Raw genomic sequence first — 72,089 nt, 5'->3', positions numbered from 1 at the left:
TCACGGGGTGCTTTACATTGACTATTTATGGTTAAAAATGGGCGTGTACAGGGCGGGATAAGAGGCTGATCCACGTACGCATGCTTGTAGGTAATCTGTGATTTATAAAGGGAACATTGCTTACAGGTGTGCGTACATACGGTTTTATAAATGTAACTTTTTTTCGGCGTACGTCATTTTGGGCTTTTGGTCGCACGTACACTTATAGTAAGGATCCTATGCACAGTTTTATAAATGAGACCCCAGTTGGTTGCAATCCGTAACCTCAACGCTAGATGCAGGACCACTGACACGGGGGACATCTTGTCAGTTACCCCAGTCCCTGGGTGCCCAAAAGGACCCTGTTACCTTTTAAGGCTCTGACACACCAACCTGACGGCCGACCGTTGGTAGAAAAGGCAGTCGGACTGTAACAGTGAGGAGCAAAGATGCTGTTGTGGAGCCAGATACGTTTTGTATTGCTATGTGACTCCTGGTGGTTGTTCTGTGAACTGTCCCTTTAACGAAGAAAACAGGAAGTGCTTTACTGCAGCCACATTACACGTTACTGCTGGCTCCAATCTTATGCCATCCTCGCCTTCACAGTTTATGAATGGCATCATCTGTAGGTTATATTGTTTATTATCATAAAAGAGACATGTAGCCTATGCATCATCATTTGTTTGAAAATGTATCGTGATTAGAAAGTTATGTCTTCTAAGTTAGCTAATGTGGTCGACTTTATTCTCTGTTATTTAGTACAGTCAAATTGGATATGTCCGTTGTACGGGCATAGCAAATGGTTTTGCTTTGTGTTAATACTTACCTTTTATCGTAATTTGTTCATTGTCCACAGTTTTACACTTAAACTTGATTAAACTGCCAAAATCAACACATCAGCCTGTTCCTTGGAGCTAGAAGAGAGTGTTTAGCTGTCTATATAGCTGAGCACACATTCTTGGAGACAACACTTCACGAGGACCTAACTGTATAAAGATAAACCATTATGACAAACCGTGAAGAGAGAATGCATATCCACCTACGAGAATCCACGGGACCTACAAGTTTATCCTTCGCTAAATAAAAACATAAAACTACATCTTCAAGAGCATTTTCTTGTGGACTGGAGACATCCACCTGTCCTATACGACAATGCCAGACCCAAACCCTGACAATATTAATACTCAAGCCCTGGATGTCAAGTCAGAATATGCTGCATATGCTGCACGCACACGAGCAGCCTATGCAAAGCGCCAAATAGATAATGCAAGTTGAGAAAGCAGCATAGAGGCTACATTCAATGCACCAACAGAAGAGTGTAAAGCTAAGGCGGCTGCAGAGGCAGCTGCAGATTTAGAAAGCCATTCCCACTCTATCATCAAAGCTGTTAACACATCATATTTACAGACAGTGGGCCTCATTCACCAATATCTTCCTAAGTTTTCTCTTAAAGGGGTGATAGAATGCAAAACCAATTTTACCCTGTCATAGCTGAATAACGACAGTTCGGTGGGTAAATAGGACATACATATAAGCTCAAAATCCCATTGACACCCCTTTACTATGAAAATCTCATATTTTGAAACTGCCGCTGTAAACGGGCGAATCTCAACAACGCTAGTTGCTTGAATAAGCATCTCAAAATCTGGAACCTTTGTCACAGCCGTGGGTGTATTAAGAGAACGGTCACGCCCCAACATTTACATAGGCTACACAACTGACCTGAGATCAGGTAGTCTTCTGAATCTAGGTCGTGCAGATCTCAGAAAATGTATATATTGTTCATATGCTATTTTACCATTAAATTCACTTCTGAGACTTTTTTATGCGAGAAATCAACTATGTAGAGGTCAAATATGGGCCGTTTTAAGAAAATTGATGTCTAATTGCAAATTTTGTCCGACTGTGTGTCGGACTTCAGAGGCCGGTGCTGCCTGTGTTGCTGCCTCGCCGCCCGGCCTGCCTTCCGTCACAGACCCCGGACTGCTGTGAGCTCCGTCACGACTGGCAGCCCACGGCACTCCATATCCGCGCAAAGTCACCGTTTTGGGCTAATGAACTACGAAACGCAGCTGCTCTGACAGAGCTCCAGGGCCTGCAACTCCCCTCTTCCTGCTAGCTAAATGTGTATGTGCCTGGTGTATGTGAGTGAAAGCGCGGTCAGTTGTTACGCCAGCATTCTCTTACCACAGGTTCCAGTTACTCTTTTAATGTGTGTAATTATAATGTGTTGAGTTATTTAAACAAACGATTGGGGAAATAAACGCCGCTTGTCCGTGAGTATCATTGATAGAGCCTGCGGCTGGATGGAGCTCTATCAATGAGAGCTAGCTAGCCTCCTCTTAGAATTCCTCTGGAATTCACAAAAATTAATTAACTTGAAATCGGACACCGTTGTTAGCTTAATAAAACATTTAGTTAGATGTTGTATATGTGGCGTGACGAAATTCAAACTGTAAATATACTGGAAATTACGACCAAAAATGAAGCTAACTAGCCGCAATCTGTACACATAGGATTGAAGGGACAGTCGCAGCTAACGAAACCCTTATAGCTCACAAATATTCATTAACTTGAAATCGGACACCGTTGTTAGCTTAATAAAACATTTAGTTAGATGTTGTATAAGTGGCGTGACGAAATTCAACCTGTAAATATACTCGAATTACAACCAAAGATGAAGCTAACTAGCCGCAATCTGTACACATAGGATTGAAGGGACAGTCGCAGCTAACGAAACCCTTACAGCTCACAAATATTCATTAACTTGAAATCGGACACCGTTGTTAGCTTTATAAGACATTTAGGTATATGTTGTATAGCTAAGTGGCGTGACATGTGTGTAACATGTGGTAAGAGATTGCTGGTGTAACAAGCTCGCTGACCGCGCTCTCACACACGGGCCATTTAGCTAGCAGGAAGAGACGAGATGCAGGCCCTGGAGCTCTGTCAGGGCAGCGGCGTTTGGTAGTAGTCCATTTGCCCAAACGGTGACTATGAGGTGCTGTGGGCTGCCGGAGCTCAATCGAGCTCACAGCAGGCCGGGGTCTGTGGAGGAAGGCAGGCTGGGCGGCGAGGCAGCAACACAGGCAGCTGAACTCCGACACACAGTTTTACCAAATTTGCAATTAGCCATCCATTTTCGTAAAACGGCCCATATTTGAGCTTTATATAGTTGATTTCTCGCATAAAAAGTCTCAGAAGTGAATTTGATAAGGAAACCTTGCAGTGTCTGGAATATGAGATTCTGTCGTGTTTCTAGTGTGTGTTTTGGGGATTCGCTCAACCAATCAGCACGCGACCTCTAATGCGTGTGTATGGCGATTCGCTCAACCAATCAGCGCACGTCTCTACGTGTGTGTACGGGGATAAGGCTCAACCAAGCAGCGCACAGCTCATCTAAATATTCATGACCATACCATATTTGGAAGAAAAGCTCTTGTTACAAATCGGGCCAAAACACAGGGATGCATAAGGGCCAATAAAATATCAACCAGGCCATTTTCAGCCCAACTAATGTTACATACCCCATTAGGAGACCATAAGGAACAGTGTGAAATACCCTATATAATCATTCTATCACCCCTTTAAATATGTTCTTAAGAAAGTCCCTAAGAAAAGTCTACATTGGATTCATGACGTGTTCTTAAACAGCAGAATTGCTCGCACCTGTGTTCTTAGGATTGATGAATCCCACGTCTTTGTAATTGAAAGTGTGTGCCTGTTGTTCCTAATTAGCATAAGAAAACGCCCCGCAAATTCCCATGTAAGGACATGACACTTCCTGTGCACCTCCTGGGAAGCGGGAGACTGCGTTCACGCAGGATTTAATCACTTTAATTGCTGATGTGCATTGCAGTGTTAGGGCCCTATTTTAACGATCTGAAACGCAAGTATCAAACGTGAAACGCAAATAGCTTTGTGGGCGGATCTCGGCCGATGTTGCTATTATAACGGCGGGATAAATGAGTCTTGCGCCCGACGCAAATCTTAAATGGGTTGGTCTGAAGTAGCTAGGTGTGGTTTGGGCGTAACATGCAATAAACCAATCAGAGCGTCATCTCACATTCCCTTTAAGAGCAGGCGCGCTTGTTCCATGGCGGATTGCTATTATGACGGCGGATTTGCCTGGCGCACGCCAGCAGGAGCTGTCTGAGATGCGGCAAAGTAATAAATGCCCGTCTTGACCGGGTGGCGATGTTGCTGCGGCCTCTCGGGCGCATCTCCTCAAGTCTGGAGAGGATTGCTGCAGCCATGGAGTGTGGGCCTCCAAACGTACCACCTGCACCTGTTGTGCCCCTTCCTCCTCCCCCCACTCCATCTCCGTCCACCCGCTCCACCATGAGCACATCGCACATTGCATCTCCCGGACCAGATTCCGCTGGAGTGTCCAATCCCACCGTAGTTCAATATCATGTCTCCTTAAGTCCTCTAATATTTCCTAATTTATGTCATCAACACATCCATGATTCATGGAAATGTTGTGTGAAACACAACAAGCCACAAAGAATGAGGACTTTTTTGAGGACTGTACTGTAAAGTGCCTCCTGACCTATCCAAACACCCGTAGCGCATTTTCAGTAATATTTTTCCTTGTAATTATGTATGGTTTGCAAAAATGGGAACTGCTGCGTCCGTTTGGATGAGAGAAGTAAAGTGTATGCGCGTTTTGCACACGCTACATTATGGCCAAGCATGCGCCCCTAAAATAGCATCTGAATAACGCGCTACTGACTTTAGACTAGCGCCACTGACTTTAGACCAGGTTTTTCCTGGTCAGTGGCGGAATTGTTTTCTGAAACTGCAAAATAGCACCAGGGAACGTTTGCGCCTGAATACGCCTCCTCTTTTCGCTGAACCGCCCCCGGGAGCGCAAATACATTCCCTAATTTACCGACGTGCGTCTGTGGAGGGAAAAGTCCGCTGTGCGTCGGGTGCAAAATAGAAATGATACATGCGTCGGTCTACAAAGGCAATTGCGCTTTCTTTCTTTGCATACTATGAATTTCTTTCAACAAATGATCAGAAATACATTACAGTGAAATACTATCATTGTAAACGACTGTAGAATTAAATAAAATGCAGTAACCAATTATTTGGAGCAAAGTGTCATCACTCAAATGTGCGTAAGAGTGCTCTTGAGTGTTGGTAGATTTTGTTCTTAGCGAAGAACAAATCCAAGATAAGAAAACATTAGTGAATGTCAGAATCTTCGTAAAAAAGTGCGTAAATGGGGTTTAAGGACACATTTCTTCGTAAGAACGGTGGTGAATGAGGCCCAGTGTTGCTGCCAATAGGTCTCTCTTTGGTCTTTACAAGCTTATTTGTACAAGTGTGAGTTCAGTGCCAGGTGAAGTGGCAACACGCCAAACCAAATCTTGCTCACAGCCCCTGAAAGTCTGGGACTGGCCCTGTGTTTGCACACCTGACTACAGAAATGACAATGCACTTAAAAACATTTTACTTGAAAATAATCAAGACAAGCTGACTGCTCAGACATCATTCTCATTCTTACCACGTCCAGTTCTGGGACCGCCTCCATCACCTCCACCAGCTTCTCTATCTTTGTGTTCTCCGTGAACAAAAAGTCATCGTCCACCCACAGGAAGTACTTGGTGGTTACCTGGGAGACGGCCAGATTCCTGCCAGCAAACCAGCCCTGAGGAAGAAAAAAACAACGTTCATCTTTGGAATCTTTTAAGATCTTTAAAATGTTCATTTCAGGTGACAAGTACAATGCAATGCAGAGCATTAACAGATACATTTTTTAATTAAATAATAATATGATCATCATATATCAAATATGGTAGAAATGTTAATCAATTGGAAATTTCGTTGATATATGGGTTAATGAAATTTGGTTGTTAATGTTACAATGTGTGTTTGTCATAGGCTACCTGCAAACTAGTCGCTTTTCGGTTTTGAATGAGAAAATGTTATCCACGTGAATCGTGTAGATCCGAAGAGTTTTTATTTGGGGGGGGTCCGAGTGTAAATAGTATAATTTATATTTGAAAAATGAATAAATACATTAATAAAACAAACCGATTATTTTTAGGCAAAAAAACACAGGTGATCGTATTCGGTCAAAGGGTGCAGCACACATTGAACATGCGCGTGTGTTTTTATGTGTGTGCTTGGCTATGTGTGGTGTATTTGGCCTGCTGCATTTGCATTACTCTTCTAAGCCAATGTATGAGAGCTGCAGTAATGATTGTTTGACCTCGGCTTGTTGGCTGGTATTTGAAATATGTTTGGCGGGCTAGTCAGAGTTCTATGGTGCTGTTGTATCGGCAACTTTAAATCAATCTCTCTTGTTCACTCATTTAGTAAACCGCGGTGGAGGTGGGTGGGCATCTGCGCGAGTGTGTGTAATGTTAGGCTATTTGTGTCAAGGGAAACTCAAAATTTCAGAGCACCCTCACTGAAACGTCCAGCAACCCCAAAGCACCAGCAAAAGAACCTCCCTGGCGCCGCCACTGAAATGCTGACAGCTAAACAGTGTAAAAGTTGGTCTGTATTTCACTGTAGAGGATTCCAATAACAGTCTGATGCAGCCTCGCCTCGCCAGCCTCGTGGTGCATTCAAAGTTGTTGTAAAATTCCCATCCAGTGGTTGTTTAACAGGAATTTACTGGTGAAATAAGTTATTGTTGGGGATTGGGGTGTCACCTTTTTCAGCCCTTCTGAGTTTGCAGGTATGGTGTATACAGTACAGGCCAAAAGTTTGGACACACCTTCTCATTCAATGTGTTTCTTTATTTTCATGACTATTTACATTGTAGATTCTTACTGAAGACATCAAAACTATGAATGAACACATATGGAATTATGTACTTAACAAAAAAGTGTGAAATAACTGAAAACATGTCTTATATTTTAGATTCTTCAAAGTAGCCACCCTTTGCTTTTTTGGTGTTCTCTCAATGAGCTTCATGAGGTAGTCACCTGAAATGGTTTTCACTTCACAGGTGTGCCTTGTCAGGGTTAATTAGTGGAATTTTTTCCCTTATTAATAAAAAAGTAACTTTTGGCCTGTACTGTATGTGTGTGTGTTCAGTTCTTTATTAAAGGTGCTCTAAATGATGGGACGCTTTTTTTAGGCTACAACATTTTTTGTCACATACAGCAAACATCTCCTCACTATCTGCAAGCTGCCTGTCCCCTGAACACACTGTAAAAAAACACGGTCTCTGTAGACAGCCCAGGCTCCACAAACAACAAAAACAAACTGCGCCAACCTGCACCACCAAACATAACAAACAGTGTTCCAGCCAATAACCAACAAGAAGGAGCTGGTTGAGCCATCACTGCAGTAGCGTTAGCACGTAGGCTACTTCCACAATGCGTATTCATGACTCAACCAGCTCCTTACACATACATACATGCATACATACATACATAGAGTCAGTATGGAAACATATTAAAAAAGGGACAGAGACAATAAATAAAGGCAATTAACAATCAATATAAAAAACAACAAGTCCTATAGTCTCTGCCGTAGCCATCCTTTAAGACAGTGGTTCTCAAACTTTTTTTCAATAATGTATATATATATATATATATATATATATAATATATATAAAATCCCTTACTTTTTACAAATACAAAACATTTTTGGTAGAAAAAAAACAATAATTACGTACCCCCTGCACTACTCCAAAGTACCCCTAGGTATATGTGTAACCCCATTTAAAAAAAAACACTGCTTTAAGATGAGCATTGTTTGTGTTGAGCAGCCCTATAGCAGAAAAGACTTGGAAGAGGGATTAGTTCTCCTCAGAGGCACAAATATAAACCTGTATATATGAACCTATACTTGAAAGCCTGATGCTGGAAATTTGTCCATTCACTCGAAACCGTTGTACTCTGTCAGTAAGAAAATCTAAAAGCAAGATAAAAGTTGATCTGGTCATTTAAAATAAGGCAAGGCAGTGTGCGTGCGTGCGTGCGTGCGTGCGTGCGTGCGTGCGTGCGTGCGTGCGTGCGTGCGTGCGTGCGTGCGTGCGTGCACCTGTGCTGGAGGCATGAAGTACTGCCGGATGTGTTCTCCAGTGATGTGCTCTGGTTCAAAGCTGTCATCTGCAATGACGACTTCTATGTTGCTATAGAAACGCCGGATGCTACTCAACAACACCTTGAGTTGTGGGTAGCGCAGAAATGTCTTTGTGGCGATGGTGACGTGAGAGTTGATATCTGACAGACAGAAGTAGGCAAAGAGTTATTACAAGACACTATAAAGACATTATGATTAGTGTACATGAACATGCTAGCTGCCCTCTTTTTAACAGGAGATTAGCATGTGTTGGTATAGATCCATCAGTGAATAACAGATATAATACAGATCAGTGTTGTTTGATGATTATTTTATTTTTAAATCCTAGATTCACAAATCAAATATTAATGCGCATAATACACTATAAAAAAAGCTGTCTACCACAGGCTGTAAAAATAGTGGAAGTAGCACCGTGGCGTTTGTTTTGAAGCCTCAAGTTTGTCAATTTGGCCGTCACCATCTTGGTTTTTTAAAACCAAACGTGACGATTTTTTTGAAGAGAGGGTGGAGCTGGGCAGGATGATATTTTAGTGATTGCCAGTGTTGTTTATGGTTACAATGATGCTGCACTAAGCTAAACGCTAAAGAGGGTATGTTGCCAGTTTTCAACCCTTCTGAAGCGAATCATCCAGTGGACCTCCGGGTACTGGAGCCATTCATCTGCATGTACGGCTGTACACAGAAAAACAGCAAACTTTCCCTTAGGTCACCAGCTAACGATAGCACTAGCTAGCTAGCTTGGTTGGCAGAATGCTGAACATTCAGTGCATTTTTAGGTGAGCAAGATATTTAAATTCATTTTGATGAAGTGATACACAGTGAGAGGGTCTAAGTTTAGGATAAAAACATGAGCAACACCCATCAACAAGTTGACGGCTGTTTTAATGTACACAGTGCCATGGTTAGCTAAGCCTCTGTCCTGATTGACAGGTCTGTGTGTAGCCACGCCCTAAAGCATCCCCAGCTTTATCGTCAATTTTAAATGACATATGGGACCGTCATTTACAAAAATGAACGTGCTGTGTTGAAGAAGACTTGAAACTACTGACTGACACCAAATTACGTAAAAAAGTAGTATTAGGTTAATTTTGCCATATCCTTTTTTACAAGCTGACTTCTTTTTGCAACAAGTGGAATCGCCCACTGCTGGAAATTAGATAGAATGCAGGTTTAAGGCACTTCCGCTTGGATGCACTTTTCAGACCATGCTGCCATTATTTTTTCAGTCCATGCTGTTAACCCCAAAGCACGTCAGTTTCATCATTCTGCTTGCCGTATCTTTTATACAGAAGGTTGATTTTAAATTTTACTAGTCGTTTATCTTATGAAAATAAATCACCTGCTGTGACATCAAACCCACAGAGCGTAGAAGCAGCACTTTGCTGCCTTTGATAATAATTAAATGTAATTTTTATCCACCAGACTCCATGTTGAGTGCACTCTTACCTGTCCCCATGTCGTGCAGCACTGGCAGCTGAGGCTGTTTGATGGTAATGGGAAACACAGCTTCATGGTTTTCAAACTGGAAGGATGCTAAGTACAGAAAAGGACAGCTGAGCAGTGTCTTACTCCTAACACATTAGTTGTTGACATTTAGGAAACAAAGTGGGCTTAAATTAAGCTGCAATTCACTAATTCTAGTAAACACACACAGAAACACACATTTATGCACATGCATACCTGTACAACACATTGACAACTGCACTAATTGTTTTTAACCATATCAGGATCATTGTGTGCATTTAATTTCTGCAATGACTGAAAATCTGTTTTCTAGCTCAGTTCAAATTTCTTAGATTTATACCGAGGTCTCCAGTGTGTATATGGTAGACAGTGCTGGTGTAGATCACTTTAGCCAGTGCATCGTTGAGGATCACCAGGCTGCTAGATTCCATAATCAGTCTGGTCCCACCACCACCTGTCATTTATTAATTTTTTTTGCCAAAACATAAATAGATTTTAACAAGAATTACTGTTATACTTTGATTAGCTGATAATATATACATAACATATACAACTTCTTCTTCATCTAATTGACCTACAAGGTAAAAAAGTGTGTCAACTATTCGACCCATGGTACCTCAGGGACTTAAAGCTTGGGCTTAGCCTCCAAAGGTTCCCTCATCTGTCAAAAGTTTCGAAAGCACGGTCACAGCAGGAATCACATCTGATGCCAATGTCTTTCAGGCAGGAGTAGGCTGAAGCTCATTTGCTTAAACAAATCAGGCTTAGTCAAATCTATTCAGAACTCCAACTACAGCCTATATGAAGTTAGTTCTGATATTGAAATCTCACCTTGGACCTTCACACCTTCAGCTACATTCTCCGTAGTCAGGACCCCTTTGGACACATTCAAGGACACCTAGAGTAGACACACCAGAGCAAATCTTCTATTGTCTACTTTCCCTTTCAAATAATGATTTAAATCCTGTCCAGAAAAAATTGTGACTTTGTACAAGGATCCTATCCTTCTTTCCTATCTTCCTCGGTTTTTGAGTGTAGTGTTCTTTAGGCTGGCTTGCTCACCAGCTACGGAAACTTCCTCTGGTTGCTAGAAGTCGTGTGCAGTGGTCAGTCCACAGATCTGCCAAGGTTCTTACTATGTTAATTTAAGGACCTTTAGCTTGGAGCTTGGTTGGTCTTTAGCTAACTGCTGGCAAATTGTTGGAGGCTCCAATTGCTTGGATTTCCTGGCTTTGCTTGCTAAAAACAGCTGGAATCAGCCTAAAATCGTGAAATGGTGTATCAAAAAGAAAATCTTTTCCGCATTGGCTTCACTTTTTAGGCACGGAAGTTACTGCTTTTTTGGGCACCAGACTATTAGTATAATTGTTTTGTAATAAATCATTACATTTTTGTTCAATTTATTTATTTCCCAAGATGGAAGAAGGCCAGTCCCACACCAGTCCCACACCACCACCACACAATCAGAGAATCAGAGAAAGCCAGGACAGCGCTGTGCTGTCTGCGCACAGCTAGCACAGGCTGCAAGAACAAGGTGAGCAGCTACACCACAGACCTCAACGTCAGGCCGCATTTTTCAAGACATTTTGAAAGCCAATGGTAATTGCGTAGTGTCATTCACAGTCAAACTCTACCATAATATTCATCACCGTTTCCTTCTGGCTTTTCAGGGAAAGTGTTTTCCAGACATTATGACAAGAATACAAATATGGAGATAATAATACTTAGACTTTTTGGGATAAAATGAAAAATTGAAAACAAATCAAATTCAAAATAAAACTGAATAAATATCAGCTTTCAAAATCAAATACAAAAGCAACTATTGCAGCGGTTTCAGGACCTGTACCACATAGTTGCAGTGAAATTTCTGCCCCCATTTCCAAGGTTAATAGCAAGATGGCTGCTGTACAATGATGTTACATGATGTCATGCTATGGTAATGTCAGCACCAAGCCAAGAAATGATTTCTATAAAAACAGATTGTATTTAAAGTTATTTAAATGTGACTTTAAAATGACACAATGTTGCCTTCTTTATTATACAGTATTACTTTCTGTATGTTTAATCTTCAAATGTGTTAAAGTATATTAGGTGTATCTAATACATAATGAATCTTGAATTTTTAAACATTCGGCAGCCATCTTGTATCAACCACCAGATTGATCTGCGTGAGATTGACCAGCCGATTTGTTGCATCCCATGTGGGATGGGAGCACACTAACCTTGTAGCTGCTTCTTTGTCCTGCATGCAGTGCTAAACCTGAAATCAAAATAACCTCATGCTTTCATACTTTAACAGGACACATCTCTGGCTTTGGAACTTCCTCCTGTTAAACTGCAAAAAAATCCCCAAGCAGCATTTTTTTTTTGGGGGGGGGGGGTAGATTTATCAAGCTGTTTGCGCCTGTTTCCAGGCGCTAATTGGTCGCAAAGACAGACGTAACCGATGCGGACTATTTACAAACAGGGCGCACTTGGGTAAAATCGCAGATTGTCTGCCACATGAGCGAGAAGAGACAAGTTGCGCTTTCAATATGCGTTCATGGGGAAAGTGGGAGTTCCACCCAAAAAGGTGGGAGGATAAGCACAAAGTGCACCTAATTATATATTCCGTGGTATTTACAAAGACTGTCAGTAAGAGCGCGCCGCTATTCTTCGGGGGAAATTCTCCGCCTCTTAAAAGCAGGTCTAAGCCAGCCGCAGTCGAGTTTCCTCATAGACCTTTATGCCGCTGGTGAAATGGCAACAGTAATTTGAGCAAGACGAAGACATAGGCGAGGCTGAAAATATTTTTAACACAAGAATCACACTTTGTCAGTGAACACATCATTTAGCATTACAGATCAAGCAGCCATGCAATATTAGAGTTACTGGAAGAAATCAAAGATGAAATTGAATCTCCCACTCAGCGTTCACATCCCATTCCAGCAGTTGTTAAACTCCTCGCTACATTACAAAGATCATTTCAAACAGTCATAGCATCAGCAGTGGGAATATCGCAGTCTGCACTCAGCCATATCATAGCACAAGTACCGCTTTGCTACAGCGCAATTTACGGTATAGTGGGAGGAGAAAGACGCTGATTGCCTGATGGGTGTCAGGGTTGATAAATACTACGCAAAATGTGGAAGCATAGCGTGCGCTATTACCGAACTCGCATAAACAGAAGCAGCACAAACTGCGCTAGTGTTAGTAAATTAGGCCCACTGTGTGTCAGGATTAGGAATACACCTTACATATTGCTAAGTCAACTCATCTGCTGTGGTATTGTTTGTTGGTTATTACTATTCTCAGTTAACCATATTTTTGTATTGGCTTACACCCATGCACCCATGCTTTTTGGAGTTTGATTGGGTTTTACTTTGCGTTTTAAGATACACTATGACCATTAATTTCACCAGATATTCCAGCCATATATTCCAGTTTCATTTATGGTTTGACTAAATCCCCTAAAGTCTGGTTGGTTAGATACATTTTGGTCCCAACAGATTTAGCTCCCTGATTGCGTTATTTTTCACCGTATTTTTCCATAACCCACCAAAACCAACCCAACATTTTACATCTTGCTATTGCTATGATTAAAAAGTAATTAATTGAAACTTAAAGTGTAGCAAACCTGGTATGGGAGTGGTGGTCAAAGGTCGTACTGTAAAACCCTGGATAGGATACTGCAGAGGAGAGTTTGGCAAAGCAATCAGCAGTCTCGATAATACAGATGTAGTCCTGTGGGGGTGGGATGAAGAGGAGGTAAAGTTATAAAACATAAGTTAAAATGGGTGCTGTGCAAGGCGACGATCCAAAACTAATCAAATATGTATAAGTACGGAGCCCCAGATATGACATCCAGAAAAAAAAAAAAAAAAATATATATATATATATATATATATATATCCATCCATCTTCGTCCGCTTATCCGTATCGGTCGGCGGGGTGCAGCTCCAGCAGGGGACCCCAAACGTCCCTTTTTCCGAGCCACATTAACCAGCTCCGACTGGGGGATCCCGAGGCGTTCCCAGGCCAGGTTGGAGATATAATCCCTCCACCTAGTCCTGGGTCTTCCCCGAGGCCTCCTCCCAGCTGGACGTGCCTGAAACACCTCCCTAGGGAGGCTCCCAAGGGGGCATCCTTACCAGATGCCCGAACCACCTCAACTGGCTCCTTTTGACGCGAAGGAGCAGCGGCTCTACTCCGAGCTCCTCACGGATGACTGAGCTTCTCACCCTATCTCTAAGGGAGACGCCAGCCACCCTCCTGAGGAAACCCATTTCGGCTGCTTGTACCCTGGATCTTGTTCTTTCGGTCATGACCCAGCCTTCATGACCATAGGTGAGGGTAGTAACGAAAACTGACCGGTAGATTGAGAGCTTTGCCTTCTGGCTCAGCTCTCTTTTCGTCACAATGGTGCGATAAATTGAATGTAATACCGCACCCGCTGCACCGATTCTCCGACCAATCTCCCGCTCCATTGTCCCCTCACTCGCGAACAAGACACCAAGGTACTTGAACTCCTTCACTTGGGGTAAGGACTCATTCCCTACCTGGAGAAGGCACTCCATCGGTTTCCTGCTGAGAACCATGGCCTCCGATTTAGAGGTGCTGATCCTCATCCCAACCGCTTCACACTCGGCTGCGAACCGATCCAGTGAGTGCTGAAGGTCACAGGCCGATGATGCCATCAGGACCACATCATCTGCAAAAAGCAGCGATGAGATCCCCAGCCCACCGAACTGCAACCCCTCTCCACCCCGACTACGCCTCGATATCCTGTCCATAAATAATACAAACAGGATTGGTGACAAAGCGCAGCCCTGGCGGAGGCCAACCCTCACCTGAAACGAGTCCGACTTACTGCCGAGAACCCGGACACAGCTCTCGCTTTGGTCGTACAGAGATTGGATGGCCCTGAGAAGGGACCCCCTCACCCCATACTCCCACATACTCCCGCAGCACCTCCCACAGTATCTCCCGGGGGACCCGGTCATACGCCTTCTCCAGATCCACAAAACACATGTAGACTGGTTGGGCATACTCCCAGGCTCCCTCCAGGATCCTTGCGAGAGTAAAGATCTGGTCCGTTGTTCCACGACCAGGACGGAATCCGCATTGTTCCTCCTCAACCTGAGGTTCGACTATCGACCAAACCCTCCTTTCCAGCACCTTGGAGTAGACTTTACTTAGGCTGAGAAGTGTGATACCCCTGTAATTGGCACACACCCTCTGGTCCCCCTTTTTGAAAAGGGGAACCACCACCCCGGTCTGCCACTCCTTAGGCACCGTCCCCGACTTCCACGCAATGTTGAAGAGGCGTGTCAACCAAGACAACCCCTCCACACCCAGAGCCTTAAGCATTTCTGGACGGATCTCATCAATCCCTGGGGCTTTGCCACTGTGGAGTTGTTTAACTACCTCAGCAACTTCCACCAGGGAAATTGACGACAATCCCCCATCATCCTCCAGCTCTGCCTCTACCATAGAGGGCGTATTAGTCGGATTTAGGAGTTCCTCAAAGTGCTTCTTCCACCGCCCTATTACCTCCTCAGTTGAGGTCAACAGCGTCCCATCCTTACTGTACACAGCTTGGATGGTTCCCCGCTTCCCCCTCCTCAGGTGGCGAACGGTTTTCCAGAAGCACCTTGGTGCCGAACGAAAGTCCTTCTCCATGTCTTCTCCGAACTTCTCCCACACCCGCTGCTTTGCCTCTTTCACGGCAGAGGCTGCAGCCCTTTGGGCCCCTCGGTACCTTGCAACTGCCTCCGGAGTCCTCTGGGATAACATATCCCGAAAAGACTTCCCTGACCACCGGTGTCCACCATGGTGTTCGTGGGTTACCGCCCCTTGAGGCACCTAAGACCCTAAGACCACAGCTCCTAGCCGCGGCTTCAGCAATGGAAACTTTGAACATTGTCCACTCGGGTTCAATGCCCCCAGCTTCCACAGGGATGCACGAAAAGCTCCGCCGGAGGTGTGAGTTGAAAGTCTGTCGGACAGGGGCCTCCTCCAGATGTTCCCAATTTACCCGCACTACCCGTTTGGGCTTACCAGGTCTATCCAGAGTCTTCCCCCACCCCCTGACCCAACTCACCACCAGATGGTGATCAGTTGACAGCTCCGCCCCTCTCTTCACCCGAGTGTCCAAAACACACGGCCTCAGATCAGATGAAACGATTATAAAATCGATCATTGATCTTTGGCCTAGGGTGCTCTGGTACCAAGTACACTTATGAGCATCCCTATGTTCGAACATGGTGTTCGTTATAGACAATCCATGACTAGCACAGAAGTCCAACAACAAACAACCACTCTGGTTTAGATCAGGGAGGCCATTCCTCCCAATCACGCCTCTCCATGTGTCTCCATCATTGCCCACGTGTGCGTTGAAGTCCCCCAGCAGAACAATGGAGTCCCCCACTGGAGCCCCATACAGGACTCCACTCAAGGTCTCCAAGAAGGCCGAATACTCCGAACTCTTGTTTGGTGCATATGCACAAACAACAGTCAGAGTTTTCCCCCTCACAACCCGCAGGCGTAGGGAGGCGACCCTCTCGTCCACCGGGGTGAACTCCAACATAGCGGCGCTCAGCCGGGGGCTTGTGAGTATCCCCACACCCGCCCGGCGCCTCACACCCTGGGCAACTCCAGAGAAGAAAAGAGTCCAACCCCTATCCAGGAGTATGGTTCCAGAACCGAGACTGTGTGTAGAGGTAAGCCCCACCAGATCTAACCGGTAGCGCTCCACCTCCCGCACAAGCTCCGGCTCCTTCCCCCACAGAGAGGTGACATTCCACGTCCCCAGAGCCAGCGTCTGCTGCCCGGTTCTGGTCCGTCGAGGCCCCTGACCTTCACTGCCACCCGACCCCAGCGGTTCCTCCCAAAGGTGGTGGGCCCATGGGATGGAGAGGGAGTTGCCACGTTGCTTCTTCGGGCTGTGCCCGACCGGGCTCCATGGCAAACCCGGCCACCAGGCGCTCGCTGACTAGCCCGCCATCTGGGCCTGGCTCCAGACGGGGGCCCCGGGCTTCCTCCGGGCAGGGTAACTTCACCTCTTCCTCGTTGGCTCATAGGGTTTTTGAACCATTCTTTGTCTGGCCCCTCACCTGAGACCACTTTGCCTTGGGAGACCCTACCAGGAGCACACAGCTCCAGACAACACAGCCCTCAGGTTCATAGGGACACACAAACCTCTCCACCACGATAAGGTGATGGTTCCCGGAGAGGTGTATATATATATATATATATATATATATATATATATATATATATATATATAGTGGCCACGAAATACTAATTTGTGGCCACAAAATGCTAATTTGTGGCCACGAAATACTAATTTGTTGCCACAAAATAGTATTTTGGGGATAACGATATAGCCTAACTATAATGCGGGCAGTGCTGCTATTGACTCGTTCTTCCGACCTGACGCTAGTGTGCTAGTGCCAGAGTCTACAGTGTCAGATGATGATTCAGAGTCAGAGGTTTGTGTGGCGAAAAAGGCCCGAACCCACCACTTTCGGGAAGACTGGCTGCGAGAATTCAGCTGGTTGAGGTACTGTAAGGAGATGAACTCCATGAACTGCGAATGTTGCAGTTGCTACCCCAGAACTGCGGGGAACACAAAAGTTTGCCGACAGTGGGGGCACTTTGCAATTCAACACAATACATTAGTTAAACACAATCGTAGCCTCAAGCATAGAGTATGCCGTGACATGTTAATACATGAAAAAGCAACGCCACTGCCGGTTGCTTTTAGAAGACAGGACAGTAAATCAGAGCGCAGATGAGGCAGAGATGATGTTGAAATTTAACACGGCCTACTTCATTGCTAAGGGGGATGTTGCAGTCCATAATCCATTTATGAGTGGTGATCCGCAGCCTAAAGACCGGCGAGAAAAATGCTGCGTAGTGGTAGCCGATAAGGAGTTATCGTACAGATCCACCTGGCCGTGCGACGTTTCTGTCACGGTCCACTTTATTCCTATGGGTGACATCAAGCGACTTTAACGCGCCCGCAAAGCATCCCGGGAAGGCGGCACTGCATTTGAAAAAATGCTGCGCGTCAAAAAGCCGGCCGATGCCCATCTTTATGCAAATTAATCCGTTGAACACGACGCGACTATCCAGTAGAAGTAGACGAAAATCTTTCAAACTGACCTTTGTCGATCTGAAATGAAGACAGATTCAGCAGCTGTATGGCCTATTTCTCGCTTAAAATGTTTTCAAAAACACGTTTCGGTGAACTATTTTCGTAAAATACGAGATCGTATTCTCAACGAGCCGCCATGATGGTCGTTTCGAAATTTGGGAGTAGCCAGACCCACGCGACGCATTCGTCCAATCAGCTGCCGGTCAAGGGCGTGGAGCATCAACCATGGATGTATGACGTTGTGACACCACGCTTCAGTCGTGTCGCAAAAATGGATCTGTACCGTTATCCTCAGCCTAACTAGTTAGCCCTGCCTGGCCATAAGCAAATGGCATGTTACTTTAATTTAGAGTTTGAATACACAGTTACTGATCAAATATATTCATCTCGTCAAAACAAAGCGTGTGTGTGTGTGTGTGTGTGTGTGTGTTTTAAGTGTCATGAGCTCCTCACTCAATTTTCAGTTTAATCACCTTAGATATTGTTGTTATTTCAGTGTTAACAAAAAAAAAAAAGACAGAGAGGAGGGAGGGAGGGAGAGCTTGAACGAGTCAGAGGCAGTAATACATTACACTGACAGTAATAATAGTTCTGAATGTGCATTTGCTCCGCACCATTCAATTAAAAAATGTGACTGTGAACTAAAATAAAACAGCACATTGTAGTTCCTGTATATATTACCAAAGCATTTATCAGTAATACATGGGGGAAATGTGAAATTGTTTATTTCAGGTCGATTAAAGGTGTGCGCCCCTACATTTTCTGCTTGTGCCCCTAAACTTTTCAGTTAGGGGCTACAGTGCTCCCAGTAAAAAAAAAGTTAGTCTAGAGCCCTGAACCACCTCAGGCATAGTAACATAGGTTTATCTGAAAGTAAATAAAATACATTAAGGTACATTTTCTCTGAAATGTAGCTAAACATGTATTTCTTTGTGACTGCATGCACTAGTTACTAGGGGTGTAAGAAAAAAAATCCGATATTTTATTTTGCAATACTGTATCTATTTTCAAAAACACAATATCGATTTTTTTTCACGTTTATGTTGTGTGTAAACCCCCTACCACTAGATGGCTGTGCTAAGATGCACCACTAGTGTCCTTGCCTAACAGTGCCTAGCAGTGCCTGACTTTTTGCTAGAAGCTAACAACGTAGCTATGGATGAACTCTGGCCTACTTTAGCATATAAACATTAGCTCACAAGAACCTGTGAACCACAATCTCAAACTGGCAGTTTGATTTTCTGTGTACTGAATTGTTTACCTAAAGTAAACTTCTTTGACTTTTATGCACGTCATGTCTTTTTTTAAATAATTGTTTTTCTAAAATTATACTTTAAAAAAATCCCAATATATATCGCCTTACGCACAGTATCGAAATATATTGCGATATATGGAATCGTGACCCATGTATCGTGATACGTATCGTATCGCTAGATTCACAGCCCTATGAGTTACATTTGTAATAACCTACCTAAAACCTTACACTAGACCTACATTTAAAACTATTTAAAATAATCAAATTCTACTGTAAGGAAAATATAGAACCAAGTATTTACTGGACCAGCACATTGGGTAAATTGTCAGAATATGTGACCCCACTGTAACTGCTTAATAAAGGAGTTAGACTTCAAAATATTGTTTGGGGTAGTTATGTCATCCCTTCACACTAATCTGGACACATTTTCTTATTTGGAGTCATCACAGAGCCAGTACAACAGAGGTCACCATATCTGACAAGTAGCAGCCGTCAGAATATGTGACCCCACTGTAACTGCTACTGTACTTATAATATATGCTGACCTCTGAGGTACTGGCTCTGTGATGACTATAAATAAGAAATCATGTGTCCAGATTAGTGTGAAGGGATGACATAACTACCCCAAACAATATTTTGAAGTTTGACTCCTTTATTAAACAATTAAAGTGAGGTCACATATTCTGACAATTTACCCAAATGTGCTGGTCCATTAAATATTTAGTTCTTTCTTTTCTTTTCTTTACAGTACAATATGACTATTTTAAGTTTTAAATGTAGATCTAGTGTGAGGTCTTAGGTAGGTTATTACAAATGTAACGCGTGCATGCAGTCACAAAGAAATACATGTTCAGAAACATTTCAGAGAAAATGTACATTAATATATTTTATTTACTTTCAGATAAACATATGTTACTATGCCTGAGGTGGTTAATATGGTCTCCATCGGTTTACTCTCTTCTCCTTAGGAAGCAATAACAAACCGCGAATAATCATACAGCTTGCACCTGTGGATGTAATGTCTTAATGTTTACACCGTTTGGGTAGACACTCTTCTTCGCCCTCCATTGTCTACCAGCTAAAATTAGTATTTCCGTATCGCCACAAATTACTATTTCGTGGCCACAATATATTTTTGGGATGTCATGTCTGGGGCTCCATATATTTGTGCCAACCCGTAATTGTCATGCTTTCAACTATCCTGCCAAATGTCACTTCTGTAGGAGCAAACTAAAAAGCATGAAGCAACGGTAGCACTTTACAATAACCTTGTAAAGTTTTTGTATAAAAAACTAAAACAATGAGTAACACTGGGTATTCATTTCTGTTCTAGGGTATTCATGGGGAAAAACATCTCAAGGTGACAGAAAATCCAAGTAAATAAAATGACAATGATCATGTTTTTAATCAGGATATGGTCTCTCAGTAATGATTGGGGGTACCGTACAATCCTTAATAAATAATGAAATATTTAAATAATGGCATCAATACATGCATTCATGTATCTATCCATCCATCCACTACCTGGCTTTGTGTTGTTGGAGCTCCTTAGCTCGGCGTTTGGCCACCTTCTCATACTGATCCTTGGGGATGTGATCTTTGAGCAGCACTGAGCCGTCTGGACAGGTGCATGGACTAGGTGGGGGAAGATGACTCTGGAGTGAAAACCTGGAAGTGTGGGGGGTGGGGTAATATGGAAGTTCGGAAGGATCACAATTCTGTTCTCTTCTTTGTCATGTTATCACTTAAGAACAAGCACAATGTTCAACATTGCTTTAGGGCAATGCACTGAATCACTGTATCTTAGGCTTAGTCGTACACGTACACAGGTGTTTTTTTTTGTTTAAGCGTAGCTTTTTCTGTGCGTTTTGGTCTTTTGTCGTCACACAAGCTTTTTAGGACACTGTGAACGGAGCTTTTGGAAGAATCCGGCTAGGATAAAGATTTTTAGAAATGCTGTTTTTGTGTTGTCGTGTAAACAAGGTAAAACTGAGTTTTGGGCTCAACGTCAAGATTGTGCACCGTTATCTCCTTTTGTGAGGCGTTTCAAATGGGGCTGTAATGGGAAAAATTACATTTAAGCATAATTCCTTATATTTTTATGTTTTATTTCTACTTTAATTCTCTCACATTATTGAAAGACAGTTTATCTCAGTTTCTGCTTAACTGCTGAGACGTCCAGTCTGGAACATAATGTGAGCACTGTTTGTCTGAACAGATAGGGGCTACAAGGTCACCCTAAAACTATCTCTAGTTTTCCCATGCCAGTTAAGACGTACCGTATTTTCCGCACTATAAGGCGCACCGGATTATAAGGCGCACCTTCAATGAATGGCCTATTTTAGAACTGTTTTCATATATAGGGCGCACCGGATTATAAGGCGCACCTTCAATGAATGGCCTATTTTAGAACTGTTTTCATATATAGGGCGCACCGGATTATAAGGCGCATAGAATAGAAGATACTGTAGTCAAACGTTTGACTGGGGTTGCGTTATGCATCCACTAGATGGAGCTGTGCTAAAGGGAATGTCAACAAAACAGTCAGATAAAGTCAAACTTTATTAAGCGTTCTGACAACTCCGTTCACTCCCTCCTTATAGCATTTAAATCTAAGTTGTCCGAGAAAATGGCGATCGTCTCAACGTGGTCCCTGACATGTTGTCATCGGCTTGTCCGCTTCCATTGGCCATATCAGAGGCAAACCTGAACGGATTGGCTAATATGAGCTACCAATCCAAAGCTTACAAACTAAACTTTATCGAGGTTACAGCGACGCAGTGTCCCGTCAACGGGGCAGTGATCCTTGAGAGGTTGATCCATATATAAGGCGCTCCGGATTATAAGGCGTTTTTTGAGAAAATTAAAGGCTTTTAAGTGCGCCTTATAGTGCGGAAAATACGGTAACTGGGGAGGTAAAAGTCGTACAGGGAGGAGGAGGCGAAATGGCTCCGAGATGTCTGTTGTGTTTTTTCTGATTGTCTTCATGTGTATCAGATTGCCTGTAAGAATTGTAGCATCATAATAATCCAAGTGCGTGTGTGCTGTCACTCTGAAGATGCATATAAGCTTAGTGTTCTTGTTCACTCATTTGAGAAACTGACTCCACACTGGGCTGCGGCCTTTTGTGAAATCATGTTGCTCCTATTTGCAAATATATCTTTAATAAAATACAAAAACCCAACTTGGTTTTAGTCTGTGTTATTTGTTTCAATTTACTAAACCCTGAAAACCTCTTCCCCTGCTGCAAAGGAAACTTCCACTACAGGGCAACATGTCTTGCAATGGCAGACCTAGCCAAAATAGTACTGGTAACTAGGGGGAGCGCTAAGTGGAACAGCTTGATTTGAGAGAGAGAGAGAGAGAGAGAGAGAGAGAGAGAGAGAGAGAGAAGAGAAAACGTTCAATCTCAGAACGGTGCCACTGCTTTGAGATCATAGACTGTAAATATTAAGTCTATGTTTGAGATATGTTTTGTCTCGTTTGGTGGGTGTGTCTCTAGTAGGGATGTAACGGTATGAAAATTTAACCTCACGGTTATAGTGACCAAAATGATCACGTTTTTCGGTATTATCGCGGCCTTTTTAAAAGTGTGGTCAATATGTTCACAAAGTACTGATAGGCCTAAACAAGCTGAAATAGTTTCAAAAACTGTAACAGTGTTTATTATATTACAAAAATATAGGCAAAACCTTATCAAAAGTGCAACTTTTAACATCACCAAGATGGCGCCGCAGAATGGTGACACGGTGTGTTGGTGCGCTCTGTTTTGTTTTGTGTTTTAACTTTGTTTCTTGCGATGGTACCCGTATCTCATTCACCAGTGAAGAGCTTGTGAACTTCAGGGGAACAACACCATCGGACTTATTTCCCACTTTTCTTCTCCCTTCACTGGAAATTTTGGACATTCTGGTCAAAGGTGCGCTCACCTTTGCTCATGCAGCAAAACGCCGGAGGAGAGGGAAACGGGCCGGTGTGCTTGTGCGTCTCCGCCAGCGAGGATTACGCACACCATTACCGGGAATAATCCTCTCTAACGTGCGCTCACTGCCCAACAAACTGGAGGAACTACAACTGCTGTTGTGCTGTTTTGTGCTTCACGGAGACGTGGCTCTGTGGATTAATACCGGACTCTGCGCTGCAGCTGGCAGGCTTCCAACTCTACAGAGCGGACAGAGACTCGGTCCTCTCCGGCAAAACTAAAGGTGGAGGAATCGGTTTCTACATCAATAGCGGTTGGTGCAACGACATGACAGTGATCCAGCAGCATTGTTCTCCTAACCTGGAATATTTCATTATAAACTGTAAGCCTTTTTATTCACCCCGTGAGTTCGCGTCATTCATTCTGATCGGTGTCTACATCTCACCGCAGGACGCGCAGCGCATGCTTGCCGACCAGATTCTGTGCGTGGAGCGGACCAACCCGGAGTCCCTAGTTATTGTCCTTGGTGACTTTAATAAAGGGAACCTCACTCACGAACTCCCTAAATATAGACAGCATATTAAATGCCCGACCAGAGAGGAGAACATTCTGGATCACTGTTACACCACAGTCAGGGATGCTTATCACGCCATCCCCCGTGCTGCACTTGGACACTCTGACCACGTCATGGTCCATCCAGTCCATGCTGGACTGGATGCTGTCTCCCCATCAAGCTTGAAGCACTGCGCTGATCAGCTGTCTCCAGTGTTCACAGACATTTTTAACACCTCACTGGAGACATGTCACGTGCCAGCCTGTTTCAAGACCTCAACCATCATCCCTGTCCCCAAGATGACTTCAGACCCGTCGCCCTGACCTCTGTGGTTATGAAGTCCTTTGAGCGCCTTGTGCTTTCACACCTCAAAGCCATCACCGACCCCCTCCTGGACCCCCTGCAGTTTGCCTACAGAGCCAACAGGTCTGTAGACGATGCAGTAAACCTGGCCCTACACTACATCCTCCGGCACCTGGACTCTGCAGGAACCTACGCCAGGATCCTGTTTTTGGACTTCAGCTCTGCCTTCAACACCATCATCCCGGCTCTGCTCCAGGAGAAGCTCTCCCAGCTTGGTGTGCCTGACTCCACCTGCAGGTGGATCACTGACTTCCTGTCTGACAGGAAGCAGCATGTCAAGCTGGGGAAACACGTCTCCGACTCACAGACCATCAGCACCGGATCCCCTCAGGGCTGTGTTCTTTCGCCTCTGCTCTTCTCCCTGTACACCAACAACTACACCTCCAGTCACAAGTCCGTCAAGCTTCTGAAGTTCGCGGACGACACCTCCCTCATCGGACTCATCTCTGATGGAGACGAGTCCGCCTACAGGTTGGAGGCTGACCACCTGGTGAAGTGGTGCAACCAAAACAATCTAGATCTCAACGCTCTAAAGACAGTGGAGATGGTTGTGGACTTCAGGAAGAACCCAGCCCCACCTGCCCCCATCACCCTCTGTGGCTCCACAATTGACACTGTGGAGTCTTTCCGCTTCCTGGGAACTACCATCTCCCAAGACCTCAAGTGGGAGCTGAACATCAGCTCCCTCGTCAAGAAAGCACAACTTGTGCTTGTGAAGGATGTACTTCCTGCGGCAGCTGAAGAAATTCAACCTGCCAAAGACAATGATGGTGCACTTCTACACAGCCATCATTGAGTCCATCCTCACATCCTCCATCACCATCTGGTACGCTGCTGCCACTGCCAAGGACAAGGGCAGACTGCAGCGTGTCATTCGGTCTGCAGAGAAGGTGATTGGCTGCAATCTGCTGCCGCTCCAGGACCTTTACGCCACCAGGACTCTGAAGCGTGCTGGAAAGATTGTGGCTGACCCCTCCCACCCCAGACACAAACTCTTTGAGCCACTCCCCTCTGGCAGGAGACTGAGGTCCATCAGGACCAAAACCTCACGTCACATGAACAGCTTTTTCCCCTCCGCCACTAGCCTTATTAACAAGGCCTGGAAACCACCCTGACTCTCCACCTGGCTCTTCATGCCACTGTTCTCTCTCTGCTGTAATGCTCTTTGCTCTTTATTTATTTATTTATTTTATTTCTATCTTTATTTTTAATTTAATACATACTGTGTACATATACTTATACTTATATTGTTTATACCTATACTTATATTGTTTAATATTACATTTAGAGAATGTGTGATGTGCACCAACAACACCAAAACAAATTCCTTGTATGTGTTAAAAAACTTGGCAATAGAAACCCTTTCTGATTCTGATTCTGATCAAAAGAACAATGGTTCAGCATGTAAACAGCTTATTTGTCAGGAACAGGTTTAAATTATAGAAATCTAAACATTCAGCCTAAGACATAAAGAAAAATATGTAAACAAATCAAACAAACACCACTAATTATATGCTCGTTTTCTTCATAAATCAAAATTAAAATATTAAACTGTACACATGAACACTTTAAAGTAAAATTAAATGATCACGGTTTTCGGTATTAAAACGGTAATTGTTATCATCAACATTTTTATTACGGTTTACCGTTACACTGGTAATTGTTACATCCCCTTTATTTTAGTTTATTGGCTCCGGTCACAGGTGATACTCAAACAGCAGAGACGTGTCTGTAAACTCGTGGTAATAAAAGGCAGAGTGCTCCATGGGGTCAAAAATCAAGCTGCTCCACTTAGCGCTCCCCCTAGAGGCCTGGAGAAGTTCTGTTGTGTAATCTGGATGCAGCAGGGATCAGGGATTGGTTTAAAATTAGTGCTGCACGATATCGCGATTATTTTGACTGATATTGCGATTGCGATATGATTCTCGACATTGGAGGGAATGATCATTTTTGTATCATTATTCTCATTGAAAAAAAAAAATATATATATATATATATATATAAATACATATATACACACACATATATATATATATATATATATATATATATATATATATATATATATATATATATATATATATATATATATATATATTAGGGCTGTCAAACGATACATTTTTTTTAATCGCAATTAATCGCTGAATCTCTACAGTTAATCGCGATTAATCGCATGTTTTATCACGTGATTAAAATTCTATTAGGTTGCATTTCAGAACTGTTTTTAAGTACATATTAACAATGGAAAGCAATTCTTACCAGTGTATTGATAGTGTATTTTTTTTGATAACTCTGCAAACCCTTGGTGTTCTCTCAATGAGCTTCATGAGGTAGTCACCTGAAATGGTTTTCACTTCACAGGTGTGCTTTGTCAGGGTTAATTAGTGGATTTTTTTTCCCTTATTAATAAAAAAGCAAAGGGTGGCTACTTTGAAGAATCTAAAATTTAAGACATGTTTTCAGTTATTTCACACTTTTTTGTTAAGTACATAATTCCATATGTGTTCATTCATAGTTTTGATGCCTTCAGTGAGAATCTACAATGTAAATAGTCATGAAAATAAAAAGGAAACACACTGGATGAGAAGGTGTGTCCAAACTTTTGGCCTGTACTGTATATAAAATGACTGAAGTGTGATTTTTCGGAGGATCTGTACCAAACAAAGATTTTTTCTTTAGTCTGTGGGATACAATTTGTAGGCCGGGACGTCTCTGCAGCACCACAATACTTTATTTTAGAATGGTTTGACACATATTTTTGCCTTTAACAAATACTGCGCCGCCCCTGTGATTTGGATATTGCACTATAGTTCATAATGCGATTTCGATAAAATTGCGATTAATTGTGCAGCCCTACTTAAAATGAGTCACGTAAAACTAGTAAAATAAGAACATGTGACGTCACAGACTCGCAGACAGTCATTGCCTCACGGACCAAGGTCTGTAAAACTTTGATTACTTTAACAATGACGGTTTGACGTTTAGTTTCACAAGGGACACCTATGAAAGTGCTTAGTGGAAGTTATGGATTTGTTTGTCTTCTTACGCACATTTTTGCTTTGTATACTTGGGCTGTGTCTCAAACCGCCTACTTGCACACTTCAAACACTTAGTTTTAAGTATATAGTGTAGATAACGCAAAAAGTCATTTCCGTGTTTTAACATAAGTGTTCCTTTTGGGACAATACTAACCATCCAAAGTGGGCACTACGGCAGTTAAGTGGTCAGTGCACATTAGCAGTGTACTGACGCAGCCCACTCTCACTCAAAAGCGTACAAATAACACGGGTTTACACCTGTGAAAATACGTGCAACGTGTACGCTAAAGTAAAATTGTGCGTACAGTAGATACGTGGAGCGCTCCAATTACAGTAATGGAAACCGCTGCGTTTATAGTATAAAAGGGACGTGGGACCTCGTAAGGAGGTTGGTTGGGGTGGTGGATGGGTGAAACACAGGACTTTCACCCAGGAGACCGGGATTCGCATCCCGTGTTTGGCGATTTTCAGCATGTGTTTTTTAGTTTTTTGTTAGGCCGTTTATTAGCGTGTTTATGTGGCGCGTTTTTGCGACTTTGTTGTGTTACTAAAGCCTTTCCCTGCATTATTTTTCTAAACCCAACCATATTTATGTTTTTGTGTGTGACGCTGTTCTCGCGATAACACACAACGTGGCGACGCGAGCTGCGTGCATATAAAAACGCACCGGTCTCCCTTACTTCAATTGGAGCGCTCCACGTATGTAATGCACGAAGAATTTTACTTTGGCGTACACATTGCACGGTTGTAAAACCGTGTTATTTGTACGCTTTCGAGTGAGACCGGGTTGACTGACGGAAGTATGCCGAATGAGAAGCAGCCTTGCTGTCAACACAGTTGCTGTTTTCTACAAATTAGGGAAACTAAAGGACAAACTACAAAGCAGCGCACATGCACTCACACACACACACACACTCCTCATTATTCACACACACTGGGCTTTACCTCTTTTGTGTGGTAGGAACCTCTTGTCTTAGCTCTCCGGGACGGTAATAGACTATCACCAAATATAATATCGGCAGGATGATCACACACACAACAGCAGCCCTCTGTAGTGTTCTGGTAATCTCAGCACTCTGAAGAGAAAGACACACACCTTAAGTTTTTGGCTCATAAATCCTGAAATGTACACGGCAAAATCAGAAGTGTTGGATTTTCAGTGTTAGGGTTGAGTGTAAAAATACAGAGCTATTTCAACTCAGGTTTATTGTTATTCAACTACAAAAGAGTTATTCTTCAGAAGGAGTTGGTGTTAATACAGGGAGTCAAATGTCATGTTCTGCAAACAACTCTAGTGTTGATTTTACAATATAGCTAGTGTTCAGCCTGGATGGCAGCCAACCTTAGCCCTGCCCACAACATTTGAGGTCGGGAAGTCCGGTCTGGACTTGATCCGTTGTGGAGCAACTATGCTCGAAACCAGAGCTGTTCGGACCGATCAAATTGTCAGGGCGGGGCTTTATAAAATGACGGACAGATGATGAACCACGTCACCAAAGAGCGCTTGAGTTGAATTCGTTTACAACAAAGATGGCCTCCATCGCGTCTGTTACAGAAGATATCGACAGCGCGTTCGATTTAAAAAGAGGAACGGAGAACCGCGATCCAGGCATTTGTCGATCGGAAAGATGTTTTTTGCCGTCCTTCCTGCGGGATTCGGCAAAAGTTGAATTCATCAGCTGGCCCCGATGGTCGCTAAGAAGAACATCACATACGCCGTTGCTCTGATTGGTTGGAGGTCTATCCAATTGAGTGCAGAGGCATTTTCTTTCCTGGTTCGGTTGAAACATGCCCCATAACCACATCCCAGCGGAGCAGCATCAGACTCCTATTCTGCTGCTCCATTGGGAGCAGTATCGCTCTTAGCATCGTCACTATTTTCCTACCTCAGTGATCCTACTCAAAATATGGATTATGCAAGTTTGTAAATTAATTGCTTATATTACATTTACGAAGGGAGGTTATTCTGAATGTCTCTTCTCTTGCTGTGACCCATCAGTTATTTGTTTTTTGTTTTTTCTACTTGAATTTTACAGAGGCACTACTATGCTGACAGTGGATCTGGCTCTGCAGAGGATAAAGCCAGTCCAGCGCAACACTGTAGTTCAGTCCCAGAGATGCTCAACCACCACTACCTATCAAGATGGTCCAAAGAGAAAGGGGGGGGATCTTCTCTTACCTGATCAGGCGCGCTTTATCTTCAGTGTTAACTACCAAGTATGGAAGGAAAAGGACAATGTTGGCGTTATTTTGTCACTTATTGGGAGCAGTAGGCTAGTTGGAGCCGGTTACCTCCAGGATCTGTGCTAAGCTAGGCTAGCAGTGGGGGCGTCTGACAGAGTTACAACACGCACCGAGATGAGAAGGGTATGTATGGACTTATCTAACTCTGGGGGATACGGTGAATAAGACAAAGTCCCAGTAAGTCGGCGTGTTCCTTTAAATCCTCTACAGTGTTACTGGTATTACATTTTTATACCGCACACTAGTGTTGTGTACACTCAACACTGAGCTGTGTTGACTGGTGTTAAATTTCAACTATTGAGAGAACAATTACTGCAGCAACTCTATCCCAGTGTTAAGCATTTGACACTTTTAAAAGTGTCGTTTCAACTCAAAATAGTGTGGACCAATATAGACACTTTCAAAGTGTTGAATTTAACTGATCTTGCTGTGTTAAGCAACCAAGCTAAATTAATCAAGTCTTTGTGTGACTTTGTCATTGTGTCCAATAATATGTGGGTGTGACACTGAAGCAAACCATAACTGAACCAAACTGTCAATTGATTATTGACATGCTATGCGTGTGGCCATTTCCCATAGACTGGTTAAACAAACTGGTTTCCGTGAATCAGTTATTCATTATTAAATATCAGATTCTATAACACTTCCGTATCCCCACTCTACAAAACACTGACAGTTGAAGCGTATCAAGGACAAAAGCAAAAATGGAACCTGTGTCTGACACTAGGAAATAAAGGCCGCCAAACAATTTACTCCTAACATGTAATTGTGTCTGAATGTTAACATTTTCTTCACATTTAAAATGGATTACATGTAAACAGAAAATAGAGAAAAGAAGAAGAATAAGAAGCAAAAAAACAGTAGGCTAGCATTACAGGATCAAATCAATGAAGAGTTTATGATGCCAGTACTGTGATCACATTTTAAATCACTATGAATGAATGTTAGAAAAACCAGGAGCGGCAGTTACTATTAAAACCACGCAGAAATACAGAGAAAACGTCACCATGAGAACCAGAAACATTGTAGTTTATGTTAAAGAAAGATGGAGTTCTTACCATGTTCTCTTTCTTCAGGCTCTACTTTTAGCTGCTGTACCCGTGGCAATGGTGATTATGACAGATGGCACATAAGAGGTTGACAAACCTGTTTGACCCGCTCTTAAAAAGACACAAGAAACTGCTACCTAACCACACGCAAACAACGCCCACTCCCGGCCCAACAGGTCATGGTCATAGGCAGAGGTAGGTAGGTAGGTAGGTAGGTAGGTGTGTGTTTGTGTGTGTGTGTGTGCGTAGTGTTACGAACCCTCCCTTTTCTGCCTGCTGTTGGCTTCTTTGGCTTTATTGGCTGAGCTGGCAGTTTGGGAGGGCTTGCCAGTTGATTGGTGGACACCTGGGTAGGCCTTAACCAAGACTATTTATACAAGTCATGTCTGATTGTTCTCTGTCTGCATTCTCCTGCTCCTAGGCTCCATATCTCCTGGTTTGGGTTTGGTTTATTTCTTTTGTTGCAGTTGTCATTTGCCCACATATCTTTCACGCACACATACACCGCACACACTACTGATAACATTGATTCCATATCCACATTTTGGTTCTTTTGTTAATAGTAGTTTGTTTATGTTGCAATAAACTTTATTGGCATTTTGACCCGTTTGGTCTTCCCTCTTTTGTCACATGCATTGAGTCAGTTTGTGACAGTAGTGTAACCTATAACATTTACATTAGTACAAATGTTGAGGTACTTGTAGTCTACTTTTGGTCTTTTCTTTTCGTGCCACTTTCTACTTCTACTCCGCTACATTTCAGAGAGAATTATTGTACTTTTTACTCTGCTATATTCATCTGACAGCTTTAGTTACTTTACACATTAAGAGTTTTGCACACAAAACACATGTAGTTTATAAAATCTGATGTTTTATTATAAATGAAACTAGCCAACAATATAACGGGTTACAAGTCCAGCTGAAATTATCAGACCACTAAACACACTGCTTGGATCCTTTCATTTTTTTTTTTTTTCTGCATGAAGTACTTTTACTTTTATACCTTAGGTACATTTTCCGGATGATACTGACATACTTAAGAAACATTTTCAATGCAGGACTTGTACTGGTAAGTACAAGTACTGGTACTGTAAAAAGTATTTTTACAGTGTGGGATTAGTCCTTTTACTTAGGTAAAGGATCGGTGTACTTCTTCATCCACTGTGTGTGTGTGTGTGTGTGTGTGTGTGAAATGATAACAAAACAAAAAATACATACCTTGTGGTTAAAGTAACGCGTCCATGTTTATTATTTGCAAGTTTTCTCCAAAACTATACTGGGGAATGCAAAATTAACTTCCCTCTTTGCTATACCGCCCATCCCACTAAAGGAGTACAAGGCCTCTGCACACACTGGAGCTCAGTCTGCCCAGATACAACGTTCCGGCATTTCATATTTCTTCAGTCTGTCAGCTCAGCCTGTGTAAACGATGATCTGAAGGCTCCACCAACAGGCCAAAACTTAAACTGAACTGATACCTTCGCCACGTGACCAGCAGATTATTAAAAACTGCTGAATGGAAAACTGGTCGGTAAGAAAATGTCTCAAACATATATACGGTGGAGGACAAGGGCCACATGTGAAAAAGTTTATAGTCAGAATTCTGAGGGGGAAAAAAAAGAAAGAAAAAGTCAAAAGCTCTGATTTTAAACTCAGAATTCGTAGTGTTTTTTTCTTAAAGTCCGAATTCTAATTAAAAGAATTCTGACTTAAAAAAAAAAAAAAAAACTCTAAATTTGGAGTTTGAAGAAAAAAAAAACTCAGAATTCGGACTTTAAAAAAAGAACACTCAGAATTCAGACTTTAAACTCAGAACTCAAACACATTTTTCACACGTGGCCCTGAATCCTCTTCTGTACAAATATTACGGAGAATAGCCTGAACTGATGAACACGTCCAGTATTATTGGACTTCAATTTTAAAATAAAAAGATAAAAATCAGCTCTGAAAACTTAGTACTGCTAATAACTTTTTACCTAAAAACACACAGGCGCCTCGACGCAGCGACTCTGATCTCTCTCTCTCTCTCTCTAAGACCAAAAAGTATTGACTAATTGGAGCCCAGACGCAATTTTGTAATTTTCTAAATTTCTGATCCTGTGACTAAAAACAGAAAATTGGAAAAACAGTTTAAAGATCAAATTATTTTTATTTGTCAAGGCGGAAAAAAAATAAAAAATTGTATATTGGAACCCATTTTTCAGTTTTTCCAAATTACCGTTTGTGCTTAGAAAATTGAACTGATAAGCGTTAACAATGACCCCAGAGGCCCATTCGGTTTACTAATCTAATATAATTTTTAAAAGGCTAAATGAGAAAACATTGGAGAACCCTTTTGCAATTATGTAAGCACATAATGTAATCTGAAAACTGCTGCCCTGGTTAAAAAAAACAATGCAACTGATCTCAGCTGGTATTCTGTCTATAATGGAGTGGAATGGAAATTTCTAAGTGACCCCAAACTTTTGACCGGTTGTGTAATTTCCTATATAAATAAAACAAATAATGTCTCCATTTCATGCATTTTGAATTTCACCATTAATAATCCAAAACCGCAACTGTCAGGAAAACTGATATCAATGGTGAGGTATTTCAGTTTTCCTGACAGATGTCACTGTTTCACACACAGAGCGACAAAGTAGAAATTATGATATTCATTTTTATTATGATAATTTCTACTCTGTGGCTCTGAGTGTAAAACAGCGATCATCGTACATCACGCTCTCTCTTCATCTCCCTGCATTTGGGCTCCGATTGGGACTCCATGGTGCCTTCAGGTGCATGTCGGTAAACTAATGGTGCATTCAATTGTGCCACAAACTACCCTTCTGCTATTTAGTGGCTCTTATTGTGGCATATTCCTGCTGGAAGTCAGTGTGGGAAGCTTCCGAAAACTCTCCAGGAAACTGGACATGAGCTGTGTAGGGTTTGGTCTGAAGTGCTTTATTGATAGTATGATTTTAATTAATTCATTAATTCGAATTCTCCAGTTGGCATTTCAAGGAATGCATGGAAACAGGGGCAAGGAGAGCTTCGTATTCCGACCAGCTGCCAAAAAAAAAAAAAAGCTAGTGGCTTCTAACTTTAACTGGCCGCAATTCTGCCAGCCAAAAACAACAAGAACCTGGCTAAAACTATGCTTCTGTCTGTCATTTGTCATTTATGAATTTGTCTGAAAACATGAATACAAATGAAAGGTGTTCCTCAGCTATTTAAGAAGGATCTGCAAGTGATAATAAAAAACAAATTAAAAAGCAAAGGACAAAATGAGCAGAAGCTAAGATTTACCTTCCTTCGGGCTCCTAAAACGCTGCATCCCACAATTCCCATAATGCAACTCGATAGGGTCTTACGTCAGTCCCCGCCTAAATCGCTAAAATCCAAAAACTGCAAAAATAATAATAATTAAAAAGACTCGAGTCTCGAGTCTGACTCGAGTCTGTTCGGTGTGTTCCGTGCCGTTGTCCGTCTGAGGGGTCGTCGGCCTTCATTTTGGCCGATTTGACTTGTATAATCAGCGGGGCGGGCACTGCCGGCAGTTGGACTCAAATGACCAATCTGATTGGTAGAGTGCTAACCCGGAAATGGCGAGCGGAATGAGCGTGACTAGAGTCTCTCAAAATCTGCCGAAATTCTTTTAAACTGACCTTTGTCGATCTGAAATGAAGACAGACTCAGCAACAGCACGGCCTCTTAAAATGTTTTCAGAAACATGTTTCGGTGAACTATTTTAGTACAATATGAGATCGTATTCTGAACGAGTCGCCATGACAGTCTCTTTTTGAATTTCCGGAGAAACCAGACCCATGTGACGCGTTCGTCCAATCAGCTGCCGGTTTTCATTTTTAGGCGACAATACAGATTAGCGCTGCCTGCTGTTATGGAGACGTATTGACTGAATGAGCAGGTGGTGTTGCCCGTTTAAAAAGCTCTCTGCCGGGGGGGTGGGGGCCTGGGTAGCTCACCAGGTTGAGCAGGATGGCTGTACAAAAGGTTCAGTCCTTACCGCACTGGCTGCGGGTTCGATTCCGACCTGCGGCCATTTGCTGCATGTCATTCCCCCCCTTTCCTGCCTTCAGCCGTTATATCAAATAAAGGCCTAAAATGCCCCAAAACTAATCTTTAAAAAATTAAATAATAACTCTACAGAGTAACAGAAAATACCAAACAACAGTTTTTTTTTTTTTTGAGTGCCCCTTTAATAACACCTGTATTAAACACTTAATTGGCATTCAAAATAACTGATCTCAAAAACCGGACCGACTGTGTTTGTGAGGGCATACAGTACTTCTTATGTAATTATATTTAAGCTCGGTTTCCCCGGTCCATAAGATTTGTCCATTTCGGGTTAAAAACATTAGTTTTGTCTGGATAAAAAACATTTGCAAAAATAGAGCGCAAAAGTTGCCTTTTAAAATAGAGAAACCGTAGCGTGTACATGGCGTGTGTTTCTTAGCAACGTGAGCTTGCCTCTGAAACCCTCCGCTCTAATCGCACTTTGAGCTAACTATAACTTTAAAGATAGAGGGGTGATTTATAGCTTGTCTAAAACCCTGACCCTAACCCTGCATGTATGACATTCTCACTGGAGCTTTGGTTTTCAAGTTTCAAGGTATAAGGAAAGTCCAGTCATTGCAAAGAAAAAAAGTGTAAACAATATCCGTAAGCGGAGTTGAAGGGCTACACGAGGCAGCAGCAGCCGCCGCCACCGCCGCCGGGAGGAGGGAGGTTCAGGATCCGGCGGGGGAGGTGGGAGGCGCGCAGGCGTGGAAAGAGTCCGGGAGGTCCTTGGCATACTCTACCAGCTCGTAGGAATCTCTAATGTCTGTCAGACCGAACCAGAAGACAGTCCACGCCCCATTCACAAAGCTGCCATCGCAATGTTTAAAGTACCTGGACAGACCGAGAGAGAAAGAGAGAGAGAGAAAGATCACACGTCAAATGTCACTTTGTTTTGAATTCTGTAGCTAGACCAAGGGCCCTATTGTAATAGCAAAACCACAAATGCAAAGTAGGTAGGTCTTGGGCCTCGGGCCATGTGTCTCACAACACACCTGCTACCTTGTATGTGCAGCAACGCAAGGTAAGGTGGGATTAACAGTTAACCGACAATAGGATTTTTGACCGATTAGCCAAATATGATCAGTTAAACCAATATTAAAAATACAGTTTTAAAAAAATGTCTTTTGCATAATGAAAATGTAAACAGGCTATACAATCTATTTCTTAACTGCTAATTAACTTGCTAGTAGGGCTACACAGTTAATCGAATTTTAATCACGATCACGATTTTGCGTGATCGAGCGATATTTAAAGTGCGTCATTCCGTTCATAGAACGCTCCTTATCAAAGTTTTTGCAAAGCCAATCTAGCGCTCCATAAACCACTGTCTGATCGCGTGCCTCCATGAGCCAATCAGAGTTGTTCCCCGTACCGCGCAGCTTAGTTTCTAGATGTAGACAGTCACAGAGGACAGAGTAACGTGAGGAAAATTCCACAACAGGTAGCAGTCGGTCATTATAAGTCGGTCACGATGTTTACCAGTTTACCAGTAAACGCAACATTTTGTCCCGTCTGTGTTGTTTTTCAGACAACAGCAGTGACCATAGTGCTAGTTTGAGTCTTTTAGCTCATAGCTTTAGCAGCAGACTGTTGGACGTCCCGCTGTTGGAATCCTGTCACACTACACCGTTTAGCTGTCAGCATTTTAGCCGTGTTTAATCCAGTTACTACTGTGGCTAAAGGTAGGCTAACGTTACCTGCTGTGTAACGTGTTATTAGTGTTTACTAGCGTGACATGCAGCGATGTTTATGTTGCTTGTAACGCGGGTTTCGGAGCATCAGAGCGCAACGCAGACATGTAAGTAGCAGTGTAATGAGACACCGAAATCGAAAATTCGTCCGGTAGATACCTTACGGGTAACGTGTATGTGTGGAAAGCGGTCGCACAACAGCTGAAATGGCTCCTTCACAGTATCCTTCAATAAAGGAGGAATGTAGCACAATATAGATGTAAAAGCAGTTGTAATTAGCCTATGTGACAAAATTTGTTTTGGTTAAAAATCAACAAATAATCGTGGTAATTAATCGTGATCTCAATATTGATCAAAATAATCGTGATTGTCATATTGGCCATAATCGTGCAGCCCTACTTGCTAGTCCTAACTTTGAACCAGCAAGTTGCGTTTTAAGCTCCTCTTTTTTTCTGCGTGTGGAGAGCTACGTGACACATGAAACTATATCGATGAGGACCGGCGAGATAAATCGGCCGTCCGAGAGTACAGCAGGCAGGCACACAGCTGAAAAACTGCAGCTGGAGGCGCTGGAGACAGGCTGGGACATACACGCCGCGGGCCGCTGTGGACTTTCCCACAGTCGTTCCCGAAAGCGGTTTCAGGAAAGTGGCTGCGTGTGTCCACGACAATCCACAGAACATCAACACCGGTACAAGCCTACAGCTGTCGGCCGACATGGAGCGCGGAAAGTGTGTCAGAGCCTCCCGGACACGGTGAGCTGAGACTCCGTTTCCTGCTTTTCGGTCAACGGTTAATGATCGCTTAACATTTTATTTCATCGTGCTTTCTTTTGGAAGGCTGGCTGCCAAAAATCGCCACTTACTAGCTTGTAATTAGCCTGAGGTAAACGCTAGCTATCAGTAAACAGAAGTGACGTTTGGCGTCTGGTGTGTGCGCCAGTGTTTATGTGTGGCGCGTTTGCAAGTAGCTGCAAGTTTACACTCGTCTCGTATCTTTGGTCTAAACTGGGACTTTACGCCTTTGCGAAGATTCGACTTTGCCAGTCGAATCACGCTCCTTCGATCGAAGCATTGAATATTCCACTATTTGGGGTCACCCTTAGTATCTACTAGAATAAGAATGTAAAAGGTTTCCATATGAGACCAAGTGTGTTTTGGTGTATGCTTATTGCACAGAGTTGTGTGCTTAGTGCGTAGTTAAAGGTCATGAGTCAAGTGAAACAGGAACAGGATGTACCGCTTCGCGTGAGAGCAAATGAGGACGAGACATAACACAGTGGGCCCCACCCTGGCGGCTGTTGCGTGAAGAGAACAGTCCCTGTGCTGGAGAAGAAGAAGGGGCCCCGAGAAAGAAAGTATAAGAGATGAGGGGAAGGGTAGATCGGGGCTCACAAGATACGTGGGCCGGCTCCGTCTTTTTGTCTGTTGCTAGGGAAACTTAGTCTATGCGTGATTTGTGATCCCACAGATCTGTGTATTGTAACTCCGATGCTTGACTGATTAAACGAATGTATTTGACTTCATCTTATTGTCTTATTTGGCTCGTGCTTAGGATCAAAGTAATACCAATTGCGAACGCGCGGGGATATATAGGTCTTTTATTGGAGTCAGACACATTGTCTCAAATGGGGGCACAAAGGAGGAAATCCCCAACACTACTGATTTACAGTCATGTATTTTGCCAAGCAAGTCTATGGGGAAAAAAGAAAAAAAAAATCTTATTTTTGAGCCCCATGGCATCACCTGACGGTCCAGGAGTTGTAGTTCCCCTGTCTGGCCGCTTTGTTAAATTGGCTTCAAAGCCCGGCGCACTTCCCGCGGGCCCGGTTTCAATCAGATTCTATTTCAGTCTTAATTATACTGTCTCACATTGCAAACGTTCACATCATTTTGTAAAATGTGACACAGCAACATTTGAAGCGTAAAACTTTTGGCACTTTTGCTTTAAGAAAGTTGGAAAAGGACACACAGGACTGATGAGCCACTGTAATCAGACGAGCCGAGTAAAAACCGACCCGTCTGAGGTGTGTAAAAGTGCATGTGCTTATTCTGTGGTGTCATTTGCACGCAATGTAATGAAGGTAAACACTGTGGATGACTCGGACTCGGCACTCAGAAGCTGCAGATACTTCGACGCGCGCACGCGCGTGCGTGCATGCTGCCGGTGTATTAGAGTGCGGATCGGGCCGCATTTTTCTGTCCGAGCCTGGCCCGCGTCCGACAGGCATTAAGATATTTATGTCCAAGCCCGACAGTTAAAATCTCTTTTTTTTTTCTCATACTAATGACACGTGTACGTTTGTTTGTGAGGAAAGCCCGCTTTAATTAAGCAACTGTAGGAAGGCCTTCGGAAATGTCAACAGATGAGCGCATCAGCGCACACACGGGGCAACAAGCACACGTTAACACAGGCGCGCACCTACGTAATAAGCTTTTTTGAAATTTAAAATGTTCAACGCCTTATCGCGCTGATGTGACCGAGCCCGACCCGAACCCGAACATCATTTCTAAGTATCTGTCCGAACCCGGCCTGGACAGACGGGCTCGGTTCGGGTATCCATCCTCTAGTGTGTATGCGTGTGCGCGTAGTCAGTGCTGGAGCAGCTACCCCAGGATGACCCAGACTACGCCTACAATATGGGCTGTCTGCTTTACCAGGATGGCAAGTATGAGGAGGCCTGCGGGAAGTTCACCGTCTCTTACCAGGGGTTGATCCTATTGGTGGCTCTGGACCTCCAGAACAGTTTGCCCAGGTCCTGTCTGACACACTCCCACAGGATGTGGCTGGTGCCCTGGCCCTGCTTGCTGCTGCTCACCACAAACTTGTCGAGGTAGGGGGTGCCGCTGTTCACCGGCTCCATGGTGACGATGGCTGCCGCGCTGTAGCTGGAGGCGACAGACGGATACAGCATGTTCAGGAGAAATTATATTTCACAAACATACACACACAGGCCTTTGTTTACTAAAGGACGATGGGATGCAGATTATATTACTAACTACTGTTTGAACATAAAACATTTTTTTCAAATACCATATACATACATTTAAGGCCTGTTGAAAATCCCTACACATCATTGACCATTATACATTTTAAATAAAGACCAAATATAACTATTTACTTGAGTCTTTGTTGTTTGATAACCGCTAAATAGAAAAACAATTTGTATTTAACGTTGAACCCTGCTAACAGTGATCTGGTGGCCATTTTTATTTGCACACACCCTTCAGAGAGGTAGATGGAGTGCAGTCGTCCTTTCAGGGAGTCGACGTAGTCTTTCCTCAGAGTTTTATCAAACGACTTATTGATGAGAGCCAGCAGACGGTCTACATCAATCCCATCCAGAGAGCTGTACCTACACACACACACACACACACACACACACACACACACACACACACACACACACACACACACACACACACACACACACACACACACACACACACACACACACACACACACACACACACACACACACACACACACACACACACACACACACACACATTTCTCTAAATCCAGTAGATCAGTCAAATGCAGTGTGTGTTCTCGTACTTTTTACGACTTTAGGGTTACAGGTCAGATTACTCGTGTGTGCTTGTGTGTACGTGTGACGTGAAGTATTTACCGATGTATCGGGTCTCCATTTTTAAAGAGTGTCCCCGACCCTGAGCCAGAAATACGGACAGAAAGAACAAGCAGGTACAGAAATGGTAGTTAGATATAAAGTCATGTTAATCATTTTTGGGTGGTCATAACTACACTCCCTCCCTCCCTCCCTCCGTCCCTCCCTCCCTCCGTCCCTCCGTCCCTCTTGGGTTACAGCTCAAAATAGACAGCTCTCCATGCATGTGTCTACATTTGGGGGAAAGTCAGTGAGTAAGTTTACATGCACACACAATATTCTTAATTTGATACAGGTCAAGTAAACAGCATATTCCGAATAAGAACTTTTTTTTTTTTTGCATTTTCCAATTAAGACTAGTGGGATATGCCAGTATTTGGGGGTTTTATAGGCATTCTTTAGACTATGTATATAGCGCATTTGGAATATGCTTCTCAATCTGGATTTTTACGGCAGTTTACAGCACCTAGCCCGTTTACGGCATACGGTCAGCTCTGTGCATCGCTATGGCTGTTGTACACAAACCAGCCAGGCAACAGTTGGCACGGCCGCGGTAGGGATGCACGCACAAAAGAAAAGAAGGAGAAACACAGCTACTTCTAAACATGAAAGACTTGGATATCAATAGGCTCGTGGATATCGCAAACATCGCAACGCCGACCTTGTCAAGACAGACGGGAATGAAAGAGGGAGGCTGTGTTCGCACGGTTAGAACACGTCGGCAACCGGTGGAACATTTTGAAACTAAATCCTATTTCGAAACTAAATCCTATTTTGCACGGCTGCATCTTCATTAGCCGTGTAAAACAGCTTAGTCAGAATATCGTCTTGAAAAAAGGCCCTTGTTGTGAAACACCCGGAATATTCTGTGCATGTAAACGTAGTCAGCGAGTGAGTCGGCGTTCTCGCCTCTGTGGCTGAACAGCTCGGTCAGCAGCGTGTCCGCCGAGGTGATCACGGCGGACGACTCCGTCAGCAGCTGGTTGAGGAGTCGGGCTATGGCCGTCACTCTGCGCCGCTCTGCGCCGCTCAGCCACGCCGCCGTGGACAGACTGGGCAGGTCGCTAGGCAACGACACCGTGTCCAGCACCTGTGGCACAAATGCAAAGTGTTCAGGAGAAGTTGTACGACACCTTTTATATACACACGGTATCACACAATGTCTGACGAACCTGGTACACACACACACACACTATCTATATATATCAGCAGACCCAAACAGAATCTGCAGAATTTAGCGGACAGTTTTTTGGCTTGGGATGAACATGCGTTAACATTCTGAGGTTTTTTTTATTTTATTGGTTTAAAATCTGCAGATTCCGTGTGGCCCTGTATATCGGGGATTCAAACACATGTATGGTGAAAAAGAGAGAGCTGGGGGGAAAAAACTAAATGTGACAATGTAATACATTATATTACACATATATTGACAAAGGCCTTATGTGCTTAGATAAACAGAAGATTCTATCTATTAAATATATGGAACAGTACAACAAAAATGCTATTGGTAAAGAGCAATTTGGTTATATTTTTATGGAGTTTTTGTTAAATGTACCTATATAGTAATATATGCATATGGGGTATAACTTTAGCACCCAATTATTACAAGTTGGTGCAGTAAAAAAAAAAACAAGAATTAAGAATAATGTAGTTGTAATGCAATGTAAGTTTGCTGGTAAATAAGTTTTTTTTTTATTGCCTATGTTGAAATGTATGTATGTATGTATATATATATATATATATATATATATATATATATATATATATATATATATATATATGAGTTTAGCATATCATTTGAAAAACAAAACCTAAAAATATACTACTCTTTGGATCTGGACGATTCACACAAGTCGCCCAAATTGGCGTGGAAAAAGCAACATTCGCCCAGAAAAAAGCGAGTTGCTTGCATCCCTGTATCTTCTATGTCTATGGAAACCGAGTCAGAGCCAACGCCAACTGCCGTGCCTTGTTTTCTTGGCTGCGGAGGCCTCCCGAGTTGTTCAGGAACATGACTTTGTGGGGTTGCAGAGCTCGGGCGATAGCTGCCGTCACATCCGTCGGGTCCAGCATTACCGAGCAACCTCGCCCGTCCCGCCCCACCGGACAGACCAGTGGGATGGTCCCGCAGTTCAGACTCCACTGGAGGAGGCTGGTGTCCACGGCAATGGAGGGTGGAGCACTGTGGGGGAGATGAAAAAGGGGAAGAGGATGAAAACAGAAGAGGTTCAAAAAAGGATGGGAAAGAAGGTCAGGATGAAGAGAAACCATGAAAGGATGGGAAGGAAGCGGTGAAAGAATAAAAAAAAAAAAAAGAAGAATTGCGGTGCAATTTTTAAACAGTGGTTCTCAACCTTTTTTGTGCCAGCGCCCCCCTATCCATTATCCAGGTCCCTAACGCCCCCCCATCAAATATTATGTAGGCTAATTGCCCCGAATATTAATGATTACGCCCTAATATAGGCCTATTATTGTTGTTACTATTGTTATAAAAAATAATCAATAAATCAAATCATTGAATAACAAACAACACATGTATTAGTTTCCCAGGTATCAAAAAAGCCATGTGAATAGCAATATTTACGGTTTTTTTTTTTTAAATGCAACCATTTGACATTCAAATTAAATAACAGCAGCCAATCAGAACTACTAGATATGTAACATTCAAACTATAATTAGGTATTATCAAAAGGCCTGCTGCATGGTGTGAACCTCAGCACCTTTTGAAGGTGACTATAATTTAATAATAATAATAAAGAATACAACAGGTACGGCGCACCACCCTGCGGCGATTGCTATTTTTTTCTGAACGCAGCTTCACACTGAAATACGGGATCTCATTTAAGACGATGCTCGGCGTCGTCACGTTTCCATGAAGGCAACGGAGCGCGCCAAACAATGATACACCGTCTCGTCCATTTGCAGTGCCGTGAACTGGCAGGTTTTAATGTTGCAGAAAACAGTTTTTTGCAAGTAGTTTAAGTGTAAACATGTATTGTTATTGTGAATCTTTGGTTTAAACTAGCTTTCAAACAAACGCCCCCCAAAGGGGCACCTCAAGCGCCCCCTTTCCAAAATATTGCTTCCAACGCCCCCATCATCTTCTGAACGTCCTGAACGCGTGATCGTTAAGAAACACTGCTTTAAAAAACCAATCACAATCGTCACGGCTGGCTACGACGGCACGCGAAACGAATGCCTCGCAAAATAGCCTCGGGAGGAACTTGTTTTGGTGGAACGTTAATGCCGTTCAAAAGTTGTTTTAAGCCCTATTCGCACGGGATAAGTATTACCTGGGGACCTCTTGTAGTTTATAAATTACCCCCACACATCTGTATTTCGTCTGCGGCATTCACACGGGATAACTGAAGTCTGTATTTTACTCAAATTTACAGACATTATCCCCGGATATGATGTCAAAACTTTTCATTTATAATTGACAACGCCCGCGCAGTTAGACCCCAAATCACAGAGATGCCGATTCGCACGGGACTAATATTATCACAGGACCTCCGTTTTCGGCGAAATATGGTAGGTCATTTGCGGGGGAATTATTACTTTACAAATTACAGACATGACCGATTCGCACGGGATTAAGATCACAGACAACCTCCGCGATTATTACAAATGACTGGAGGTCACCAGGTAATACTTATCCCGTGCGAATAGGGCTTTAGACAGATAGTCTAGCTAGCTGTCTGGATTTACCCTGCAGAGATCTGAGGAGCAGTTAAACCATAGTCCTCAGAAATCCACCGGAGTTTAGAACGCCGACACAAAGAAATAGGAAGGGGACGGACATACGGGCGGAAAGAGCACCGGAGCAATCCCGGAAGTGGAACGTCGTGGATATAGACTACCTAGTAGCTGGCTTAAACATAGTTAAAATGTCGACAGCTAAACGGTCTTAACATGTGGCTGTATTTCACTGGAAAGGATTCCAACACGACACAACAACAACGGAGACGGGACTTCATGGTACGTTCAAGTCCTGCTCTGTAAGCTTGTGTTGCATTCGTGAATCGTACCATGAGTTGAGTGGATCGTCGGCTCCTTAGAAGGAAAACAAGTGTCACGTTAGGGAAAGAACAGATGTGGCCGTCAAAACGCCAGTCTGTCCGCTGTGATTTACTTTTGCAGACCTTTTAGGTTTTCCAATAACTTTCTAATAATAACAAAATAATAATGATGGGTTGTTAAACAGCTTTAAACGGTGTTTTTAGGCACACACACCACAACTAAAATTAGCTAGGTCTTTATACAGCCAAACCAGTAGGGCTTATTCACTCCCATTCAATTTCACAGAGCCAGGTACTAAACGACATATCTAACAGACAAGTTTTGTTCTCTCATCAAAGTGTCATAGGGTTAACCCTAACGCTCATAATGTGACAGCTGATGATAAGTCGTCCATATAAATTGGTGGGGGGGTGATGGTGATGATGTTTTAACCATCGATGATTGGCTGGATACATTCCAGGTTTTATGCTTATATACGCTGTATTCTATGTGGGCTTATGTGATCATTTTAGCATATGTTTTGCAAAGTTTCAACATATGTATCTTATTATTAAGCATGAAAGTCCATAAAGCCAAATCACTTACTTACTTAGTCCGTGTTCCCCTAATACTGTATCTGAAGTCTCTTTTATATAGACCTTAGTGGTCCCCTAATACTGTATCTGAAGTCTCTTTTATATAGACCTTAGTGGTCCCCTAATACTGTATCTGAAGTCTCTTTTATATAGACCTTAGTGGTCCCTAATACTGTATCTGAAGTCTCTTTTATATAGACCTTATTGGTCCCTAATACTGTATCTGAAGTCTCTTTTATATAGACCTTAGTGGTCCCTAATACTGTATCTGAAGTCTCTTTAATATAGACCTTAGTGGTCCCTAATACTGTATCTGAAGTCTCTTTTATATAGACCTTATTGGTCCCTAATACTGTATCTGAAGTCTCTTTTATATAGACCTTATTGGTCCCTAATACTGTATCTGAAGTCTCTTTTATATAGACCTTAGTGGTCCATAATACTGTATCTGAAGTCTCTTTCCTGAAATTCAGCCTTGGTGCAGAATTACAGCCACTAGAGCCAGTTAGAGCTTTTATATTTGCCATTTCTGTGTCTGTAGCTTTTGAGGAGGAGAGAGGGGGGGGCAAGGTGGAGGGTGGGGGTGTGGCCTTGACCAACCACCTTTAAACCTTTAAGACACTTTGCTGGTTTGAAAGCCATGATGTCTCTCTCTCTCTCATGGGTGGGCCAAATTCTCTGGGTGGGCAGAGCAGAGAAAGGGGAGGTAACCTTTCCCCTTATGACCTCATAAAGAGAAGATTCCAGATCGGCCCATCTGCGCTTTCATTTTCTCAAAGGCAGAGCAGGATACCCAGGGCTCGGTTTACATCTATCTCCATTTCTAGCCACTGGGGGACCATAGGCAGGCTGGGGGAACGTATATTAATGTTAAAAAAACTCATAAAGTGACATTTTCATGCCGTGGGACCTTTAAATCAGTCGTACACACATTACTGTCCAACTTCTATCTGTGGACACGTTGCTAAAGTGTTTGTATGTGCAAAAATACCGCATGATATGTTCATCAACTGGTATTGCTAACAGTGGCTAACCTGGCTGAAGCAAACCCCAATGTGAAATAACGTTTTTTTGTTGTTGTTCTGGAATACGGTCAAGTCTGGTGCGATGTCTTTCCCAGCTCCAGCCTCCGTGGTAAATGGAACGCAGTAGAGCTGGGCGACATGGAGAAAATCAAATATCACAATACTTTTGACCAAATACATCGATGTCGATACTTGCAGCGATATTTATACGGTTGACTATTGGTGCTTTCGCAAAAAATAGTAACAATGAGTTGTGATGAATAATCACCAATAATGTTGATGCAAGGAATAAGTGGGTAAAGGCAAATAATAGAACAGCTAAGGTAAGTTCCGAAAATGACATCACTTTACTGTAATGCAGCCTTTAAAACCAGGAAAAGACAAGCAGTGTCATAACACGATATTACGATACGATGTTTCCTCTATGTTGATTTTGTAGTGGCGGCCCATCATGGCAAAATTTCTGCCACCACAGTATCAGAAATAGGGCTGTACGAAAAATGTAGTCGCGGTTGCCTTTTAAATTATCCTGCCGACATAATGCATAATGTGGCTGCCGCTCACATTGCAGTTTAACAAGTACAACTTTTCATGGGTTATTTGGCCCATCCAGTATAACTCCACATACTGTTGTGTTGATGTAGTTTATTGTCAAAATGTTCGCTTTCTTCCGAGTCGACTATTAAACGAACAGCTCCACCAAAAACGTCAGCGTGGTGAGTCCGTTCTAAGTGTAGACCTGTTGTAAGTGTAAGTAAGTGCCCAATAGTTCCTCAAAAAAATACAGTGCAATCACAACTGGGTTGTTGTTCGGACAGACCTGGCCCCACTGCTAAAAAAAACAAAAAACTTAAAGGAAACACTGCAATATCCAAAATGTAAGATGATATCTAGCCTCATATATATTGAGGTCGATAGAATATCGATATATTGCCCAGCCCTAGAACGCAGCATACAAACATGCTGCTGATTGGGTAACACTTCTGACACACCAAGCAAACAGGAGAAAACACACCTCCAATCCCATTGCGAACCATCATGAGGAAACATATCATAACCGGGAAACCATAGAAAAATTGCACACACCGTTTTCAGATTGAACGTGCCCCTGGTGCCCCCGGTATGTCTCAACACTCACCTGCTCCCACGCGGGGCTTCATGCAGTAGGAGGAAGGACTCAGCGGAGAAGAGTGGCAGGACGGTGGCCGAGTGCTGCTGCAGAGCCTCGGTCAGCTGCTGGCTTCGCTCCACCAGCCCTCGGGTGCAGCGAGACCAGGCCACCGGCTCGGTGGGCCCCGCCTGCTCGTACTCAGACCGACCCATCACCACCACAGGCTTCATATCCATCCGCTGCAGGAAGGAGAGCCCGAAGGCCAGACTCTGAACCATCTCCCTGCTGGCGAAAACTGAGCTGTCCACCTGGGAGAGACGGAGACAGACAGGCGCACACAGACGGACAGTGTTAGCACGGTCTCAAACTAAGTAGTTCTCTAAAAGTTTGTTAGTGTCAAATTTCGGTTCCAAAAGCAAAGTACTGATTATTTACATGGAGTCTGCTGGAGTTTGGTGATGGTGATTTCGGGGCTGTTTCATGTTAAACTAAAAGGATCTTACTCTTTAACTAAAATGTCTATCTCTGTAGGGATCCTTTCCATAATGTTGTCAGACACTTAGAATAATAATCTGAGTCTGTCAGCGGCAAAAACTGAACTTTTAGTGGACACTAACTGATTAATATACTGGACCAGTTTCAGAGATTGTTGTTCCTATCAGTTTGTCCCTGTAAGGGCCTTTTTCTTTTGCTGCCTTCTTCTTAATTTTTGCTCATAATTTCTCTGTTTAAACCATGGATGTATTAAGAGAACAAAACGCCTTAATGATAATTCCTTGAGCCGTCTTTCCAGCTCCGTGTCTGTGTCGCTCTGACACGGTTGCCCCTGGCAACCGATTCCATTCCCAAAATGGTGGACGGGCTCAGACCATTGACATATATAAAATGGACCAATAGACCCCGTTGCTCTGGACGGAGACCAGTGAAGGCTATTAGAAGCACTTTTCCGGTGATGGCCAGCTTTACTGCGCAGCCTCCAACTGACAGAGACAACGTAAATGTGACGTGAGCAACGTGTCTGAAAATTGGAAGTCTTCGGGTAGCTGTGCCAAGAGAAATCTCAATCATTCCCAATCTTACAGAGACGGAGAGTGTAGGTATATGTAAGGAGATAACATAAGCACAGGCTAATTATTGCTAACTAACATGCTAGTTAACATTAGTAATTAAACCTAACATAAGTCGAAACTGCCTGCGAGGAGCTTCTCCTGTACTATACAGTAAGTCACTTGGTTATGACACAATCGTTAGCCTATTTTTACAAAAACGCCTGCTACGGAGCCATAACGTGAGGTACAAGGTAATGGAGCCTTTTATACAATGTTGTGTTTCTTTAGAAATAAACAATGGACAAATAGAGTTTTTAAACGCTTCAGATGTAAAGTTTTTCACAGTCAGGTGATGTAAAAAAAATGGCGGTCAGCGGAATGCTAACAGGAGGTGATGGCCAGGTAGCAACAAAATGTCGCCAAAGATGGCTCGAGTTCTGAAGCAAAGCTTACCCCCTTGATCAGACACCTCCCAAATCGTGACATATGTCCTCATTCTCAATCGAAATTAGCACCGGATCGAAAGATTTTGAACGATGCCCAGCCCTACTGATTTGTGTGTGAAACCTGATTCAGCTTTGGAAGTGTCAGCTATCTTGTGTTTAATAAAGTTAACGTTACAGTTAGAGGTCCAATGTGGCGTTATTTTCTTTGTTTCACTGTTTACGAAAGATTACGAAAAGGGGATTTTAGGATACTCTAATGCGATTCAGATAAAAATATTTTACCTCTGATACTTTCCATCACTGAGAAAGTCAATTTTTATCACTTTCAAAAACATTGAAACAGAAGCACATCATTTATTTTTCCTCAAAATGAACATGAATTCGTAATATTTAGACTAGAAGGGCCCAATTTATCACTTTTAAGTGGCGACAATGGGCTTCCATATAATATAACTTAGTTAACTACCAAACGTCAATGAGTAGCTAGCATATTCATCCCAATAAACCAAAGTTCCTGGGATTTTATTTAAGACAGAAGTTTTGATAAGATCTTAATTAAGTGTACTTAGGCTAATACAAGCGTACCATGCCATAACGTTAACTTACCTCCAGTACAGCGAAGGCAGTAGACTGAGCCGAAGTCGCCCTCTGGAACTGAGTCAGCCAGTACCGAGCCTCCCGAGGGTTTCCACCAACTTCATTGAGAAAAGCCTTCACGTCCCGGTAAATCAGATTCCGGTTGGCCTGCAAACGTCTGTCTGCAGTGGAGAAATAGCCCAGCTGCTCCTGCTGGGCCAAAGCCGCGGTTTTTCCTCCCGTGCCGGCCGCGTTAGCGCTCATCATTCGGAGCTGTGGACTGAACATCTCCCGCTGACGCTGGCCGGAATTCCGGCTCGTCGAAGACGGGCTCGACAGGTACTTCCCTGCCTTCACCATGGCACGACAACCGGAGGCACCGCTGTTCACTTTGGCCATGTTTCTTCCTGAAGGAGTTCGGAGTCCCTCGGGCTGACCGCGGGAGTTAAGGAGAGCCGCATGAAGTCCCCGGCGGATGCTAGCAGCTCGTGGGCGAAGAGTGTTTCATTCAAAGCGGTGCTGCGTCGGCACATCTCACATTTCAGCAGACCAGCGCGTGGGGTGGGGTGGGATTGGGTGGAGGAAGGTCCAGGTACCCGCTTTGGGGTATGGAACTTGTTCATACCTCATTTACTTATTTAAATAAAATAAAAAATGCTAACATGTAACGTTATATGTTATGCTTTATGTTGTTTAACGTACATATCTAAAACAAAAAAAAAACATAAAAGGGCGACTGACAGACCCTTATTTAGTGGTTGTATAGGCCGTGTTTTTTTTCTGCTCCCCTTTTATTTACTGTACTTCTGACAAAAAGAATACATTTTATAATAATATATGTTTTTCTCCCGCAGTTTACACGCACTATTAAGAAATCATACTACCATAACAAATCACATGATTAAGTCAAACTCGCTATAGCCTAATAAATAGGCCTAATACACAGATATTTTACCAACTAAAATGATAATCCGAGGCAATTGTAGCAAGGGGCAGGGTATGGAATTAGATTAGTGCCAGTATAACAAAGAACAAAACATCAGTATCAAAATACGAAAATAGGAATTTATTATTTATTTATTATAATTTGAGAGAAAAAAAAACTCACTGAAGCAAAAAATGTCATCTCAAAAGTAAAACTTATAACTTAAAACAAAGTATTTGTGTAATTGTTTAAAATGAATGGTCTTTTACTCTTTTGATAATGTTCTGTTCGGTTCCCTATCCTTCTTTCTCTGATCCGACTTTTGCCCTTACGGTCGTCTTTGCAGTTATACGGCCAGCTCGCTCGTTTGAGCTGCCTGACTTCTTGTTTTGTTGTGTTGGAGGAAGCATTACCTTTTTACCTGTTCGAGTAAGAAGGAGCTTTACCGTCTCCAGGCTGTTCAGAACTCTGCTACAAGGCTTTTAACTCACATTAACAAAAGAGCACACATCACACCTGTTTTAGCATCACTTAACTGATTACCAGTCAAGTATAGAATTCAATTTAAATCCTGGTCCTTACTTTCTTGTCTTTTTGTCTTTTTAAGACTATTTTGTCTTTTAATGTTTTTAATTTGTTTATTAATGTTTTTAAATTGTTTTTAATTGTTTTCTTACTGCTCTTTAATGTTTTATGTAAAGCACTTTGAATTGCCCTGTTGCTGAAATGTGCTATACAAATAAAGCTGCCTTGCCTTGCCTTACTTTTAGAGCCCTGCACGGTCAAGTTCCTCCCTACATCTCTGACTTGATACAGCTTCATACTCCCACCCGTAGTCTGAGGTCATTAGGTCAGAGGCTATTAGTGGTTCCCCACACTCAGTTTAAAACTAGAGGGCATCTGTCATTCCAAGCAGTGGCTCCTAGGCTGTGGAATGTCTTGCCTCCCTTTCTACGTTGTGTAAATTCTGTTGAATCGCTTAAAAGCAATTGAAGACTCTGCAGGCTTTTAGTTAGTTTTTTTTTATGGTTGTTTGTTATGTTTTCTATATGTATTAACATTTTCTTGTATTTTAATTTGTTGTATTGTATTACATTTTGTTGTGAAGCACTTTGTGATTTTTTTTATCTGTGAAAGGTGCTATACAAATAAACTTTACTTACTTACTTAGTACCTTTGGGCTACATCCGGCAGTTCTTAAATATCATCATCGGTTCCTGCACCTGCTTCTCTTCCTCATGTCTTAGTCCTTCCCACCAAGGAAGAGTGGGAGAGACGTGAGGAAATCCTGTGAGGAAAGAGTAGAAGGAGGAAATGCTTTTTCTAGAGGGATGAGACTAGGGCTGCACAATATATATATAATTTTTTATTGTAATCGCGATATCAACTGGCGCACTGCCAGTTAATATTTTTGTGCACTGCCACTTCCGGTGGATCACTCATCACTCTGGCGAACCTATGATGGACAATTATAAGTTTACTTATACTGCATCCCTGATAAATTTACCCAAAATAACTTTTTCTGATGTACATCGACTAACTTAACAACACTCCATCACAGCCCGCTCCAAAGTGGATAAGGGATACAGTTTCTTTTTCGAGAACTTCATCTACAACTACAAAGGTGAGTGGCTACTAGCTAGCTAGCTAACATAACATTAGCTAGGTAGGTTAGCTTATGCTAACGTCAGTTTGGCGTCAGCTCAGATGTTCGTATGGTTATAAGGTGTTTAACCTACGTTAAACCCAACTAAAGTAAGATTATTCACCTTTAAATGAGGCTGAGTCAATTCACCCATTTCATTTGTATTCTGATAGGAAGAACGTTAGCCTGTCAGTGTCAGCTAGCTAACGTCAGCATAGGAGTGTCCCTTTTGCTAGAATGAACAATCCACAGTATATGCATTAATTATTATTTTGTCCACCAGTGTCCAACATCATTGACAGGGCGGTGGCTGTCAGGTCTAGGTGTTACAGGTCGATGAAGAAGTGAGAACAGCCCCATTATTTGAAGGTTATTTTAGGAAGCTAAGGCATAATGGCAAGAAATTGAACCCCTTCCACTGTTGCCTGTTTACATCAAGTCAGTCAACAGCCATGTGATTTGTGACATACGTACGGTATGCAAATATCAATATATATCATGATAATGTAACTTTGCATTTAAATTCTTTAACATCCTTTTTGTTGAATCCAGCAAGTTAATGGTGTAAGGGGTTAACTACTCTACTGTGGTTGCAGATTTCCTAGACTGCGGTTGCAGATTTCCTAGGATTTTTGGTTAATTGTAATGCTCTTTCTTACATTTCTGTATCATTTGCAACAAGATTTTCATTTTAGTTTAACTTTATCAACTAAAATTATTAGTGTTGTCTTTAATGTAGATTGTTTTCCAAGCTGATGCAGCCGAACTTCAAGAAACCTCATGCAGCTGTACAGCAGGCAAGGTTCTGTGCAACCATCTAGTGGCCTTGTTGTTCCAGAGTGCCCATTACAGCATGTTGCAGGTGAGGGCTGTGGTCTGGGATGATGTTAACATGGGCAGGTTGATTGGAGTGACACTGGTTCTAGAGGTCTACCTTTGATTGTTAACAAGCACATCCTCAATCATATCCCGGTTTGCTTTTCTATCTCTTGTTCTGCAGGTGAGAGCTGTACCACCACCTGTGGCCTGCACAAGCTCTCTGCAAACATGGCATCGACCAAGGACAAAGGTAACATTGTAGCCGCACGGAGCTGCACCGCATTGAATAGACTTCCAGTCTATTTATCAGCCGCTGTAACTAATATCATACTGTTGGCTGCCGTATAATACATCATTGTATCTTGCCACTTTTATACACATAATTATGTAGCAAATATAACACACAGTAGTGTAACAGCAGTGAGCAATTCTCCAGAAAGACAAAACAAGCCTGCAAGAGATGTGTGGATAATTTAACACTTACTGTTTTTAATTTTACGTTTCAGGATCCCTCCCAGACCCGCAAGTCTTGTCTCTTGGGGAAGGACTGAAAAACCTCAGGCCGCAACCACTAATATCCTCAGTGCTGCATGGCTTGTCTCAACTCTCCATGGTCGACTCCAGGTTCAGACCTGTTCCGCGAGGTTCACCCCTGTCCTACCAGTGTCCTCCTGTGGTCAAACGCGGAAATTATGTCCAACACCCAGGTGCACCAACATTCCTTAAACTGCCTTTAGAGGGGTCAACATTTCCCACTACTTTTCCAAACGTTGACCCAAACTCCCAACAGTTTCTCCATTTGGACAGCTTAACTGTGACACACGAGATGGCAGCTGAGAGAGAGGAGCAGACACGTGAGCAGTCTGAGTGCCCATTATGGCAAGCTTTACGCAAGCCTAGAGTGACAGCTAGTAGGTTCTCTGAGGTTAGCCATGTGAAAGGGCCGTCTTCTGGTAAGACCCTGGCAGGGCGGATACTTAAGGGAGTACACCAGACTCCCGCCATGAAAAGGGGCCTTGAACGCGAGCCACAGGTGCTGGAACAATATTCAAAACATTTCAATGTAAATGTCTCACGCTGTGGATTTGTTATCCATCCCGATTCTCCTCACATAGGGGCTAGCCCCGATGCAAGGGTATATGACCCTAGTGCCATTCCGTGTTTTGGGCTTGCTGAAGTTAAATGCCCAGACATCTCCAGCATTTCTGAGGCAGGACATGTAAAAATTGTGAATGGTCAGGCAAAACTGAAGCAGAATCATAAATACCACTGGCAGGTTCAAGGTCAACTGGCAGTAACGGGATTGAGTTGTTGCGATTTTATAACAGATACTGAGGGAAACTTAACAGTCGAAAGAGTCTGGAGGGATGATGAAATGATAAAAGAGATGAAAAAGGTGGACCTGTACTTCTTTGGTACATATATGAATGTGTATCTTCAGCAGAAAGTGAAATGAACTGAATGAATAAAGGAACTGAATGAATAAAGGATTTTATTAATTCCCTTTTTCTGAGTACATTATTTACATATTTATTTTGAATACTTTCAGGACGGACTGACCTTTAGAATTGATTATAGATGAATGACTTCTCATTCATTATATACATCTCATTCAATATATACAATGTTTTCAGTATACAGTTAAATGCATGTGATCGGGGGAAACACTATTCAACAGGGATGTAGCCTTTTAAATCAAGTGGTCCCTGGAAGTTGGTCATCACACAGCAGACGGTCCACAGCTGGTTGACTGTCCCAGACAAGGTTAGAGGGAGAGTGTGTTCCCAGATGCGGTATTCCTTGACTCTGCGTATTGCTCTTTCCACGAGGATTCGAAGTCGGGCGATTGCTTGTGTTTTTAGAGCATCCGCTTTGGTGAACTGCGCTGTGGTTAGAGATGAAATAAGTTAATTTCTATTATTTCAGTGAGTGCCTCAGTACTTTTTAAACATTTGTCTGCACATCTTAATGATTATCATTTTGGTCACAGTTTTAATTTGAAATGTTCATTCCTTTCATGCCTACCTGTCATCTTGAAGGGTGGTATAATCAGCATTGCCCCACGGTCAGCTAGCAGCTTCTCGATGGTGAAACCCTTGTCTGCCATGCAGCCATCTCCTGGCTCCAGTAAGTCGAGCAGTCCACTTCGTTCAGTCAGCTCTCGGTCAGAGATGGAGCCGGTGAAGAGACTTGACACAAAAGTCACAGCACTACATGGGGCAATCCCAATTAATCCCTTCAAGGTTGTCGTGTTTTTGTACGATGAGAAAACCTCTGACTGGAGAGTGAGGGATGATGGATTCTGGCATCGCACCTCGGTGTAGTCGATGATTACCCGAACATCTGGACTGTACTACACAAATTTGCTTGGGATGGTGTTCTTGACTTGCTGTTTACTCATCCAGATGGGAAGGGAGCCAAGGAGCAGGTAAAGGTAGTTGGCCCACGTTATAACAACACGGGAGACAGTGAACACACTGACCTGAAACATGTCAGCCAGCACCTTCTCTTGCAGGCCTGCAGCAACTCGGCAGCAGAAGAGAAAAAACTCATCAACCAGTTGCAGCCTACGCGTTGGACTGGGAGAAATGGGTTCAAATGTTTGTCCCTTTTTCTGAGCTTTCGACCAATAAACCACCATGGAGGCAGATGGTTGAATAGCCTCCCAGAAGTGACCAAAAACATATCTTGACGTGAATCTTGTGTAAAAAAGGATGTCCTTGTCTGAGACACAAAATCGGTGAAAATGCACTTCACCCACTTTCAGCTATGACAGCTCTGTTGTCAGCTCCTTGATTTTGTCTTCCAATTGCTGTATGTGTGCAGCGGCAGGATCCAGTGCACCTGTATGAGATGAGAGAAAAAATTAAAACATCTGACCCAGATTTTGTCTGTGACTTGCATATTGGAAGTAGTTTGGACCTCTAAAGCTACATGAAATAGCTTTTTATAGCTCAATATTCACCTTTACGTTTAATCAAGTAAGATATAAAATGCAACATTTGTACTTGTGATGAAGCTGGTAGGTCATCATGAGGAGGTAGTCCAACATTTCAGAACACCGGCAAACACTGACATACCTGGTTTAGGAGCAGAACCGTAATCATGTTCTGTCATCACCACCGAAGCTGCGACCTCCTCCATCGCCTCTTCCTCACATGGCAGGGGCTGCTCCAGAGGAAGGGCTGGACAAACGTCATGGCCTAAGCGAGTTGATGCTCTTTTATAAGCAGACTCCCTTCTTGGCAGTCCCCAGTTGTTCCACTGGAAACGGGAGGGCACAGAACCGATTTTCAGACGCTTGATGCGACCTCGGTTGGTAAAGTTAGCCACGTCAGCTAACGCTAGCCTGCTAGCACTACCTGTAACGTTAGCGTAGTCTGATTCACTAAAGTGCCGGCTACAAACAAACGTGCTACCTTGTTTTATTTTAAAGTTTGGCCCCTCATCCCGGCGAACCGCTTTAATCCACTTCTTCTGATTGGGCAATTCCTTTATTTAAGAGCTTAAGGGGCTGAATCTTTGGTCTGCCAATATGTCCCTCCAGCAGCAGCAACCGGCAACACTGGTCACGCAAAGACAATTTGAACGACTTAAGGCAAACTTATCTAAAGACAAACTAAAATGTGACCGTACAGAAGTTCCCTAAATGTGCAAATAGAGCTCAACAGTGTGAAAATCCCATTCATTTTCTCCATAAGCATTTTGATTATCAGCCATGATGTGTAAACCATCTAAGGTAGACTGACCACGAGCTCTGAGGTTGTAAAACTAAAGTTTCTGCTCCTGTAGCAGCCACAAGTCTGTATGAAATCAGATTTTTTTAAAGATTATTATTATTTGCGATCTAATGGAGAAATAATACACTGCCCACAATCCTTACCGTAACAGCAACGTCTCTGATTGGTGGAACTCAAACGAGTTGCTACCATTGAAGTCTACGATAGTTTTTGTACACAGTCATTTTTTAAATGTTATTTTCCACCAAATGAAATGTTTTACGATTCATCTCGTAGTTGGTTGGCTTGGTTCCAGACTTAAAACTCTATATATAAGCATTTAATGAAACATCAATGGAGATATTGAATGGGGAAAAACACTTCCGGAACCAGAGTGGGTGTTCACTGTTGAGCTCTATAGAAACTAATGTACCAGGCCAACAATACTAAATAAATTGAGCATGATACATGACACAAAAGCTTGTATCAGTTTGCTGATGTATGTACAATGTTCATGAGGTCAAAAGTTCTGCAAACTCAATGAGTAAGTGTGAACTATGAAGACATGGTGTGTGCAGTAGGGTTTCCGACATTGAAAGAAGCTGTGGCAGCAGGTTCAGCCATCACATTGATGAACCTTACCGTAGTCATTTTAACCCAAAATTGCGAAGGTCTCATCTCGGAATCGACCGCGTTTTTACTCTGCCTTGTCTCTGTCTCGGATAAAGAGGATTTTATTTCAAGACCGGTCAAGACCACAACTGCAGGGATTTCACTATATTGCCTGTGCATTCTCTGATTTATGCCTGTGTTAAAACTTAAAAATGCAACCAATAACTTGACTTATATCTAATTTGAGTGTTAACGTAAACCCCCATCTCCCTGCCCCCTTTACACGCACTCCCAAGAAAGGGAATGGGGGGAGACTATGGCGTTATATATGTGTCACATTCCTGAGCGAGTAATTGTATGTTTTGAGCGCAGAGAACTATATTTTGCAAGCACATTACATTACATTTTGAACAGAAATTAACACTCGCAAAAAATTATTTAGTTTGAGTAAACAAAAACCTATTTCGGGCACAATAAATGTATTTGCATGTCTTTCTCTGCTCGCAGGTAAAAGCTGCTGCGCTCCGGTCCTGTCTCCCTTGCTCTCAACCTCTTCTCTCTCGCTCAACTCTGAACACGCTCGCTCAGATTTTCACAGCGGTTACAGTGTGCCACAAAACCAACCCCGCAGAATCAAAAGGTCAATTCTGATTGGCTGTTCACCTCCAATTAGATCGCAAGTAGCAGGAAAGACATATCTACAGGGAAACAGTTTTTGACACAACACCTGCAGTGATTCCCCAGCAGGGGTATCTATGCTGGTAGCTAGTGGGTACTTGGAAAGATTGTGGAGCAGCTTAACTAATCAAAATAATTTAATTATGATTGATTTAAAACAATATATCAGCTGAAACAGCTCAACACATATGTTTAAACATATAGCGAAGTAATCAATGGTAGAAATAAAAAGCTAAAAGTGGCCTACTGACTTAGCTAACAGTTTAAATGATTAGTTAAAAGTAATGTATGACTTTTAAAACATTAACCACACTTAAAGTAAAAGGCCAAGCTAGTAGAATTTCTGACCAAACCAACCTAAATGTCTATAGTTCGATTGCATGAAAATGTAAGAATATTCACTTTAATAGGATAGTGTGAACACATTGGGAATTGACGGGGTGGGTATGTGAGTTAATATGACAGGGATGTGGGGGAACCTCAGACCAGAAGGGTTGGAAAGCACTGATCCACAGTATTTTATATTATTGACCGACCGGTATATTACAGACATGCCTTAATAGTTGTGTTAATCACAACACCGTTTTTTGAATTACATATCTCCGTGTGTGACTAACATCATCCTTCACAAGAGATCTAACATTAGCTAGCCCAGCATGGATACAGTCTATGCATCCAACATATTCATCTGAACAAACCTAAAATGTCACAATACAGCCACTTAAAAGAAGTTTGTAATACTGGTTACATCGATGTGGTGTTTTATTAACCGTAATTCTTTAAGGTTGGTTCAATTGACTTGCAAAGTAGCTATCCGTTGCTAACGTTAGCTAGCTAGCTTATTTATGTCAAAAAGCAGTAGCTAATGAACGTTACTGCCAAGATATGATTTCATTTTAAGACAGATAACAACACTTGACGAGTCTTATAACACCTCTCTGGTCTCGTGAAATCATATCTTGGCAGTAGTTAGCGTAAGCTTCTTCTGTTTTGAGATAAATTAGCATTAGCAACGGATAGCTCATTCGCAAGCTAATATAGCAACATAATTCAGGTTAATAAAATACGGATGTAACCAAAGTATTAAAAACTACTTACATGTGGCTATAGTGTGACAGGCCTACTGCTGTTCAGTCTCGCATTGCGAGACCTAACTTAGCTAGTTACAGTGCTGCGAGGCCTGTTCAGATGACATGTCGGCTGCTAGCTAGATTGCTTGTGAAGGATGAGTCAAACATAAGGAGATATGAGTCAAACAAAACAACGGCATTATAGTACACACAAATACAAATAAGACATTTCTGTGATATAGCTATGTCAATAATACAAAATACTGACCGAAATGTGTTTTAATCCAGTAACATTAGTCGAACAGCTCCACTGGTAGCGGTATTTGCCCGGTATTCAACAAGTCACAAGTTGACTGAAAAAGCCGGTTCCTCCTAGATTTTTGTTTCCTGATATTGCAATCTAATTGGAGACGAACAGCCAATCAGAATTGACCTTTTGATTCTGCGATTGGTTGGTTTTGTGGCACACTTGTAACGCTGTGAAAATCCGGCGGCTGTCTAGAGTTGAGCGCCAGAGAGAAAGAGGTTGAGAGCGAGGGAGACAGGACCGAGCCAGCAACTTTACCTGCGAGCAGAGAAAGACATGCAAATACATTTATTGTGCCCGAAATAGGTTTTTGTTTACTCAAACTAAATAATTTTTTGCGAGTGTTAATTTCTGTTCAAAATGTAATGTAATGTGCTTGCAAAATATAGTTCTCTGCGCTCAAAACATACAATTACTCGCTCAGGAATGTGACACATATATAACGCCATAGGAGACAGAAGAAGAAGCTCTGGCTATCTAACACAAACCTGGTCTTGACTCTGTCTCGGCCTGCTTTGGTCTTGGTCTTGACTTGGTCTCAAAGTCTTGGTCTTGGTGATGACGTGGTCTCGAATAAAGCACTGCTGTCTACCCTACATGCAAATTATGTAATAATCGTACACAAACACAGCCCAGGCTCTTGGGCTCTCCAGCACGTTGTTATGTTGCCGCCGGTTGTGCACATTTCTCCGGCCATTCTGCAGGCTGTAGCAGCTTCCCCAGCAGGCTGAACCGGGATCCCTCCTTCCCCCAACCCGGGTCACATCGCTACCTGGATGTGTGACTGCTAGATGAAATAAGGGGAGGAGCCGAGCCTGATTGAAGAGTTAGATAAAGTTAATAAAGTGGAATAAAAAATACTCGGAACCAAGCAATCGGCCCATTCCAAACAGGCATGCGCTCCAAATGGGCACTGAACAAGTCTTTAATTAAATATATACATAAATACTTTATTAAAGCTGCATTAGTCTATAGCCACGACGTTCCACTTCCGGGATTGCTCCATTGCCACCAGAAATTCCGCCGGATTTCGCTCTTTTCGCCCGGGTGTCCGTCCCCTTCCTCTTGCTTTGTGTTGGTGTTCTAAACTCCGGTGGATTTCTGAGGACTATGGTTAACTGCTCCTCGGATCTCTGCAGGGTAAATCCAGACAGCTAGCTAGACTATCTGTCCAATCTGAGTTTTCTGTTGCACGACTAAAACAACTTTTGAACATACACATGTTGCACCAAGGCTATTTTGCAGAGGCACCATGGCTCCGTCCGGAGCTTTGCGCCATTTGTAGAGAAATTACGTGTTTCAGAATCTCTGAAGAAGGAGAGGCTGGGGTCCAAATGAAGGGTTAACACAAAGATTTATTAATAAAAATGATAAGTCAAAATACAGAGAATTACGCTGCAGCGGGCCTTGAAAATAGTTGCTTAACCCTAAAGTTCCCACATCTATTTCGCCCCGAATCACGTTTGCCCCCCTGCTTATATAGGGGCGGTTACTTTTCTCCTTCGTGAGTAAGAGCCTCCCTCATAAGCTCTTTGTTGGCATGGTGACAGGTTGGACGCATTTTGTTGGTTTCTTCGCTGTCCAATTAGGAAGGACATGCTCTAAACTCTGCCCCCTAGGGGTCATTTGCACCCACAGATCAATAGGATCTATCATGCAGATGTCGAGTCTTTACAAGTTTTACAGGAATTAACATTCTATTGTCCTATCCCAGACTAAAGTACCAGGGGTTTGGAGACTGATAGAGGCAGAAGATTATTTCCTGCTGTATGGGTTTCTCTTTATATGATAATGGTTGGTTTTAACCTCATCAATTTAATCAAAGACAGGAAGAGAGGGGGAGAGAAAGGGTCTGTCTTTACCTATTGTTTACAGAGACAAAAGGTGGTGATTGTGATAACCAGATCAGTCTGGACCTATTCTTTACAGTCATATACATTCATTCCTATTTTCATAACCCGGTTACAGCATACAATTTATTACTTAAAACATAAAACATACATGGTTATTAACATCAGCACTGTTACAACTTTATTTTACTCAACACGTCCAAGACGATTTTGATTGGTTTGAAGAAATGCCAATAAACATTGGCAATACACATTTTTTCTCCCATCCCTGAATGCTGTGTGGACTAGCCAGACCCTCCTCCGCAGCACTGTGGAGGAAGGTCTGGCAAAGTGAGACTAGAGCTGCACAATTTGTTACAATCAGTGATGGAATGTACATTTACTTGAGTAGCTACTGCATCAAAGCAGTGTTCATCCGCCAAACCAAATGCTGCTGCTTGCATCTCCAGTTGCTGTTCCTGATGTGCATTTACTGCCTCCAAAATAAATCCCCAATAACACCAAAACCAGAGCCCAATGACTTTACCAGCACTTCCATCTGTTTATTTCCCTAGTGTAAAAATGTGCTGACCCTTTTTTGTCAGTTTATAGGCTTTATGCACTTCAGCATGACTGCCAAACTTATTAATAACTCTTCTTGGTTGTCACTGTTTGATGACATCACGCTTCTGTCTCTGTTTCTTCCCTATCTCTGTCTGTGATCAGGCAGGACACAGAGGACTACATCTGCCCTGGCTGCCCTCAGGCAAGCACGCACGCACGCACGCACACACACACAAACACACACACACACACACACACACACTCTCAGTGAGGGCAATGCGGAGGTGCACGTACTGTATAATCTTCAGGAAGTGATTAGGGGGTGTGAGATCAAAGGTTTTGTGCGACGGGAAAACATTCCTCCCTCTGTCCCCCCCTTCCCCGCTCCCTCGGGGCTGGAGGGACCAACAGCTTCCTCATGTTTAACTCAAACAGCTTTTATGCCACCAAAAAGCCCTGATCAAAAAGTGTTATAGCATAAAATTATTTTAAGGGGAGATAAAGGCAAAAACAAAACCTTTTAATTTTGAGTTTTTGGGCTATTTTGCTTCCATAACATGTCTTTTTTCGGACTATTGGGGGGGGGGGGGGACATCCAAAATACACATTAAGGTACACTTTTACCACATGTTTCTATTTGTGGCTGTAAATTTCTCCTAAATTCAACAAAAGTTAGCATTAGATATGCCTAGTTAGCGATAGCTAATGTCGGCTAGCGAGCTCAGGCTAGCCGATGTTAGCTAACGCTAACTAGATTGGCGTCGATTAGCTAACGCGAGCAATTGTATTAACTGCCCTAACGTTAGGAAATCATGAAAATTAAAAAATAACATGACAACATATCGTTATGAAATCGTTATTTATTTTATTAAAAGTTAAGAATTCAGATGTGTTTATCAGTACCATAGCAACGCTAACTTCCACTCGAATTGTCGGATTGGAACGTCCGTTGCCTGTCGCCAGAGTTAAACTTTTTGAACTCATCCGGATGACCAACGGACACAATTTTTTTCGCACCACACTCGTTTCGGATCCACTTGCATGCGGTCTGCGAATCTCCATAGAGAATGAATGACTTCCGGTCGTTTCGCAGCCGTATCGGAGCTGATTTCAAGTGCCAGTGTGAAGGTGGCATCAGCGTCCATCGCAACCAGTTTATCTACGGATCGAGTCATAAAAATAAACATTCTGATTAATAGTGGGTGGGTTAATAACATATAATTAATGAGAAAATAATAACCGTGAACAGAGCAGAGAGCAGAACAGAACTGCTGTCGGCTGCTGCTCCTACGAGCATTTATGCATTGCTATCATTAGATGCGTCTCACAGAAAAAAAATGTACGCACAGTGCGTACATGATTACGGCTGCCTGCACCACGGATTTACACCAAAGATCCTCTATACTAAAGATCATTTCAAGCAGCGCCAATGGTATGAAACCATGGATGTATTAAGAGAACGTAGGAAACGGTACACACTTCCTGTCTCCCAAAGGGGCGTTAGATATTTAGAGCTAAAAGACACATTTAGCATCACGGATATTTGTTTTGTTAGGGCGTTCGCGAACGTTAGCTGACGTTAGCTTGCCTGTGTTGCCAGATCTCGCAAGAGTTCGGCCCTGAGACAGAAACAGGTCTCAAAAACAGTTAATTTCTCCTGATGTGTCCGTCTGAAAAATGCCATGTTGGTGCCAGAACGTTCTGGAGCTATGTGGCTTGAAAAATGGGTCCAATATTTACTTTGGTGACTATGGGGTGAAAGGATCACTCATAATCTGTTTTTACGTTCACTTCTCCCGTTGGAATCAATACACACAGACCTGCCGCTAGTCTCTTAAAGAGGCGTGGCCGTGGCGGAGCCCACAGATACAGGAAACTACTCTGAGTTGGGGCGTCTCGGTTCTAAACCATCTTCTATCCTGGACTATATGCTTGCCCATTGCACATACTATGTATTTTTGCATTCCTTTTTTTGCTTATCCTCGGTTTATTTATCCTTATTATGGCATTTTTATTTTGTTAATATTGTCTATTTGTTTGTGTAAATTGCTGTTTGTATATTATGCACCATTCACCAAGGCAAATTCCACGTAGGTGTAACTGTGGCAATAAACCAGTAAATCCTTTTCTGATTCGGTTTCACTTAAAAACAGTAGAGGGCAGTAGACACCAAGGGCTGAAAGTGTGTGTCTGTGTGTGTGTGTGTGTGTGTGTGTGTGTGTGTGTGTGTGTGTGTGTGTGTGTGTGTGTGTGTGTGTGTGTGTGTGTGACTCCCCTGGAATCTGTCCCAGCAGCCACTTGAACTGACAACAGCTTGCAGTTATCAAACTAACAAAATATGATAATATGGCTCAGTGAATATTCAAGTCAAAAACAGCTTTCGGCACTTTCTCCTCATGAACTTCAGATGTGGTTTCAACTTTTCCATTATGAGATGTGACATTTATTGTACAGTAACTCATGTCACTGGCGATCTTGAAATCATTTCAAAGTCATTTTGATAAACACGCAGGACTACAGCTCATTTTTCCTGTGCAAAAATGTTAATTGTTCAGATTTTGAACAATACACAAATGAACAACTTGTGGCTCCGGCAGCAGTTTAGCCCTCTCAGGGTAGTAGATAGAACAACACACATTTTGCACGAATAAATATGTTTCTAATTCTTGTCAGAGCATGTATTGATATTTACAGGTTTAAGGCAGGAGTCCTCTGTAAATACGACCCATTCCTTAAAACTACACCTCCAACGAGCGATCATGTCGTCATGTACGGTAATGTTAACCCCCGGGGTCTTCTTTCTTCAGGTTATAATGTTTATGATAACAATGCAAACTACACATGTACCACAACTACACAATTAAACCAACCAAATTTAACTAACGCTAAAATCACTCAATTAGATGAAGCAATTGCTGCAATCTAGTGAGTTCAGAGATCTTTATTTACGTTTTATACCTTTATAAGCCTTTTTATTTTTTTATTTTTACAGAATTCACATCAACTGTGTAACTGTATCTGATAAAATATGGATGGGTGTAGAGCTGAACCGAATAGCCGATTAATTGATTAGTCGATTGGCAAAAAGATTTTGGACCATTTTCTTGGTCACGGAGGAATCGTAGCTCTATCAGGACGGCTAACATTCTGTAACCAGTGATAGAGTACTCGTGTCCTGGACTCGAACTCGGGTCCAACTCGAGTCACTATTCTCAGGACTCGTGACCCGACTCACGGCAGGAACACACCATATGCTGAAGCCCTGCGAATACCTGTGGAGCGTAGATTTGTGCCTGATCGCGCGCCTGGCTGTTCGTACTAGGGCTGCACGATATGAGGAAAATATCTAATTGCGATTATTTTGACTGATATTGCGATTGCGATTTGATTCATGATATTGGAGGGAATGATCATTTTTGTATCATTATTCTCATTTTCATTGAAAAATATTTTAAAAAATTTTGATGTGTACCAAACAAAGATTTTTTTTGTAGGCCGGGACATCTCTGCAGCACCACAATACTTTATTTTAGAATGGTTTGACACATATTTTGCCTTCAACAAATATTGCGCCGCCACTGCGATTTGGATATTGGAATAGTTCATATTGCGATTTCGATAAAATTGCGATTAATTGTGCAGCCCTAGTTCATACCAGACGCGCAGTTCTCCGCGCTGGTCACAAAGCGATTCTTCTCCTCTCCACTCTACAAAATGGCATTCTCTCTCTCTCTCTCCCACTGTGTGTGTGTGTGTGTGTGTGTGTGTGTGTGTGTGTGTGTGTGTTCGGTGAGAGAGTGTGTGTGTGTCACTATGTCGGTCCGTCCATCCGTCCATGTGCCTAATCGTGTGTCTCACTGTAGACACAGCTGAGTGTAAGTTAAGAATCTGGGTGTTTTAGTTTGAAATTGGTTTCTTTTGTAAAGTATCCAGCTGCACTGTGGCCTTCCTGTATGGGATTACTTGCCTGGCTTGACACAAAATAAAATTATTAAATTAAAATAGAGGAGACGCTGAAACAATTGCTGTAGTAATTGTTTCACGCCTCATGGCAACCGGTGTGGCCGGACAGGTTGAATAACATGGGCACCGAAATGAAAATAGCTGCGCTTCAGGGTGCTGCACGTCTATTCGCGGCGCTTCAGCATGCGGTGTGTTTCTGGCCTTAGACTCACGCACTGATGACTTGGACTGTGACTCGGACTCAAGGATTCATGAAACCGGACTGGAGCATTCCCGAAATAGGACTCGGAAGTTGGATGAAGTTTCTGACTACTTTTATGTGTAACAGCTCATTCAAATTTGATATAAGATATTCAGTGTTTCCCACACATAGACTAATGTGTGGCGGTGCGCCACAGAATCAACACCGGCCGCCACATATTGCGTTTCGTAATTCTTTTTTTTTTTAACTCTATATAAAATACGCAGCGTATTCGTTCAGCTGCATTTCCTTTCCCTGCTCTCCCTCTGTCTCTCTGTCGCTCACGCGTCTCTCTCACATAGGCTACACACACACACACACACACAGCCCCTCCCCTCCGTGCACACCGCGTCTGTCTCCATGAAAACGAGAGAAGACGGCTGGCGAAATTCACAAGTTCACGAAAGGTTGGTATCTCGTGAACACCTTTACACAATCACACATTAAAAAGTGCTATAAAAATAGTTTATATTCTGAACACAGTGTTGTCAGTGTGTTAATGTTAGAGTCCCGACCTGACCCTTAGGCAAACAAGCGATTGCGCCTTCTTTAGAAAGTTAACTAGTTTGCGGAAAAATGCAGTTGGGTTGTCGAGGTCAAAGCATGTAGCAGCTGTGAATCAAATAAACGTATTATAAATAATGTTATTTATTATAATATGTTATAAGTCATTTTTTACTCTTACACTGAATGTTTGCTGCTTCAATCCAGATGAATATTGAAAAGTATTTTCCGCGACTGAAAAAGGCCCGTGTTGAGGATGAGGACCAGAATGAACCGGAGCTATCAGTCTGATACAGAGCTCAACAGTCCAACCAGTGTCATTAGTTATGTTATTCATTTGTTTAAAATATTTTCAGGCTTCAACCAGTGCTGCTCAAGCAGAAAGACAGGGTTAGGGAGAGAAAGAGATAGATTTGTTAGGCATTGAAGAAAGAGTAGGAGAGGAGGACAGCATCCAGGACAGCATCCAACAGCTTGGAGGCAGTCTTGGAATTAAACTCTGACTCAACCTTGATGACTCGATGAACGCAGGACTCTGATTTGGACTCAGACTCTAATTTAGTAGTCTCGCATTGCCAGACCTTCCTCCACAGCACTGCGGAGGAGGGGCTGACTAGTCCGGGAATGGTTGAAAAAACGTGCTGTGGTTTATTATTTCTCTAAACCAATCCCAATCGCCTTGGGACGGTGTCACGGTGCCGCTGCAAAATCGCCTCGGGAAGGAACTTGTTTTGGTGGAACGTGTGTACGTTCAAAAGTTGTTTTTAGTCATGCAACAGAAAACTCCGATTGGACAGATAGTCTAGCTAGCTGTCAGGATTTACCCTGCAGAGATCTGAGGAGCAGTTAACCGTAGTCTTCAGAAATCAAACGCCAAGAAAGCGAAAGGTGACGGACATCCGGGCCCAAAATGAATGACATTCGGCGGAATTTACGGCGGCAACGGAGCAATCCCGGAAGTGGAACGCCGTGGACATAGACTAATTATTTAGTGACTCAGACTTGGACTGCGACTCAAACACTGGCGCTCGAGACTCAGGTAATGGTGACTCGACTCTTCTTTGGACATTGGGTTCTCGAGAACTGAATCGGACTCGACAGTTGTTTACTCGACTGCAGCACTGGCTGTAACAGCCCTGTATGCTAAACGTTGTGTTCCCATACAACGGAGCTGCCATGCATGAATGAAAAGGCATGAAACAAACGATGAAACATTGTGACAAATTGCAGCATTTTTATTTTGGCAAGTGAACTAAATGGCGAATATAATCACGGCGCAACCGACAACATCACCGCATTTTGTCTATGATGTTGTTCGAACCCTAAATTAAGTATTTTTTGTTGCCTAAACTTAACTAGTTCCCTTTCACAAGGTTAACCACGTGTTTAAAACGGAACAGAACAGCCATGTGATTTAAGCTGCCACCCGGTCACGTGTTTAAAGCGACCCCCGTGCAGCGGTATCGCGGTGTCGAATAGCACGCTCCTATACGTTGTTTTCGGAGTCATTCCGCAATTGACCTATTGTGTCGCAACAAAACAAAAAAGAGCTGCTGTAGCACGCGGAGAGCAGCAGCCAACCGGATCACACGTATACAATGTAAAGAAAACATGAACCTCTGTCCAGACCCTGGTTCGGACTTTCAGGTGTGAAAATCCCGTAAAATTGATTTCAGTATACATATTATGGTGGTTGAAGATTAAACCTTAGCCAGAAAGTTAGTTTGTTTCTATTCCATGTTGCAAACTGTCTGTTCTCCTCTCTGCCCACCTGCCTGCTCACTTTGTTTCCTACCTGTCAGCCTGTCTGTGTGTCTGTCTGTCTGTGTGTGTCTGTCTGTGTGTGTGTGTGTGTGTGTGTGTTTGTGTGTGTGTGTGTGTGTGTGTGTGTGTGTGTGTCTGTCTGTGTGTGTGTGTGTGTGTGTGTGTGTGTGTGTGTGTGTGTGTGTGTGTGTGTGTGTGTTGTGTGTCTGTGTGTGTGTGTGTGTCTGTGTGTTTGTGTGTGTCTGTGTGTGTGTGTGTGGTGTGTGTGTGTGTGTGTCTGTGTGTGTGTGTGTGTGTCTGCCTGTGTATGTGTGTGTGTGTGTGTGTGTGTGTGTGTGTGTGTGTGTGTATGTGTGTGTGTGTGTGTGTGTGTGTGTGTGTGTGTGTGTGTGTGTTTGTGTGTGTGTGTGTGTCTGTCTGTTTGTCTGTCTGTCTGTCTGTGTGGGTGGTCATTTAATCACAGACCGTATGTGGTCCTTCATCCTTCTGAGGGCGAGAGGGCACGCTGAATTAGAGCTCTGTAGCATCTCTGATTACACAGGCAGCAGCTTGTCAGTGTACAAATCCATCAACAAGGGGTGTTAAAGTGATATTCCCCTCTGGTACGAAGCATATGACTCTACTGCTGGGCAGTAAACATGTGAGATGTGTTGCTGCATGTGGACATAAGGTTTCAATGTTTTATCTAGTTTTAGTTTGAAACAGGGCAGAATATGTTTGTAAAAGCCTGCCTGTAGTACACCCACAACACACACACACACACACACACAATACATATATTCATATTGGTAATATTGTTGTGGTATGGCAATATTGATGCGAGAAAACTGCTGGGGCGAAAATAAGAGTCGAAATTAAGAAAAGTACCAAAACAAACCATAACAAGTTCTAGGAATAGTAATAAGGCACATGGCAGAAGATGAGTTTTTTTATCGTGAGAAGAGGAAGGCATAAGTCAATATATTTCAGCTAAGAACAGACTTCTTTATTATTGTAAGATTACTATAATACACTTTTAAAACCACAATGAGTTATGAGGCTTTATATTTGTATTTTAAAGAGTTAATTTGCCTAAATTCCATGTCAAAACCATATCTTCTCTCTTCCCTCTAGCGGCATCTCCATAAAGGTGGTTTTTGGTTTTATTTGCCCAGGTATTGAAATATCTGAGATTTCCACCTACATACAAATATTAAATTTAACGTGTGGCTCTCATGGCATTGACAAATTACTTTTAAATTACATTGCTTCTGATATTGTATACTGTTCTGTCTACAAATCCCACGAAAAGACCCAAACCAACAATGAACGTATTCTACTAGAAAGTATTGTGTGTAGAAAAATAGAGAGCCATTGTTGTCCAAAAACTATTACAAACACATCAGTGAACCACACTGTTGCGCTGGCTGACATGTTCTTTCATTACCATGAACACACACACTGTAGGTTATTTTGATCCCACATGTACCGTCCTGCAATTGCAAATACTCACTTGAGCACCAAATGTGTATTAATCTGCGGCTGAAAAAAAAGCCCCCAAAAAATGCACTATTTACAGTGGCCAGCTGTTTTAAGAAATAACCGAGCATTTAAAAAAACAATAAAAAATAAACTACATACAGTATTTGTGACAGGCTTCAGTGGTGGGCTTGGGGCTGTGTGCCACTGACAGGGTGGGGGGGAAGTCAGAAATTACTAGTAGTGCATGCTGGGAAGCCTGCAAATATATGAATCACGATTATTTCAAAACTTTATTTAATGAGTTGAGTGAACTCTCAGCAGCAGGTACATTCAACTCATATTCTTAGGTCAAAAGACTTCACTTTAGGAGAATGTGTTAAGAAGTGGTCTGAAAACAACTGTTTATAAGTTGAATTGACTTGAAATGAATAAACCATATTCCATATATACCATACATATATATATATATATTTTTTTTTACAGTCTAGATACCACTTGAGGTATGTGAGAATATACGTTTTGTGATTGAACTTACAATTTAATTTAACTATCTCGATCTTCTATCTCGGTGGGTTTTTTTTGTTTTTGGTTCCCTCCAAATCTTCCTCCTCTTTTGTCGAAGCACATGAGCACTTTCTTTCTTCTTAATACTGCTAAACAGAGAGGTCGTTATCAACACGTATACCGGCACAACGTGCACACCTCTCATTCACACACAGTCACAAACTGAAGAGCTGAAAGGGTTAAAAAACAACTTTGCAACAGTAATCCCCAAAGTGCTCAGTCAGTAGAGGTGACAGTGTGTAAAATGCAGCGTCTTTCTACCAAACAAAATGAGAGGCTGCTTTGAAGCCTGGCAGACAGCTTGAGGGCACATGCCCCCCGCCCCTCCCCCACACCTGGCAGCGTAGACACCCACAAATCCCAAGCGGTGCCACCCTGCCACCCTGGTGCCACACAGAGACTTGAAACGCTAAATTAGAGTCAGTTGCGATGATGGATTTGGATGCAGAGTCAGGGTGGGCTCATTGGTGTGGTTGGATGTGTTGGCGAAACGCGGTTATGTGTGGGTATAAAGTATTTATTTTGGTGATAGTGAGCTCTGTGTGTGTGTGTGTGTGTGTGTGTGTGTGGTCAGTGTCTGTGTGTCCAACCATGTGATCTCCTGATTAAAATGTCATTTTATACACAGCAGATTGTGAACTAAACAGGCTGTCAGATCCAGTCACGGTATATTTTCCGAAAAGCCTAAACAAACTCCCATATCTCCCCGCTCTTTTTTTTTTTTTTTTTAACTTGTTGCACTAGAATGAAATGTAGGGAGAATATGCATCACAGATTTCACCTTTAGGTTTGTTCTGGTCTTCTTTTTTTAAAAAGAATTTTGAGAATTTTTTTTTTTGTGCCACAAATCATAAATCATCAACAACAAATCGTGGGAAAAACCTTTCCTCGTTTTCTGTCTTCAGTGTACAGGTCCACCTGGTGTTCTTGTTATTTTGTCCATTGAAATATAAAGCGCGATAGAAAGGCGAAGTCCCTCACCTGATGGGGGGGGGGGAACCACCGTGGGACCGTATTTTGGGAAACAAGTATTGCACGGTAGTGAACGGGGAGAGACAAATCATTTTGTTGATGCAGTTGGAGTTAAGCCATGGATTACACACATTATGTTCAGAAATTCAAAAAATAATTTTGCCAAGAAAAGTGAAAGCCAAAACATCTGGGTCTCCCCCTGGTGGCCGGCGGCAGTATACAGTAAGTCATAAATCCCCTATATGTTAGCGGATGGGACATGGGTCAAACTGAAAAATCTCAGTACAATTTTTCCCAAAGATGGTTTCTGTCATTTTAGGTAGTTATCACACTGATGTTATATAAAGTGTTCATTCTTCTGATAAATTTGTTTTTTTTATTAGTTATTCGATGCTATAAAAAAATGGGGTGAAACGTCATGATTGACAGCTGTGATTGAGTCGCGATAGGTCGGGTGGGTGAATGGGGCGGGACTTCAAAAGCACGGCTCCACCGCCCGATCGCTACTGCGCAGGCTCTGTCTCTAAAATTCAGAGGCGGGGCTAGAAGGGGGCACGGTTTGGACCCCCCGAAATATGATTGGCCCTGTCAATCTGACAATTGTGATTTCCATTGCTTCAGAGTACTGTCACTTGGCTGCCTGTTCTGGCAGTTTTCCCAGCCCTTGTCAAATTATCAAAATTCTAATACCTTGGATCCAGCACTGGATTTATTTATTTTTTTAAGTAGCAGACTGAGCCTATAGGAAATGTGTATTGTTTTTGGATATACAATTTGTTGAAAATGAAAACAAGTTAAACTAAAAATGAATGTGATGTTTTATTTAGCAGAATTGCCATATGCTGGGCGAGGCTGAAGGGAGGTGTTCTAGACACGTCCAGCTGGGAGGAGGACCTCGGGGAAGACCCAGGACTAGGTGGAAGGATTAGATTAGGCCCTGGCCTGGGAACGCCTCGGGATCCCCCAGTCGGAGCTGGTTAATGTGGCTCGGGGAAAGGGAACTTTGGGGTCCCCTGCTGGAGCTGGAGCTGGAGCTGGAACTGCTGCCCCCCGCGACACGACCCCAGATAAGCGGACGAAGATGGATGGATGGACAATTATGTTGTTCTATCCTATTCAATATTTCCTATACTGTATTTCTAAACAGATTTTCTATGCTGTATTCTGATACCCCCCTCTGGAAAAAAAAAAAACTGGCCAAAATTACAAGATTACAGCGCCCGTATCCAGGATATTTTGTCTTCACTTTTGTACAGTGGGAGGAAGTGGAGACGTGTCGTCCATCTTTATATACAGTCTATGACACTCCCCCGTAAACACTGAGGGAGCTTCTCGTACTAGCCGAGCCACAACACAGTTACCTACGGACTCTTTTAAAGGGACATAAATGGGTTTCCTGTGAGTGTCTAATGGCGTTTTTCCATTACATGGTACCTTCTTGACTCGCCTCGACTCTAGTCATCATTTTTGGTTTTCCATTATGAAAAAAAGTCCCTGGTACCTGCTAACGGGTACTTTTTTTTTTAGTATCACCTCCGTCGAGGTTCCAAGCGAGCCGAGGCGATACCAAAAGGTGACGTGAAAACCTGCAGACTACTGATTGGTCGGAGAGAATCCTTGTCATCATTGCTAGCGACGGACGGGGGTGTCCTGAACAAACCCGCCATTTTTAAATGGTTTAGCCAGCGGTGGGGTTTTTTTGTGCCGCCTCCAGCTTCTTTTTGAAACAAAATGTGTCTTCTGGCAAACAGCCACATGCCGAGAATCAAAAACAACACACCTTCCACATTCTGTGTTAGGTCACGACAGTTTCCTGCGGCGTCGCTATGACGCATACCTGCCAACACTCCCGTTATACCCGGGTTTCTCCCATTTTCTTAGCCCCATCTCCCGGACCCCATCCGGTTTGTTATTTCTCCCGGGAAACTCCCGGGAATTTGCATGGCCCAAACTAGTGGGACCAATACGTTTGTCTAATGTTGACCAGTTTGCCAGATCTTGTATGAAACGCATCCTATATTCACACAATCCACACACCATATACAAGTTTCGACCCGTTTGTTACTTCAACCTGGCAACCTAGAACCCAGTTGCGCAGTTGATGTCGCGGAAAGTTCAGACCCGAAAGCGAGCCGTTAAAGTGATGGTTCGGAGTAATTCACCCTAGGGTCCTTTGCACCATGACCTCGAGCCAAACACCCCCCCAGA

At 42.8% G+C, this 72,089-nt stretch overlaps 2 protein-coding genes across 4 annotated transcripts in view; both read right to left on the bottom strand.

The window, feature by feature from the left end:
• LOC120574188 (beta-1,4 N-acetylgalactosaminyltransferase 2-like) overlaps nt 1-30,261 on the bottom strand; it is a 33,169-nt gene extending 2,908 nt beyond the window's left edge. Inside the window, exons 1-10 of one of the 3 annotated variants that reach the window (XM_039824407.1) lie at nt 30,072-30,259; nt 27,715-27,845; nt 20,418-20,561; nt 13,115-13,221; nt 11,721-11,758; nt 10,330-10,396; nt 9,839-9,952; nt 9,481-9,567; nt 7,993-8,174; nt 5,495-5,638 (exon numbers count right to left, since the gene is read on the bottom strand). In XM_039824407.1, the coding sequence (XP_039680341.1) occupies nt 5,495-5,638; nt 7,993-8,174; nt 9,481-9,567; nt 9,839-9,952; nt 10,330-10,396; nt 11,721-11,758; nt 13,115-13,221; nt 20,418-20,561; nt 27,715-27,845; nt 30,072-30,074 (1,017 nt within the window). In that variant the 5' untranslated portion in view covers nt 30,075-30,259. Of the gene's footprint in view, nt 1-5,494; nt 5,639-7,992; nt 8,175-9,480; nt 9,568-9,838; nt 9,953-10,329; nt 10,397-11,720; nt 11,759-13,114; nt 13,222-20,417; nt 20,562-27,714; nt 27,846-30,071 lie in introns of all 3 variants that reach the window. The other 2 variants (XM_039824409.1, XM_039824408.1) reach the window with 2 other exon arrangements.
• A 4,193-nt stretch (nt 30,262-34,454) lies between these two features.
• nags (N-acetylglutamate synthase) lies at nt 34,455-48,807 on the bottom strand. Its single transcript, XM_039825913.1, has 8 exons — nt 48,275-48,807; nt 46,201-46,481; nt 41,411-41,624; nt 40,352-40,532; nt 39,446-39,485; nt 39,038-39,169; nt 38,520-38,702; nt 34,455-34,954 (listed from the first exon to the last, which is right to left on the bottom strand). Exons 1-8 carry the CDS (start codon nt 48,641-48,643, stop codon nt 34,792-34,794), a joined length of 1,563 nt encoding a protein of 520 aa, XP_039681847.1. The 5' UTR covers nt 48,644-48,807; the 3' UTR covers nt 34,455-34,791.
• Nucleotides 48,808-72,089: the final 23,282 nt, after the last annotated feature.

The sequence above is a fragment of the Perca fluviatilis genome, chromosome 15 (genome assembly GCF_010015445.1).
Source record: "Perca fluviatilis chromosome 15, GENO_Pfluv_1.0, whole genome shotgun sequence".
Taxonomy (NCBI): Eukaryota; Metazoa; Chordata; class Actinopteri; order Perciformes; family Percidae; genus Perca; species Perca fluviatilis.
This window is presented reverse-complemented; position numbering and strand designations above follow the sequence as displayed.

What these genes read in the sequence shown, in the direction of transcription:
- nags (XM_039825913.1), bottom strand. Translation starts at nt 48,643, where the DNA reads ATGGCCAAAGTGAACAGCGGTGCCTCCGGTTGTCGTGCCATGGTGAAG. An exon ending in CTGCCTTCGCTGTACTGGAG is followed by an intron (nt 46,482 to 48,274) that starts GTAAGTTAACGT and finishes CGTCTCTCCCAG; the next exon opens with GTGGACAGCTCAGTTTTCGC. An exon ending in TCCGCAGCCAAGAAAACAAG is followed by an intron (nt 40,533 to 41,410) that starts GCACGGCAGTTG and finishes TTTGTGCCACAG; the next exon opens with GTGCTGGACACGGTGTCGTT.